The sequence below is a fragment of the Mustela lutreola genome, chromosome X (genome assembly GCF_030435805.1).
Source record: "Mustela lutreola isolate mMusLut2 chromosome X, mMusLut2.pri, whole genome shotgun sequence".
NCBI classification, from domain to species: domain Eukaryota; kingdom Metazoa; phylum Chordata; class Mammalia; order Carnivora; family Mustelidae; genus Mustela; species Mustela lutreola.
Genome location: NC_081308.1, coordinates 39,723,509 through 39,795,597, shown reverse-complemented (window position 1 = coordinate 39,795,597; position 72,089 = coordinate 39,723,509). Strand labels below are relative to the sequence as shown.

Here is a 72,089-nt window from a genome sequence, read left to right as displayed (position 1 = left end):
ATTAGCTCACTTCTAATGCTCCATAAATTGCTCTGGGAATTAAAAAAGCAAATGGGAAACAAAGCAAAAAACAGAAACCTACTCAAATTGTCATATGTAACTAAAATAAATCTGACACTAAACCTGACGAGAACAGCTAAAATTAGATATAACACTTTTTTTAAAAAGCCAAAATGTATAAATAATACATTGAAGAAAAACCAAGCCCAAATGGAGTCATTTGCCCCTCATGACAGCAGACCAAGATTTATAACAGTTTCAGTCTCTCTCCTAGGGATGGGACTTTGTAACAGTCAATCTGAAATTTCCTGATCAGCCCTAGGGAGGTCATCTGTATGATAAAAACTTTTTGGTCCCCGACACCAAAAGAAGCTGTCCTGGCTTGAAACAATTGTTTCTATTCTTTTGCTAATAACTTCCTTGCCCCACCCTCCTGGCCTAGAAAAACTTTCCATTTTGTGCAACTCTTTAGAGCATCTCTACTTGCAAGTTGAGATGTTGCCTGATTCCTGAATTGCTTAATAAAGCCAATTAGATCTTTAAACTTTGTTCAATTTTGTTTTTTTAACACATATAAAGTCAAACGCAACAGAATATTAAAATAATAACCTATCATATCCGTACCTAATTAGAGTTTGTTCCAAGTCTACAGGATTTAATTTACAGTGGGAAGTCTATAAATAGCGTTTATCCCATCAATAGGTTAATTAAGAAAGGGCATCACTAAGAATGTTTTTAAAGCATTTTAATGAAGTTCAGATCCAACTCATAATTTTAAATATCAAAACCCTTTAAAATTAAGAATCAACTGATATTTCCTTGATATCAGAAGTTCTTAACTTGGGGTCCTAGGGGTCCATGAATAATAGTTCAGGAGGTTTGTGAGCCCACGAAATGGTTTGCAAAATTGTGCATGGGTATCTGCAAGTATTTTTTAGAAATAAAATTGGTAAAACTGTCATCAGATTCTCAAAGTATGACCTCCAGAAAACAAACAACCATTATTTTATAGGATAAATGCTTTTTATCTCAACCAAATTAACTTTATACTCAGCTGAAATAATGGGAGACATTTCTAGCAATAGTAGAAACAAAATAATGATGTGCACTATCAGATGTTAATTTTAACACTGTAGAGGCATCTTTTAGGCAAACTGGCTTCAGCAATGGAATGTAGAAACGGCTGAATACAGACAGGGGCATCAGATGACCCACCTCAAGATATCCATAGGCCCTAACTGACCAATGGGCTACTTAAACCAAGCACAGTTACCAAAAAAGGGAAAATGCCATATGTTACCTACCTCATCATCTTCCCCCTTTAAAAACACCCCCACCCACTGTCTCATGATAGACAGCCTCTCCTTTGCTGTCCTGCCATCCCTGCCTTATGGTATACTCAGTAAACTTCTATCTCCTTTGTTTTGGTGCCTCAGGTGAATTATTTTCACTGTCCATGCCACTGGCTTTCACCCCATCTATGCCCCATATTTGGGGACCCTCATCTGATCGGGATGTACACCCCATTTAGACACCACGAACATGACTCTAGGAGCTCTGACCAAGGCAATAATATGTAAAACAGAAATAAAAACTATAATTACTGGAAAGGAAGACGTCAGTTCATCACTATATGATAGACTACCTGGAAACCCTAAGAAAATCAGTTTAAAAATACTGGACAAACTAAACCACAAATTACGCAGGGAAGATCATCGCGAAATAACTAGTTATTAGTTTGGTAATAGAATTGGAGCATCCCAACATAGTAATTGGTAAAACTTGAAATAATTAGGAATAAACTTAACATAAATCTAAGAAATTCTGTGAAAAATCTCCAAACATCATTGAGATAATGACAATAGTGTTGAGGAAAACATACCATTTTCCTAGATGACAATTTGGCTATAGTATATTGATGTCAATTCTTCCCCAATTAATTTAAAGGTCAAGCAAAATTCCAATTAAAGTCCCAACTGGATTTGGTTTTGAATTTTTCACAAAGATTTTTAAAGAACATCTAACATAATAACAGGGAAAAAATAAAGAAACTATCGGGAAATTTTTTTAAGCTAATAAAACACAAAGAGTAATGATGTATTAAACTTTCAGATATTAAAACGTCCTAAAAGTATAACAATTAGAACACTGTGATACTGATGCAAGTGTAGACACACTCATCACTAAAAATATACATAATCCACAAAATTCCTAGTATAAGATCCGTAATGAAGGGTCACGTATCAATGAGGAAGGAACTCTTTATTGAGGACTCTGACCAATTATCTCATTATTTTGAAATAAAAACAAGATTTGTTGCCACTTACTGAATACTTACAGCATGCTAGATACTGAGATAAGTAGTTCACATACATTTCTGAATTCACCCTCAAAAAAACTTATCGAATAGATATTGCTAGCCTCATTTTACAGTCAATGAAACCAGGGTACAGGATAGTTATCAGACTAAGATATACCTTCGAATAACAGTCAAGCAAAATTTCAAATCCAGTTTGGCCTGACTCCAATTTAAAGCCAAATAAATTTCTTGTGTATGGAAGTGTTTTATTTCTTTTAAAATGATAGAGGCATTTGCATTTCCAGGAAGATGGAGTAGACACACTTTTCCCTATTCCCATGCTAAATATATCCACAAACCCTGGACACTATTCATATATATATATATGTATATATATATATGAAGTTAGAGAGAAAACAAACCAGCTAGTTACCTTGATATGGACAGGCTCACAACACAGAAATGTCAATACATGCAGACCACCCCCCCCCCAAAAAAAAGAGCCTGCATTTTCTACCCAAAGAACTAGGAAAGAAACAACCGAGCAGGACAGGAAATTTTAGAGGATAACACATCTATTCCAGGCTAACAATATAGGAAAAAACTGTAGCTCCAGCCCCACCCCCACCAGTGAAAAAAAAAAAAAAACCAAAAACACAAAAACTCTAGTGGAGAATCCAGAACTCCACCCCTGTTAGACTATAAGGAGGTACCCCGACTCCTACAGCAGGTGGTATCAGGAAGCTTAGTGGAGGGTCAAAGCTTTCACCATGACTCCAACAGAATGTTGGTAGAAGTCTAGACGTCGAAGTTGCTGCCAGTGAGGGCTAAGAAGGAAATGAGGAAAATGTTAAGGAAACTGGAGAAAAGATCTTTGCTATATGGCAGCAGAAAGCTTAGCTGAATAGTGTCCAACTGTTGTGTGGCAAGTAGAACTTCTAAGTGATGGTACAAGAACATGTAAGTGATAGCAGACCTTGGACGTTTAGCTGAGATTTCCAAACAAAATACTGAAGGTGTAGACTGGTTTCTTCTTTTGTTTACAGTTAAATGTAAGAGGAAAAAAACTGCTAAGCTAAAAGAAATCAGCACTTGCTGATTTGGGAAATCCTCAGCCTATCAGGATTACAAAGGATGCTAAAATAGGACATTCATTGTCAGAAAGGTATGCTCTGGAGAGAAAGCCAAAGGTGTGGCCAATAGCCTTTTGCTAGCACTAGTGCTTAAGAGGCAAGATAGAGACGGAATGATCTAGGAAATACCTGTGGATAAACTTCTTGTCTAATGGTGTGAATCCCTGTGATGTGCCCAGGAGACTCACAAACTTTTTGAGAATGTGACTGCAGCAGAAACACTTCCACGTTGAACTGAATGCAATAGAGACAGGACAAAATGAAAAAAGGCCAAAACTCTACTACTTAGCTATAAAATGTACTATCCTTCAAGAGACAATGAAGAACTTCAAAGACAGACCCCTAAGTCCAGAGGGCAGAGTTTTGGGCCCAAATATCAGACCTACAAGTATAGAGAGACAAGAGCCACAGACCCAGGGGACAATGCCTCAAGCCCCTGAGGATTAGTTCCAGCTCTTAAAACTTAATGAAATTTGTGCTGGTTGATTTTGAAATTCCTTGGGACCAGTGACCTCCTTCTTCCTTCCATCTCTCATCTAATCTTGGAATGGGACTCTCAATAACTACTATATTATGCCTGTCCCCCCATTGTATTTGGGGGTCAGATAATTTTTTCTTTAGTTATATAGGTCCACAAATGGAGAGGAATTTTGCTCCAGGATGAATCATATCCAGAGTCTCATCCATACCTGATTTAGATTATTTAGATAATGAGATTTGGGTCTTTTGAGCTGATGATATTTATGTGAAATTTTCAATTTCAAGTTAATACTATAATAGCTTCAGGCTTTAAGGAATGTTGGAATGGGGTGAATGTATTTTGCACGTGGGATGCATATGGACCTTTAAAGGGTAAAGGGCAGACTGTAGTGGGTTGAATGGTGGCTCCCAAATACTCATAAATAATAATCCCCAGAATTTATAAATGTCACTTTATATAAAACAAAGACTTTGCAAATGTGAGTAAGTTAAGACTCCTGAGATGGGGGAGATTATCCTAGATTATCTGGATGGACCCTAAATGAATCACATGTATCCTTATAAAAGGGAGGCAAGGAGAGATTTAATAAAAGGGAAGGAAGGAGAGATTTAATAAGACACACAGGAAAGAAGATGATATGATGATAGGGCAGAGAAAGATCTGAAGATGCTGGCTTTAAGGATTGCAGTTATATGACCACAAACCAAAAAATACCCACAGCCACCAGAAACTAGAAAATTCTCCCCTAGGGCCCCCAGAGAGAGCACAGCCTTGCCAACATCTTGATTCCAGCTCAGTGAAACTGATCTCATACTTCTGGCCTTCAAAACAGTGGGAGAATAGATTTCTGGTGTTCAAAGCAACCAAGTTTATGAAAAATTTTCACAAATTTCACAATAAACTAATACATGTGGTGAGAATGTCTGTTCTCACAAGTCTTATTCAACCTAGTGCTGGAAATCCAAACCAGCACAATAAGGCAAGAAAAGGTAATAAAAGGTATATAGATTGGAAAGGAAGAAATAAAGCTCTCTATTAGCAGATGATGTGATAATCTATGTAGAAAATAATAAGGAGGGGCACCTGGGTGGCTCAGTCTACCTTCAGCTCAGGTCATGATCCCAGGGTCCTGGGATCGAGCCCTATATTGGGCTCCCTGCTCAGCGAGAAACCTGCTTCTCCCTTTCCCACTCCCCCTGCTTGTGTTTCCTCTCTTGTTGTGTCTCTCTCTGTCAAATAAATAAATAAAGTCTTTAAAAGAAAAAATAATAATAAGGAATCTACAAAAAATCTCTTAGAATAAGTCAGTTCAACAAGGTCACAGGATACATGATCAACATACAAAACTCAATTATATTTCCATATATTAGCAATGGACACATAGACACGAAATTTAAAACACAACAGCACTTACAATTGCCAAAAAAAAAAGAAATACTTAGATGTAAATATAAATAAATAGATACAGAACTTAGGTGCTAAAAACTACAGAATTTATTTAAATCAAAGATGTTAATAAATGGAGACACACATTGTGTTTGTGAATTGGAAGACTCAGCATAGTAAAGAAGTCACTTCTCCCCAAATTGGTATGCAAGTTTAAACCAATTTCCATCACAAACCAACAAGGTTTTTTTGTAGGTTTTGACAAGAATGATCTAAAATATATATGGAGGGCACCGGGGTGGCTTGGTTGGTTAAGCATCTGCCTTTAGCTCAGGTCATGATCTCAGAGTCCTGGGATGGAGTCCCACGTCTAGCTCCCCGCTCAGTGGGAAGAATGCTTCTCCTTCTGACTTTCTCCCCTTGCCCCCCCAAATAAATAAATAAAATGTTTTAAAAAATAAAATTTATGGGCTGCCTGGGTGGCTCAGTGGGTTAAGCCTCTGCCTTCAGCTCGGGTCATGATCTCAGGGTTCTGGGATCAAGTCCCACATCGGGCTCTCTGCTGGGCAGGGGGCCTGCTCCCTTCTCTCTCTCTCTACTTGTGATCGCTCTCTGTCAAATAAATAAAATCTTTTTTTAAAAAATAATAAAATAAAATTTATATGGAAATACAAAAGATCTAGAATAAAGCAACTTTGAAAAGGAAGAATAAAATGGGAGGAATCACTCAAGCCAATTGTTAAGACATTATATAGCTACAGTAGTCAAGACTGTGGCAGAGGGATAGACAAATAGATCAATGAAACAAAAGAAAATCTAGCCACATACAAAAAGAAAGACCTTGTGCACCCTTCACTCAGTTTTATCTGGATGACAAATAACCTGTATCTAGAAGAGACAAAGAAATCTCAAAAGTCAACACTTTAAATTAAAAAATTATTTAAAAGGGAAAGAAGCTATGAAGGGACATTTTATCAAAGAGGCTATGTAGATTTGACAGCTACATATGGGCAGGTGGAATGATAGTCAATCACTAGCCTTTCAGGAAATTCAAATTCAGACCATGATGAAATAAACTATTAGACATCTAAAATAAAAAATAGTGAAATGAGGGTGCCTGGGTGGCTCAGTTGGTTGAGCGACAGTCTTCAGCTCAGGTCATCATCCTGGAGTCCGGGAATTAAGCCTCAAATCAGGCTCCCTGCTTAGCAGGGTGTCTGCTTCTCCCTCTGACCTTCCCCCTCTCATGCTCTCTCTCTTTCTCTCTCTCAAATAAATAAATAAAATCTTTTTAAAAAAATAATGAAATGCCAAATTCTGGCAAAGATGTAGAGAAACTGTATGTCTCACACATTGCTGATAGGAATATAAAATGGCACAGCCCCTCTGGAAAACAGTTTGGAAGTAATGAAAAGGAAAAAAATTATTGATACACACAACTTGGATGGACTCCAGAGCGTTATGCTGAGTGAAAAAAAGCCAATCTCAAGAGATCTCATACTGTATGGTGCCATTTATTTAACATTCTCAAAATGACAAAATTATGGAGAAACAGATTAGTGGTTGCCAGGGGTCAGGGACAGAGATATAACCATTAAAAAGCAGCAAGAGGGAGAGCGTTGTGGTGATGGAATAGTTCTGTATCTCAGTTACAATGATAAAATTAAAGATCCATACACACAAACATTGTACCATTGCCAATTTCCTGGTTTCATGTTATACTGTAGTTATGTCAAATGTAACTATCGGAGGAAATGGGTGAAAGGAGCACAAGGTCTCTCTATGCTATCTCTGCAATTTTTTGTGAATCAAGAATTAATTCAAAATTAAAAGTTTCTAAAAAAGGAAAAAGCATAGAAACCAATGAACAAACAATGTGATATTCCATACAATGGAATACTACTCAGTAATAAAATGGAATAAACTGGTATGCACATCAACACATATGAATGTCAAAAACATCAGGCTGAATGAAAGAAACTTTATGCAAAGGAATGTATATTGCTTGATTCTATGTAAATGAAGTTTTAGAACAAGAAAAAGTAATTTATGGTGAAAAAAATCAGAACAATGGGGGGTGAAGATCCACTGGAAAGGGCCCTAAAGGAGCTTTCTAGAGTTATAATAATAATATTCTGTATCTTGATAAGGGTTTGGGTTACACAGGTATATAAAGCAAGACTTCAATAAATGATATTGAGATTCTTATACAAAGATAAAAGTAGATCCCAACACAAATATTAATTCCTGATGGGTTAAATACCTAAATAAATCTTTTAGATGATAATATAGGAGAATATGTTTATAAATTTGGAGCAAGCAAGAAGTTCTTGATAATGACATAAGAAATAGAAATAAGAAAGAAAAAACTTAGAAAGTTTACAAAGTCAATGTAAATATGGTGAAATATAAGCCATGGTTTGGGAGAAGATATTTGCAGTACATATATCTAACAAAGGATTAGTATCCAGAATACAGTTGGCCCTTGAACAACATGGGGGTTAGGGGCAACAATCCCCCCATGCAGTTGAAAATCTGCATTTAATTTTGACTCCCCCAAACCTAAGGACTCATAGCCTACTGCCTTCCTGGTAACATAAGCAGTCAATTAATACATGTTTTGTTATGTTCTATGTATTATATACTGTACTCCCACAATAAAGTAAGCTAGAGAAAAGACAGTGTTTTAGAAAATCATAAAGAAAAGAAAATACATTTACTATACTGTAGTGTATATATGGGGAAGAAAACCCACATACAAATGGACCTACAGAGTTCAAACCCATATTGTTCTAGGGATAACCGTATATACAAAGAACTCCTAAATCAACTAACCAGTGAAATAGAAAAATGGTCAGAGGATATAAATAGATCATTCAAAGAGGAAGAAGCTGATATGGCTAACATACAAGACAATTCTTTAAGATTATAGTATTAAGGACAATAAAAGTTAAAAAGAATGAGACAAGGGCACCTGGGTGGCTCAGTGGGTTAAAGCCTCTGCCTTCAGCTCAGGTCATGATCCCAGGGTCCTGGGACCAAGCTCACATCGGGCTTTCTGCTCAGCAGGGAACCTGCTTTCCTTCCTCTCTCTGTCTGCCTCTCTGCCTGCTTGTTATCTCTGTCTGTCAAATAAATAAATAAAATATTTTTTAAAAAAAGAATGAGACAGCATTTCATACCCATCAGGTTGGAAATAAAAATAATGTCTGATAACATGAAAGGTTCTGAGGATGTAGTGGAAAGAGAACACAATCTTGTGCTGCCTGTTAAAACAAGACACTCCTACCTCATGACCTGACAATTCCACTTCCAGGTGTTTACCCTAGAGAAGCTCATGTACACAAAGAGACAGAAAGGAGAATTTCTTTGCAGCAGTGCATGAAGTAGCAAGAAATGAAAGCCATCTGTTAGTAGCATTTGACACCATCAATCATTCCCTTTTTCTAGAAATATTTCTCTCATTTGACTTCTAAATGACCCATCTCTTGGCTTTCTTATTATCTCATTAGCGGCTTCTTTTCATTGCTGGATTGTCCTCCTCTACCTGACCTCTATAGTTTGGAGTATCCTAGGGGTTATTCTACACCTGTTCCCTAGTTGACCTTATGGATAATTTTGGTATTTTAAAACAAAGATTTATTTATTTATTTGGGGGGTGGGGCAGATGGAGAGAGATCCTTAAGCAGACTTTGCACTGAACACCAAGTCCAAAGCGAGGCTTAATCTCATGATCCTGAGATTGGGACCTGAGACAAAACCAAGTGTTGGATGCTTAACAAACTGAGCCACCCAGGCACCCCAAGAATTTTTGCTTTTAAACACAATCACCAACCACCAGCCTGGACCTCTCCCCTGACCTTCGACTTGGATATCTCACTGCCCATACAACATCACCAGTTGGCTATTGGATTAACAGCGCAACACGCTAACATGTCTAGAACCAAAGTAATAATTGCCTTTCAACCTCCAATCCTCCCCTGGGTTTTCCCATCTTAGCAAACAATATCTCCATTCACCCACCTGCTCAAGATAAAACCTTGGGGTCAAACTTGAGTCCTCTTTTTTGCACACAACCTTGATATCTTTCTTTCCTTCACATTCTGCATTGAGTCCTGATCCAAACCATAATCACCTCTTATCTGGACTACTGTGACTAATTCCTTCCAGTCTCCTAATTTCTCCTCTAGCTCTCTTATAGTCTTCCTTCCCCTGGCAAGCAGAGTGAGCTCAAGAATACATTGGCTCTCTGTGGCTAGAGAGAGCCTATGACTTCCCACATCTGGTACAAAATCCAGACTCCACTGACCACTGTTAATTGTCTGAGTTCATCTCCTATGTAGTCCCCACCCGGGGTCACAGTGTTCCAGCCACACTGGCTGTTCCTTGAATACACTAAGATTATTCCTGCCTTCGGGACTTTGCATTTGATGTTCCATCTTCCATGGATATGGGTGAATGACTCCAGAGTACCTTGCTGGATGATGTGGAAGAATTCCCATATGCTTCTACAGACTGTGAGGATTTGGAGTGACAAGAGTCCTCTGTAATGTTCTGAATCTTGCATCTAGAACACTCGTCTTTGACTTAAAGTTTACTTCTGCATATGCATATCCTAGAGAATTCGTGGTAATGGCAGGGGATGAATCCAAAGTCAAGATCAAACCATAAGCAGGGCCTCTATACAGGGGATAGAAATTTCACACAACACAGCATTAAAGATTTTCTTTTTTTTTCAAATTTTTATTTAAATTCCAGTTAATTAACATACAGTGTAATATTAGTTTCAGATGTGGAATTTAGTGACTCATCACTTTTATACAACACCCACTGCTTATCACAACAAGTACACTCCTTAATACCCATCAACCATCTAGCCCTTCCCCCCATCCACCTCCCCTCTAGTGTCCCTCAGCTTGTTCTCTATTCTTAAGAGTTTATTTTCAGGTTTGCCTCTTTTCCCCCCCTACACTCATCTGTTTTGTTTCTTAAATTCCACATAAAAGTGAAATCATATGGTATTTTTCTTTCCCTGAATGACTTGTTTTGCTTAGCATAACGCCCTGTAACTCCATCCATGACCTTGCAATTGGCAAGATTTCATTCTTTTTCATGACTGAGTAATATTCCATTGTATGTATATACCACATTTTCTTTATCCACTCATCAGCTGATGGGTATTTGGGCTTCCCATAATTTGACTATTGGTAATAATGTGCTATAAACATTGGAGTGCCTGTACACATTCACATCTGTATTTCTGTATCCTTTGGGTAAATACCAGTAGTGCAATTGCTGGATCCTAGGGTAGTTCTATTTTTAACTTTTTGAGGAACCTCCACACTGTTTTCCCAAGTAGCTGTCCCAGTTTGCATTCCCACCAACAGTGTAAGAGGATTCCCTTTTCTCGACATCCTCGCCAACACTTCTTGTTTCCATTGTTGTTAATTTTAGCCATTCTGACATGTGTGAGGTGATATCTCATTGTAGTTTTGATTTGTATTTCCCTGATGATCAGTGATATGGGGCATTTTTTCATGTGTCTGTTGGCCATCTGGATGTTTTCTTTGTAAAAAATGTCTATTCATGTCTCCTGCCCATTTTTAGTTGGATTATTCATTTTTGGGTTGTTACATTTCATAAGTTCTCTATAGATTTTGAATACTAACCCTTAATCAGATTTGTCATTTGTAAATATCTTCTCCCATTCTGTAGGTTGCCTTTTAGTTTTGTTTATTGTTTCATTCCCTGTGCAGAAGATTTTTATCTTGATGAAGTCCCAATAGTTCATTTTTGCTTTTGTTTCCCTTGCCTCCAGAGACATGTCTAGTAAGAAGTTTCTGCAGTCGAAGTCAAAGAGGTAACTGTCTGCATTCTTCTCTAGGATTTTGATGGTTTCTTGTGTCATGTTTATGTCTTTCATCCATTTTGAATTTATTTTTGTGTATGGTGTAAGAAAGTGGTCCAGTGTCACTCTTGCTTGTTGCTGTCCAGTTTTTATAACACAATTTGAAAGAACATCCAATGGAGGAAGTTCTTTCCTGCTTTGTTGAAAATTAGATGACCATATAATTGTGGGCTCATTTCTGGGTTTCCTGTTCTGTTCCATTGATCTGTACATCTGTTTTTGTGCCAGCACCATACTATTTTGCTCACTACAGCTTTGTAATATAACTTGAAGTTCAAAATTATGAAACCTCCAGCTTTGCTTTTCTTTTTCAAGATTGCTTTGGTTATTTGGGGTTTTTTTGTAGTTACATACAAATTTTAGGATTGTTTGCTCTAGCTTTGTGAAAAATGTTGGTGGTATTTTAATAGGGATTGTATTAAATGTGCAGATTGCTTCAGGTACTATAAACATTTTAACAATATTTGTTCTAATCCCTAAACATGGAATGTTTTTCCATTTCTTTGTGTCATCTTCAGTTTCCTTTTAAGTGTTTTTATAGTTTTCAGAGTACAGATCTTTTGGTACTCTGTGGTTAGGCCTATTCCTAGATATCTTGTGATTTTTGGCACATTTGCAAATGGGATCAATTCCTTGATTTCTCTTTCTGAAGAAGCTTTTCATTCAAAAGGGCAGACCTGGCCAAGAATTGGACTATGTCCCTGGGGGTATGAGGCCAAGAATCCAGGTATCTCCCTCTTTAAGGATACATCAGTTTGTTGGGGCTACCATAACAAAGTACTATAGACTGGTTGGCTTAAAGAACAGAAACTTATTTCCACACAGTTCTGAAAGCTGGAAGTCTAAGATCAAGGTGTTGGCAAGATTGTTTCTCCTGTCCTCAGAAGCCTCTCCACTTGGCTTATAGAGAGCCATTTTCTCCCTGTGTCTTCACATGTTTTCATTCCTCTGTGCCTCTATTCTAATTTCCTTTTTATAACAACACCAGGCATATGGGATTAGGGCCAACCTACTGATCTCATTTAACCTTAAATACCTCTTTCAAGTTCCTATATATACATCCAGTCATATTTTGAGGTACTGAGGGTTAGGACTTGAATATATAAATTTGGGGGGACCCAATTTAGCCAAAGGACATAACATATTTCCCTTTGGGCCACAGAGAATCTGAAATATTTCAAATTCTTATTGTTCCTCTTTACTCCTAGGCCTTTGGAAAAGTCTGATCAACATTGTGTGGTAGTATTGAGAAAGGCAAAAGAAAGTGTGATCTTCCCCACATTCACATTTTGGCTGACACCAAGAGGCAGGGAAAGGACCAAATGATAAAAGGGACCATATCCAGAAGCTCCTGCTAGAGGCCAGCATAACGGGTGATGGGGAAACTTGCTTGGAGGAGCTGGAAACCATGAGCAAGGGCAGAAGCCTTGGAGCAACATGGCTGTGTAAACAGCAATGTGAATGCCAGCCCCCACCCCCACAATGTGCCTGAGCAAGGAGACCAGAAAGCAAGGGGGTCAAGTGATCCAGATTCATTTATTCATTCAAAAAATATTTATTGAACACCTATCATGTGCCAGACAGTGTACTAGTTCTGGGATATTTAAAGGACAAAATAGACAAGATCCCTGCCTAGCCTAACAGTGATGAAGAAAAGAGATGATGATGAAATAGGTATCATTGTAGGTAGTGAAAGAACAATATAAAGAAAAGAAATTTGAGTAAGGGAACAAAGACTGAATAAGGGGTGTTATTTAAGACATAGTGATGAGAGGAGGTCTCTCTGAGGGGGTCACTTTGAGAGAGATCTAAAGAAGCGATATGGCAAGCCACATAGGGGTCATAGGGAAGCATCCTGGCACAGGGAGAGATGGACAGGAAGACAGAGAAAGATTTCCAAAACATCTATATTTGTTCTCAGAATATATCGACTGGGTTTTGTGTCAGCCTCAGATCCCCTTTAAGGAAGAACTTTCTGTCCACTTCTGAAAAGTGTGGTTCACTTACAGCCTCCACCAGTTTGCTTCATCAAGGTTCATCTCGGCTTTCAAGCTGGAGGTCTTACCTTTCTCAGGGTATGAAGGTCATTGCTCCCAGTCGATGACCGAGTAAGGAGGTGATAGCTGAGGCACATTCTTCTTGAGAAGCCCCCAGCAACTGATGGCACAAGGTGGTGGGAAAAAGCCTTGCCATCGCCACCCAATGCAATACTCCCAAAGCTGACAATCTTTGCCCCCAGAGTTCTCCACAGGGCTGAAAGAAGTCTCATCACAATCTGATGGCTTCGCCTGCTATCAATTCGGCTGGCTTCCTTATTCCCTTGCACAGGTGCTAATCTCCAGGGCAACACCGGCACTCTGACTCTGTCTCAGCATCTGTTTCCCAGGCACAGCAAACTGGGAAACAGCTTTAAAGTAGAAAATGCTTCCTTATATCCAAAGTAATCTCTGAGAGCAAGATGCTGACTGGAAATTTCATCCAAGACCATAAGATGATAGATAGATACCATACTCAAAGAAAGTTGTGAGAACTTGTTAAATCACTATGTTATAAAATTGAAACTAATGTAATATTGTGTATCAACTATACATCAATTTTAAAAAAGGTGAGTTGTGGGACTTCAAGATAGGTTCTGAAAACCAATTCAGTGATTAACTTTCACTGAGGGCATAAAAGAGTTGGGTTGTTGGAGATTAAGAGAAGGATTCTAAGCAGATTTTTTTTTTAAGAGATAACTGTGTTCTGAGTACTTCCCCAGAGGAAAAGTAAGGGGTGACTGTTCTTCACCTCAAGCCTATGAAAGGTTTCAACAGGACCACATAGAGTTGTTGAAATGTGTCCCTGGAACTTGAGGGAGACACAATGGCCTGGTATCCCATTCATGACAAAAAAGCTCTCGCAGGAGAGAGATTTGGTAGCTGGGAAGAGTTTTCTGGGCTGGGAGTAGCCCACTCCTAGAGTTTGTAGACACAGAGAATGACATTGGAGAGACAGCTGATCTGGAACTATTTAAATATTGCTCAAGAGGACCCCCAAGAGAGGCAATAAAACCTTCCCAGGGAGAATCTGACATCACTGGCTTGTGGAGTAGAAGGGAACGCAGAGACAGGAAAATGTGTTACTCACTTATGGAAAGTACTATTAAATATCTTCAAGGGGGCCACTGAAGGGCTCCCCCACCACAGCCCAGAGAAGGAGTCAGATGTTAAGACCCACCAACCAAGTTTGCAAGACCTTAGTCACTAAAAGCTTCAGTGATTTAGAGAGGGCCAACCTAGTGGGACTTTTACTCACTTGTCCTATTTACTGCCATTCCCACACCCCACTCTAAGTGGTATGCTTTTTATTAGGCTCTCACCAACAGAGGATATTTGCACTTATTAAAATAAGACCACATTTTCGAATGATGACTGGAGGTTGCCTAGGGCTCATCCTGTCTCGTAAACCCCTAGAAGGCAGGTAGAGGATGTGAAGGGACAGAAAACACAGACCATCTCCAGACGCCATTGACATCACTGCTTTCCATCCTCCCAAACCAAGGCCTCATTGGTCAGATCGGCAAATCTCTGAACAATTGTAACTCTGAAAAATTGCTATGCCTTGATGAAATCTACCTGCATTTTTAAATCACAGTTTGGGGTTTAGGAAAGTGTGAAAAGCATCTCGTTTCTTCTCAAAGACACATAGTCCCCTCTCTCTGACCACAGCTGCTTTGGGAAATACTTTATTTTTATTTTTTTTAATTTATTTTTTATTTATTTTTGGCATAACAGTATTCATTATTTTTTCACCACACCCAGTGCTCCATGCAATCCGTGTCCTCTATAATACCCTCCACCTGGTAACCCAACCTCCCACCCACCCGCCAATTCAAACCCCTCAGATTGTTTTTTAGAGTCCATAGTCTCTCATGGTTCACCTCCCCTTCCAATGTCCCCCAACTCCCTTCTCCTCTCTAACTCCACATGTCCTCCATGCTATTTGTTATGCTCCACAAATAAGTGAAACCATATGATAATTGACTCTCTCTGCTTGACTTATTTCACTCAGCATAATCTCTTCCAGTCCCGTCCATGTTGCTACAAAAGTTGGGTATTCATCCTTTCTGATGGAGGCATAATACTCCATAATGTATATGGACCATATCTTCCTTATCCATTCATCCATTGAAGGGCATCTTGGTTCTTTCCACAGTTTGGCGACCGTGGCCATTGCTGCTATAAACATTGGGGTACAGGTGGCCCTTCTTTTTACTACATCTGTATCTTTGGGGTAAATACCCAGTAGTGCAATAGCAGGGTTATAGGGAAGTTCTATTTTTAATTTCTTGAGGAATCTCCACACTGTTCTCCAAAGAGGCTGCACCAACTTGCATTCCCACCAACAGTGTAAGAGGGTTCCCCTTTCTCCACATCCCCTCCAACACATGTTGTTTCCTGTCTTGTTAATTTTGGCCATTCTGACTGGTATAAGTTGATATCTCAATGTGGTTTTAATTTGAATCTCCCTGATGGCTAGTGATGATGAACATTTTTTCATGTGTCTGATAGCCATTTGTATGTCTTCATTGGAGAAGTCTCTGTTCATATCTTCCACCCATTTTTTGATATGCTTGTCTGTTTTGTGTGTGTTGAGTTTGAGGAGTTCATTATAGATCCTGCATATCAACCTTTTGTCTGTACTGTCATTTGCAAATATCTTCTCCCATGTTGGCTCTTTGTTTTTTTGACTGTTTCCTTTGCTGTGCAGAAGCTTTTGATTTTGATGAAGTCCTGAAAGTTCATTTTCGCTTTTGTTTCCTTTGGAGACATACCTTGAAAGAAGTTGCTGTGGCATATATCGAAGAGATTACTGCCTATGTTCTCCTCTAGGATTCTGATGGATTCCTGTCTCATGTTGAGGTCTTTTATCCATTTTGAGTTTATCTTTGTGTACGGTGTAAGAGAATGGTCGAGTTTCATTCTTCTACATATAGCTGCCCAGTTTTCCCAGCACCATTTATTGAAGAGACTGTCTTTTTTCAACTGTATATTTTTTTCCTGCTTTGTCGAAGATTATTTGCCCATAGAGTTGAGGGTCCATATCTGGGCTCTCTACTCTGTTAAAGTTGGGAAATACTTTAAAAGCCTATTATAGAAGGCACAGATTGCATGGAGCACTGGGTGTGGTGAAAAAATAATGAATACTGTTATGCTGAAAATAAATAAATTAATAAAATTTTTTAAAAAGGCCTGTTCTTTCTTGGCTCTGAAGGCAGCCCCCTTTCCAGACAACCATTTAGTTCTCCTTCTTCATCCTTCACTGATTAAACAAACTAAGGATGTCTGAACTTGGCCTTATTACCAATAGGATCTGATGGTTTGCATCAATAAGCAGCTGCTACCTTATGAAGTGTCCATCTCCCCTCTCTCATGTTGTGGAATCTTTTGCCACATTTATGGCCCATGACTAATGGAAGTGCCACAAGATACCAAGTCCTTTCCAATTACAAACTGTAGTTGAGCCAAACCTACAGGTGATAATAAGCCATGCTGGAGACACATACTCCTAACCCTTAGCCAGCGGGTCCCCACATAGTTGATGTATCTGCTAGTTCAGGCCTGTGAGGGGCTGACCAAGGCAGGCCACTTCACTCCAACCCTTTCTCTTTCAACAAAGAGTCAAGACACAGAACCCAGCTTTGCTCCTCCACAGCGAAAAGATGCCTCTTTTGACCGTGTCACAAGAAAGGAAAGGAAACAGCAGTTTTAAAAGGTTTGGGGAATGAGGAGATTTCAGGAAAACTTAAAAAAAAAAAAAAGTACTGAGGGCCTGTCTGAGCCTGACGGTCTGCTGCTAAGAATCACATTCCTACAAATGTGGCAGCTTTGCAAGGAGTTGGCCTGTTGGCACTCCTCTCTGCCAAGAAGAGGGCCTTGCAAAGAGATGACACTGACTGATCTAATGCAGACAACTGAAACCTTTTTCAAGAGAAGACAATTAGGAAACACAATTTAAAAGAAGCCAGAAGGATTGACCCCACCCAGTCCCAGGCTCTCAGGGACCACTGACATTTGTTTCACTGGTTGGAACATAACTTCTGTGGCTCATCTGATTTCACATTTTGCCTTATGCAGGTCATCTGATTTTGATCACAAAACAACAGAGTAAACAGCTATAGCTGGATATGACAGCATCAGTAATTACCACGTCCCACTGGGGAAGAAAATGTAGCCCAGCCCTCAATTCCCCATTCAGAGCTTTTCTTATTACAAGTTGAATCAGACAACTTAAGAAGTTCACAGGAAGACTGGGTAGGCAGAGACCATAGTAGCATTTCCAAGGGGAGTGTGCACAAGGAACACTGGCCTGTGAAAGTTTCTGCTACAAAGCATCCCTTATTCAAAAAATTGTAAGAAACAATGGAACAGAAATGAGAGCACCACAAAGAAACCTAATCCACATCTTGTCATTAATTTACAACAAAGGAGCCAAGCATATACAATAGGGAAAGGACAGTCTCTTCAATAAATGGTGCTGGGACAACTGGACAGGCACATGCAAAAGAATGGAACTGGACCACTCTCTTATATCATACATACAAAAAAAAAAAAAAAAAACAAAACCCTGATTTGGATTAAACACTTAAATGTAAGACCTGAAACCATAAAATTCCTAGAAGAAAATATAAGGGTAAGCCCAATCTTGGAGATGATTTTTTTGGATCTGACACCAAAAGCAAAAATAAATAAATGGGACTATATCAAACTAAACAGCTTCTGCACAGAAAAAAAAAAATGAAAAGGCAACATACTGACTGGGAAAAGAGAATTGCAAATCATACACCTGATAAAAGGCTAATATCCAAAATATGTAAAGAACTCATACAACTCACTAGCAAAAAATCAAACAATTCAATTAAAAATAGGCAAAGGATCTGAATAGATATTTTTCCAAAGAAACATCCAGATGGCCAACAGGTACATGAAAGGATGCTCAACATCATTAATCATCAGAGAAATGCAAATCAAAACCCCAAAGAAATACCACTTCACACCTGTCAGAATGACTATCAAAAAGACAAGAAATAACAAGTGTTGGCAAGAATGTGGAGAAAAAGGAACCCTTGTGCACTGTTGGTGGATGTAAATTGCTGCAGTCAATAAGAGAAACAGTATAGAGGTTCATCAAAAAATTAAAAATAGAAAAAAAATAAAAATAGAATTACCATATGATTCAGCAACTCCACTTCTGGACATTGATCTGAAGAAAACAAAAATACTAAATTGAAAAGATATCTGCACCCTCATGTTCATTGCAGCATTATCTTTAATAGTCAAGATATGGAAACAACCCAAGTGTCTGTCCATTGATGGATGAATGGATTAGGAAATTGTTTTATATATATATATATATGAATATATATGTGACTATCACTCAGCCACAATAAAGAATGAAATCTTGCCAATGGCAACAACATGCATGGACCTCAAAGGCATTATGGTAAGTGAAATAAGTCAGATAAAGAAAGACAAATACTGTATGATCGCTCTTACAGAAGGAATCTTAAATACCAAACAAACAAAACAAGAAACCAAACTTATAGGTATAAAGAACAGATTGGTGGTTGTAAGAGGTGGAGGTGGGGAGTGGGAGAAGTGAATAAAGCGAGTTTTGTTTTGTTTTGTTTTTTAGTTTAAATAAACTAAAATTTTTGAAACTTTTTAAATTATAGGAAACACTTCCTACTATTTTCTTCTCTTGGAACTTCATAGAACAGCTTGACATCTCAAGAGCTCTAAAGAGCCATGCAGTTAAACATAACAGAAACAAAAACCACCCTTATGCAACCATAAAAGCCGCCATTCTGTTCTTTAAAATTTTTGTATTTGAGTAGAGTTGACACACAATGCTTCATTAATTTCAGGTGTACAACATGGCAGGTCAACATCTCTACATGTTAACCGTGGTAACCACGAGTGTAGCATCTGTCACCCTACAATACTATATATATTATGCTTGTAAAGTCTATGAGCATTCTTGCCGATTTGTTTTTCCAAAAAACACACCTCAAGAAGCACTGAACCACATCCATATGTATCTTCCAACTCAACAGGACAATTCTTGAGGTTCATCGATTCACCTCTTTTGGCCTCAGTTAAAATGGCACAGAAGATTAAGCAAGTCTAGACAGTTGCTAAGGTTGCTTCCAGCTCCATAGTTCTGGGATTCCTTCTGCTGCATTGACCAGTCCAGCCTGACACTGGAGAATTAAAACCTTTCCTAGAGCAGTTCCCTAGGTGCCTATAGTGGTACACCCTGTTGTCTTCTCACTTTAGCAGACACTATGGACATCCAGCCCACCCACACTTGGCATTCCCATTCTTGCTATTTAACTTATGGCTTCCAACTTCAAACACTGCAATGCTTTGCCTCAGGCCTTCCTTTGATGATCACAGTTCACTCAATCTGTGTGGGACAGGATGGAAGTAGCCCAGAGCTCATATCCCCAGAGCAGCCTTCCATCAATTGCTGATAAGAGTATGCCACATGTTCCATGTTCTGGGAATACTCCAATCCCTCGCCCTTCAGTTGGGATAACTTTGAAGTCTCTCAGAATTTCCCAGTGGATAGAATCTCAGTTGTCCACAGTAGTGGCTGGCATCCTAAGGCACTCTTTATTGACTTCTTTCATCTCCCTACTTTTCCTCCTTACTTTTCATGGGATCACCTCCCAGATAATCTACTTGCACTCAAATCCTTGTTTCAGAGTTTGTTTCTAGGAAACTGAAACCCCGAAACCAGACTAGTTTCTGGGGAATGCAAACCAGACTAGTTCAAAGACAAGAGTCAGCATTTATTGCCCCCACATTCTTCCTCCTCAATCACACCTTGCTTTGGCTTACTGTCTACCCTGCAAGAAAATGTATTCTTATCCACAGCTCTAAAAATAGAGCCAACCCAACCACAGTAATCTTGGTCCTCTTCTCAGTGATGAGATCCAATTCTAGCCAATGAGATCTGAAGGGAGAATTCTGGGAAATAGTTCTTTGCTCCAAAAAAAGAGACACCCCCGATTCCTCCACCAGAAGTTGACATGCCAGAATATGATGCCCAGAATTGTAGCCACCAATGTAGGACCAGTAAGCCAGCCTGAAGGGAAAACTGACTCACCTGATATGCAAAGTGGAGAGATGGCAAGATCCTGTCTCCTTGATGATATATTTGAGCAGCCCACTGAATTTCTGGAATTCTTACATGAGATAATAGATTTTGTAATATTTAGACAAATTTCAGTAGGAATATTCTATCACTTGCAGTTAAAGATAATCCTATCTGATATATCTTCCCAAAGCTCTCAAGAACCAAAATAAAATGTTTTGTTTTGAAACCTTGCCACTTGAGAAATTAAATCATGGATAATTTTTAGCAGATATCTTAGTAATAGGGATTGGTTCAATAAATTATGGCACATACTATATATTCATGGAAAATCTTCCTTTAAGAAAATTGTTTAATGACACAGAAAATTATTTCAGTGGATTTTAAGTGAAAAAACAAGTATGGTATCAATGAACTGAAAAATATTAATGTTAATACTCAGAACTGTTAACATTTACTTTATTCTATTTCATCTTTCAAGTTTTCTATTGAGAAGATGCATTGCGATGCACCTGGGTGGCTCAGTCAGTTAGGTGTCAGACTCTTCATTTTGGCTCAGATCATGATCTCTGAGTCGTGAGGTCAAGCTCCATGTTGGGCTCAGCCCTGGGTGTGGAGCCTTTTTGTGATTCTCTCTCCCCCTCTGCCCTTCTCACTTCTCTTATTCTCTCTCTCTAAAAAACAAATAAATAAGTGAAAGAAAATGTGTTTGTTTTTTTAATGATCATATTTGAAAAAAATAACATAGGGATTTTCAGGTGTTCTTTCTTCTCTTTCTTCCTCTCAGGAAAAGAACCACATGTCCAGCATCAAAGGACGTATCTTGGGGCAGAAGGTGGCCAGGACTCTGCAGCAACCCATGTTCCAAAAAGGCAGCTTCGTGAGCTGTTTGGACAGAGTTGTCAAGGAAGCCCTAAAAGGTGACCATTTCTCTTGCTACACAAGGGTTATGGGCACTGTGAAAAGACTTTCCTGAGCCTGATGAGCATATCCGGGTTTGCCTTCCTGCCTAAGTCACTCACCATTGGGAATGAGGCAGGTGCAAACTGGTCTCCTAGCTTCAGAAGAGGTGACAGGGTTTGAAGAACATCTCCTATGAGGTAACTTACTGGAGAGGAAGTAGAGGGTTTTTGTAGGATGGGGGAAAAAATCCAAAAAGGAAGCCAGAATAAGAAAGCAGAAAGAAACCCAAACCAGCAACATGAGGAGATAAATAACAGAATTAAGAGGAAGGGGAAAGGTACCAAGAAGCCTGGTTGCTGGCAACCTCTCCCCAGGTGAGTCCTGGACATATGAAATTGTCAACACTTGGTGCCAACATACAGATCTTCCCAGGCATCAGTAGCTCATGCAGCAGTTCCTACTGTGTAGAGTGGATAGGACACAGGCTAGTACCACATGGCCAACTCAGAAGTACACCATCCTGCTATGTATGTGTTGCCAAAACATGTGGAAACCTTCTGAGAACCCAACACCACTTATGCGCATCTGGGGATAAAATTTAGACTCCCTGAAACCACCAGTACAAACTCAAACTTCATCTTGAGAGGTTGTGTGGTAGAGGAGAGGCTGCCCTGTCTTAGGCTTCAGAAGAGCTGAGTTCAAGCCTCAGGTCTGGTAGTACTGGCTGGGTGACTGGTTGCCCATTAAATACCTCTACACCCCAATTCCTCCATCTACAAAATGATGATGATGATGATGATGATGATGAAGAACAACAACAACAACTTTGCAACCTACTTCACTAGTTTGTTATAAGAATTTAGTGGAAGAGTAAATGTGAACATGCTTTATAAAACTACAGACATCTCTATAGCATAAAGTATTATTAGTGATTTTGAAGTCCTGGTTAGGAAAATTAAAAAGTGGAGAACTAGGGATATAAATATGCTCAGGGGCAATTTTTTAACCATGCTTATCTAAAGAAGAACCACAAGAGAATCTTCCCTTAGGGAAGATAATGTTGACAGATAGAAAACTCAACCTTATGGGGATGCTATCTTTCATATCAAGGGAAACTATTTTCAAATACTAAAGAGTAGGGCTGATATTGTTGAGAAAGAACCAAAGCTCAAGCGACCTGAAGGAATTTGGAGATCTTTTCCTTGGGACTTCATGTTAAATAAATTATTTCTGGCCCTCTTGTCCCCAAAACTTAGACATTAAATCCCAGGACCAATGTCAGGAGAGCATAGAAAAATTACATTTCTGTCAGTGGGTCCTCCAGGAGGCAGACTCAGAGGTGCAGTTAAGAGTGCAAGAGATGTATTGGTAGGAGATGTTTGGGAAAGGTAAGGGGAGAGGAAGGAGTTGGGGCAGGGAGAGCCTCAAACCTTGATACAGAACTGACAAAGCCTCAGCCAACACAACAGGGAGCTCTGGAATGAAGATTCCTATGAAAGGTAACCTTCAATGGGAAGAGATGGCCAGATCTTACTGCCTCCACCATTGGCTCCAGCTGTTGGCTGGGGCCACCCAGGAAGTGCGTGGCCTCAGCTCAAGAGATGGATCCTGAGATGGACCCTGAAATGCACACATTTGGAAATATCAGCTAACTGTGCTTCTAATGGTTGAGCCACATATGGAGCAGCCCCTTGAATCATGGAGCTGCCAGGAGACTGAAGATATTCAGACACTGTGCATTTTTAAAGGTGGCCTCTCCAGCAGAGTAGAACAGTGGAAGCATGCTGGGTCCATAAAAGTGGCCTCTGCAAAGTCTAGACTGGGCTATAGAATGAGGCAATGGAGATCACTGGGGGCTAATAGGAGTTCGCCAAGAAAATGCCATGATAGCTCATCTCACTTCCTATTTTTAGCATTACAAGTTTGGCCCACCAGCAGAACGCTGATAATAGAGCATAATTGGATTGCAGTAAGATATTTATCAAAGTCATTCTTATAGCCTTATCATTGACATAGATGTACAGGCAAGAGTTTATTCTGAGCAAATTCTGATATTTTAAAGCAGTCATATCCACAGAGATCAATTAGTAAGACCTATGTTAGCAACTAATATTTTAAATTCAAAAGTCCAAAACCAGGATCTTTGTCTTCTTTCCACAGTAACCCCTCTTCCTCACTCCCAGGTTCTGCCAATAGTATTCTGTTTTCCTAGACATCCAGATTTGAAAGTTCTGAGTCTCCATGGATTCTTGTTGCTCCCTCATTCTTTTTACAGACTAAGTTCTAAGTCAGGCAGATTATGCTTCTTACTATCTCTTACATTCATCCTTTTGTTTCCATACCTACTGCCATGTTCCCCTGGGCACCATCTCTTCAAACCAACCCCATGTCGTGGCCGTCTAAGTGTTTCCCATCTATCAGTCCATCCCATGCCACCTGCGTTGACCTTTCCTGCACTCCAAACCATTCACCTGCTAGCCAAGGTTCCTTCATCTATGTCTCTCCTCCTACCACTTGCCCAAGTGTTCCACGCCTAAGATCAGACAAATCAAAGTACGCCCTTACTGTGCCTCTTCCTGGTTGTCAGCTGCCTTGCAGATTTCTTCAATGCTGAGCTATGCACTTTTAAAATCGTCCAGTGTTTCTGAAATTAAGAAGCACCTTATATTCAAGATGAGAAGAAACTGTCAGCCTCAGAACTGAAAAAGAAGTTACAAAAGGATGACTGAGAATTTCGCAACATGTAGAAGAGATCAATTCATCTAATTGTCATTGCAACTGTACATTAACTTTGGATACCTAAGTTTTACTCAAAATGAGGCAGCTTATGCTAGAAACTGCTCTGGATGCTTGAGGCAAAACAGATAAAAATCTCTACCCTGTTGGAGCATACATCATGAGGAACAGCTGCCAGGTTCTGAAAAATCTATCTGTCTTGGGGTCTGGTTGAGTTTTAAGAGAAGCTGTTTAACTTCTAGTGACAAATAACTCAATTAGGGGGAAAAAATGAAAATAAGTTTCCAACCAAATAGTACATGGAGACCAAATCTGCTATATTTCGTGTGACAGAAAAAAAAAAAAAAAATGGAGACAGTAACGTGTGCTTCGTTACCCCTGTATTTTCCTCTTTCTGCCCCACACCTCCCCCCATTCAAGCCAAGAATTCATCCATTTCTTATTTCCTCCAGAGGATAATGTGGCAGGTTAGAAAATAAACAAGGCCTAAGAAAGAAGGGATCTAGGTTCCACCTCTTGGTAGTAGTAGGAACCCAGGAAAAGGGAACAAAAAGGAAATGGCACTCGAGGTTCATGTAAAGGTACACGGTGGGCAGGCTTGTGGTCCACTTGTGTCCCAAGTGGAGCTTGAAGGCGTTGAGAAGCAAGGGGAACTAGACATCACAGACCACATGGAAAGGAAACACTGGCACCAAATATTCCCATCTAATGGCTGCATGTTAAATAAATTTCTGAGAGTGAAATTCCAGAAGAGAAAAGAACTCAAGAAATAATCGTGCTAAGATTTCCCACCAATTCAAGATGGAGAGTTCAAAGTAGAAATCAAGTTAAGTCATAAACTGTAAAGTTATATGTCTTACACATCTAAATGTACAGTCTGAAAATCTTACCTCCTATACTTGCCATGCCATGAGATTAAAGGTGCCAAAGAGACCAAGTATTATAAGAACATTATGAAAAGTAGCAGATCACTTTGGAATGTGGGAGGAGAAGAGCAATTCAGGAAAATCTTCAGACTCTGAATGTGAAAAACACATTCAGAATTTGGTAATGTTTCTAAAAAGAAAAGTAGCATATATTAAAAATTACAAGGATAATTTAGATCACTTTGTAATGAATTCTTGATGTAGTGTTTCTTATAATTTTTCCTTTAAAAGCTGCTATTTAAATTGATGTTGGCTTTTACAACTCATGGCATTTTGGAAATGAGAAAAAAATTGTTTTTCATCATTTTTAGGATTTTCAGCTGTCAAAATCTTATCCATCAGCAACCAAACTGTCAAAAATAAGGGCTTTGTTAACAAAATTGTGCTACATCTATATAATGGAATGCAATACTTTAAAAAGGTCTCATAGAAGAATATTTAATAACAGGAGAAAATGTTAAAGTTAAGTTTAAACTCTGTGTGTGTGTGTGTGTGTGTGTGTGTGTGTGTGTAATCTATAAGTCTGCCTTAAGATGTCTCTTGTGCCTGTTAACTCCAAAGGTTGTACTCTAATCTAATAGCCAAAGTACCATAAATATTTTGCTAAATCACATTGAACCTGGAACACCATTTCTAACACTTTGCCCGGGGTTCTGTTATTAGTCCTGTACTCTTTTCAGAGTTTCTATACTTTTTTTATTAACACAGTGGATAAACACATACTTGCAAATACTGCAGATGATGGAAATTGGTAACAACAAACCCTCAAGTCCAAAATATCTCTAAGACTGAAACTAAAGCCAACCCCAAGATATAGTGAGTGACATCAGCACCATGCCTGAACAGGAAGTTTCTTGTTCATGTCCTCCTCTTCAACAAATATTTGGTGGTATCCACATACAGACAAAAGTGCCTCTCTGGGACCTATGGATTCCAGCACCATACACCAACAGACTCAGGAGAAGTGTCACCCACCCACAGAATTAGCAAGAGGCATACAGACCTCAGTCCTGGTTGTGGACCCTTCACTGACCTGTGGACTATCTCCGGGCCCTCTTGGCCACGTTCCAAGATCACCTAGAAAACACCATCTTAGACAATCACTCACAGATGACAGAGCCTTTGTGGAACTCTGGGTTTCCAACTGAGAAATTCCAGCATACTTTTGGAGCAAAAAATATAAGTTTGGATGAACTGAAGAGAGTAAGAGGTACAGTATGACTTTACCTGCATCATCCTTCTTCTGAGGCAACACAGCAAGGGCCAATAAAGATCTCAGCCCACGATTTTTCCCCACAGGGGATAATAAGAGCATGTGATCGAGCATCCAGATTGCCCAGCAATTGGTGTGAGACACTGCCCAAGAGACTCTTCCCACCCTTACCCCATCCAGAGTACTGAATAGTGAGCTGTATTATTGAGGGGTGGGAAGAGACTGGAAAAGCAACAGATAGGACTCTTGGAGAGTATTAAAAGGATGCGGATCTTACTAACTGCATGGTGGACTCCATCAAGAAGGCTGCCTATGAGCCACTAGGGACACCTCAACCTCAACTCTTTCCAACTGGCCATGGCACCATCAACATTCTTTGAACTTAACTCCCACACACCTCCACCCTGTGGCAGGCTGCCTATATATGCTCCTCAGGGTGACAAGAACAAGGTTTGTCAGGTGATTAGTGAGCACATGTAGAAAACTGACCCAGATCTGTGGGCCAGGAAGAGACCACAAACTTGAGCTTTAGTACAACCTTTGAGAGGCTGTGGGCACTCTCTTTGGTGCTGTGCAAGATGGAGAAGAGACATGCCCTATTTAAGAATTCTGCCACAAGAGGGAGCAAGGAGTGTGGAGAAGGTGTATCCACAGACCCTTCAGAATACCTAGCAAGACTGACAGAAGGTATTTCTCTCCCAAAAGCAGTTAGTAAAGACTGGAGAAGATGGCTGCTACTCCAAATGTGAAGACAGGATTGCAAAACTTCAGGGAACATCAAAGATAAAGGAAGCATGACACAACAAGGATCACAAAATCTTCCAGTAACTCATCCCAAAGAGGTGCAGATCTGTGATTTACCCAGAAAAGAATTCCAAATAACTGTGTTAAAGAAACTCACTAAGGTACAAGAAAACACAGAATGATAACTCAAACAAATAAGAAAAATAATATGTGAACAAAACAAGAAGTTTAACAAAGTGGTAAAAATCATTTAAAAAATTCTAGAACTGAAGAACATAATAAATGAAGTGGAGGGAATGCATTAGAGAGTATCAACAACAGAGTGAATCAAGCAGAAGGAAAATATCTTAGAAGACAGAAACTTTGAGGGGCCCCTGGTGGCTCAGTCGGTTAAACATCTGACTCTTGATTTCAACTCAGGTCATGATCTCAGTGTTGTGGGATCAAGCCCTGCATTGGGCTCTGTGCTCAGTAAGGAGTCTGCTTGAGATTCTTGCTCTCCCTCTCCTTATGCCCCTCCTCCCATTCTCTCTCTCTCTCTCTCTCAAATAAATAAATCTAAAAAAGAAGGAGAAGAAGACGATGACAGGAATCTTGAAAGTATACAGTCAGAGAAGAACAAAGAAAAAAGAATGAAAAATGGATCTCTGGGGATACCATCAAAAGAAGCAATTTGCAAATGATTGCAGTTCCAGAGAAGAAGTAAGGGAGCGGAGGCAGAAAACTTATTTAAAGAAAAATGGCCAAGAACTCTCCAAATCTGGGAAGTTAATGAAGCTCATATGTCACCAAACCCAAAGAAATCCTCTGTAAGACATATATTTAAATTTTGAAAAACCAAAGTAAAAGAATTTTTAAACCAGAAAGTGAAAATCAACCTGTAACCTAAAAGAATACTTCCAAAAAGTTATTAATGGGTTTTGCAGCCATGAAAATATACGAACACTGGTAAAGGTAAGTATGCAGTCAAATTCAGAATCCTCTAAGGCTATAATAATGGTGGTATATTAGCCACTTAACTTGAGTATAAAAGTTGAAGGACAGAGTACTAAAAATAACTGTAGCTAAGACAAAGTGGCCCCCAGGACCTCAGGACTGTGTGGGGTCTCATGGTGACAATCATTCAGGCTTTCTAGCCAGTGAGAGCATGCAGAAATTTGTTGGCCTCAAGATTATAGCTTGGTGGGTGAGGACAGTCCCTGTTCAGAGGCTGGGAGGGCTTGATGCCTGAGGGTAGGAGTAAGTTTGCATGTGAGTGCTGTGGGACTCAACATCCAGACTCCTTTGGATCAGTCCCTGATTCAGGGCCATGTAGGGATAGACCAGGCTAAAATTTTAAATAAATAAATAAATAAATAAAGCCATAATAATTGTTAATGGATATATAACATAAAACAAGATAAATTATGACATCAAAAATATAAAAGAAGTGGCTCAGTCAGTTAAGTGCCAGACTCTTGACTTCGGCTCAGGTTGTGATCTTAGGTCTTGAGATCAAGCCCTCCATAGGGCTCTTCACTCCACAGGGAATCTACTTGAGGATTCTCTTTCCCTCTCCCTCCGCCCTTCCCCTACTCTCTTTCTCAAATAAATAAGTCTTTTAAAAAACATAAAAGGAGGAAGTGAAATAGTAGTTTTTGAATATAATCAAAGTTAAATTGTTATTGGCATAAAATACACTGTTATACCAATAAGATGTTTTATGCAAGTCTCATGATAACCACAAAGCAAAAACCTACATACAGTAGATTCACAAGAGATAAACAGAAGAGTATCAAAGCATACCATGGAAAATCATAAATTCACAAAGGATGGCAGCAAGAAGGGAGGAAAGGAACAAAGAAACTTCAAAGCATCCAAAAACCATGAATAAAACAGCACTAGTAACTCCTAACCTATAAATAATTACTCCACATATGAAGAGATTAAATTCTCCAAATGAAAGAAATAGAATGGCTGGATGGGGAAAAGAAGCAACAAGAATAAACCATGTGATGCCAACAGGAGACTCTTTAGCTTTAAGGACACACACAGGTACAAAGTGAAAGGGTAGAAAAAGAAATTGCATGTATGAGAACAACAGACAGTAAGGTAGCTATACTTACATCAGACAAAAGACTGTAAGTTGAAAATGGTAACAAAACTAAAAAGGTCATTATATAATGATAGAGAGATTGATCATCAAGAATGTATAAGGATCATAACTATATATACACCCAATATCAGAGTACCTAAATATATTAAGCAAATACTAACAAATCTAAAGGGAGAAATAGACAAAAATACAATAATTTTAGGGGACCTTCAACAATGGCTAGATTATACAAACAGAAAATCAACAGGAAAATGTTGGACTTGAACCATACATCAGACCAAATGGACCTAACAGACATTTATAGAACATTGCATTCAACAGCAGCTGAATGCACATTTTTCTCAATTACACATAGAACATTCTCTAAGATAAATCACATAATAGGACACAAATCAAGTCTTGGCAAATTTAAGAAGGTTGAAATCATACTACATACCTTCTTTAACCACATGGTATAAAACTATAAATCAACAACAAAAGGAGAGCTGGAAAATGTACAAGCATGTAGAAACTAAACAACACATTTCTGGAAAATAAATGGGTCCAAGAAGGAATCAAAAGGAGAATTAAGACTGTCCACCTTAAATTTATGCAGTGCTATATATCAATTATATCTCAATAAAGCTGGGGAGGAAAAACTCAAGATGCAATTAAACCAATAAAACTATCAAGAGCCCGAGTTAAAGCTTTTTTTTTTTTTTTTTTAATCCATATGCTGGTGTAGACTAAGGGCACCTGACAAAACATTTCATATGAAAATAACTGAGTATTTTAGTTTGCTGGAAGTTTAGGGGCACCTGGGTGGCTCAGTGGATTAAGCCGCTGCCTTCGGCTCAGGTCATGATCTCAGGGTCCTAGGATCGAGCCTTGCATCGGGCTCTCTGCTCAGCAGGGAGCCTGCTTCCCCCTCTCTCTTCCTGACTCTCTGCCTACTTGTGATCTCTCTCTGTGTCAAATAAATAAATAAAATCTAAAAAAAAAAAAAAGAAAGAAAGTTTATATGAGCCAAAAGGACTAAATGCAGCTGCCAAAAAAGAAAATATAATCTTTGATATAGATGATAGATAGATAGATAGATAGATCATGCCCAGCATGAATGAAATATATCATGCCCAGCATGAATTAAATCCAGACCATATCTACTCCTTAATATGGAAATAAATTGAGTATATCATTAGTTCTCTGCATGCATCAGAATCACCCAGAAGACCTGTTAAAGAATAGATTACAGGCCCTACCACAGAGTTTCTGCTCAGTAGGTCTGGGGTGAGGCCCAAGAATGTGCATTTCTAGTAAGTTCCCAGATAAAGCTTGTTTTAGGGCCACACTTTGAGAGCCACTGAACAAGAATATTGTCAGAGGGTACACCACAGTATGGCAAATGTTCTAGGAGCATTATGATAAGAGAACATATTCAAAGAATGGGATATATTTAGCTTTATAGGAGTTACATGGTAACTTGCTACCCATATTTGAAAGCTTATGTGGCAGAACAAACGGACTTGTCAGTTGTAGTTCAAGAGACAAAACTGAATTAAATTGCAAACTACAAAAAGGCAAATTTGAGCTCAACACAAGGACATAAATTCTGTTAGAATCATTCAAAAATAGAATTGGTTAAGTTTCAAAAAATCAGGTTGTAGATTTGTATGTATGGATGTATGTTTTTTTTGTGAATATATGTATCTTTAAAACCTGGACTATTAATATATAGCAAAAGTTTAGCAGTGCTTATCTTTCGGTAGAGATAAGGCAGATTTTTTTCTTTTGGTTATTTCTATTATCTAATTTTACCACAATGAATATGGATTATTTATGTAATAAAATACTAGGAGCTGAAAAATAAAATGGGTTGTTTTGCAGGATAGATAGGTGGCGCCCTCTTACCTAAAGTGATCAAGCAGAAGCTAATGAAAAAGCTTAGTAAATAACTTAGAGAAATGGTTCTCAAACTTTAAAATACCTCAGAATTGGAGTGTCTGGGTGGCCCAGTGGGTTGAGCATCTGCCTTCGGCTCAGGTCATGATCTCAGGGTTCTTGGATCAAGCTCCACATCAGGCTCTCTGCACAGCAGGGAGCCTGCCTCCCCACCCCCTCTGCTTGCCTCTCTGTCTACTTGTGACCTCTCTCTGTCAAATAAATAAATAAAATCTTTTAAAAAATTAAAAATAAAATACATCAGAATCTCCTGCAGAGCTTGTTAAAATACAGAGTGCTAGCCCCCACACTCAGAGTTTCTGATTCAGTGGGTCTGGGTTTGAACCAGAGAATTTGCATTTCTAAAAATTTTTTGGTCATGTCACTGCTCCTGGTCTGGAGGCCATAATTTGATTAGCTCTTCTGTGGTAGGCATCCTTCTCAAATGGCCCCCAGTGATTCCCATCTCCTGGCATCCATGCCCTTAAATAATCCTCTCCTTTTATGTGTGGGCTGTACCTAGTGACTTGTTTCTAACAGATACAATACAACAGTGATGGAACATCCCTACTGAATTTAGGCCATAAAAGACTGTAAGGAACTTCCGTTTCCAGAAAGAAGTAGAGAAGTACATTTCCCTATCACTCCTACTTAGTATAACTTAAAACTCTAGACATCATAAGTAAATCAAACATAAGAAGACACTGACAAATGGAAAGAAGACCCATGAGCTAAGGAAGTTGAGAATTGAGGAATGACATGGTTGTGAGCTCCCCATGTTTTCTTATTGCCTCATATATTCAAAACTTGGTACTAAAGAAGCCAGCAACCTGGAAAGGCCAACTGACAGAGATTTTTTTTAAAGCCCAACAAAAACCATATCTCTCTAGCCAAAGGACTAGAAAAGGGCAGCCTAGAAAGACAGAAAAAAACTGTAACCTTACCTCCACGAGCAAGGCCAAGAGGAGAATCTACATCTTCACCCTCACCAGTCTATAACGAGGCACCCTAATTTCCCTTCTCCATTGGGGTGATTCAGAGAAGGCCAAGTGGGGAGCCAAAACTTCCATGTCCACCAGGCAGTAACAAGGCATACCCACTCTCTTCCAAGCATCAGTGGAGACCATGTGGGAAATATGGACTTCAATCCCCACCCCGTGGTAATGAAATACCCACTTTGTCTCCCTGACAGGGCTGTATCAGAGGGCCTAGTAATGAGTCAGAACTTTTACCACCATCCAGGGGTAACAAGGCCATCATCGCCCTGCAATATCACTAGAGACCACAGTGGGGAGTAATAATGGGGCACCCATGATATCCCAGCTAGAGTGAAATCAGCAGAGGCTTAGTGGAGGTCAGGAGTACCCATATCCCCTCAGAAGTAAAAAGACCCTCCTTTGGGGCATCTGGGTGGCTCAGTGGGTTAAAGCCTCTGCCTTCGGCTCAGGTCATGATCTCAGGATCCTGGGACCAAGCCCCGCATCAGGATCTCTGCTCAGCGAGGAGACTGCTTCCTCCTCTCTCTCTCTTTCTGCCTGCCTCTCTGCCTACTTGTGATCTCTGTCTGTCAAGTAAATAAATTAAAAAATCTTTAAAAAAAAAAAAGACCCTCCTTTCCAGGTGTCAACAATAGCTGAGTGGGAGCCTGAACTTCCCTCTGGAAGTAATGAGGTGGCTCTCTCCCTGCTAGTCCCTTTCCAGTGGTATTTCAAGAAGTCAGCTAAAACATAACACTTAAATAAGATCTTGAATTTCATAACATAATATCAAAAATGTCCAGATTTCAACTGAAAATCACTCATTGTACCAAAAATTAGGAAAAGCTCAACTTGAATGAAAAAAGACAATCAGTAGATGCCAACAGCAATATGACATGGATGTTGAAATTATCTAACAAATATTTTAAAGGAACCATTGTAAAAATACTTTGGTGATCATTACTAAGACATCTGACACAAATTCAAAAAATGGAAAAACTGAGTAAAGAAATAGAAAGAAGATACAAAGAACAAAATGGAATTTTAGAACTGAAAAATACAGCTGAAATTAAGACTTAATGTAATGGAGGGAACAAGAAAATAATTGGTAACCTTGAAGATACATCAATAAAAATCACCCAATCTGACAAGAAGGAAAATATGCTTGAAAAAAAATAAGAATCATGGCCTCAATGACCTATGGAAATACAACAAAAGGTCTGACATACATGTCATCAGATTTTCAGTAGGAGAATAGAAAGAAGGAGGGATTGAAAAAGTATTTGAATAAATAATGGTTGAAAAGTTTTGAAATTTAACCAAAGACATAAATATACACACTCAGGAAGTTGAGTGAATTATGAACAGAATAAATTCAAAGAAATCCACTCTAGTAGACAAAAGTTCTCAAAACTAAACACAAAGAAAAAATACTGAAAGCAGTCAAGAGGCTAACCTACAGTTAGTCTTGGTTAGAGACTAACCAATGAGTGAAAGTGGATTTCTCTATTAGAAACCATATGAGCCAAAAGGAAATGGAACATTTTTGAAATGTTAAAGGAAAAGAATCATCAGCTCAGAATTCTAAATCCACAGAAAATATCCTTCAAGAAAAGAGGGCAAATAAAACATTTTCAGATGAAGGAAAACAAAGAGAATTTGTCAATAGCAGACTTACTCTAAAAGAATAACTGAAAGAAATTCTCTAAGCAGAAAGGAAATGACAGAAGAAGAAATATTGTATCATCAAGAAGGAAGAAAGAGCAATGGAAAGAGTAACAATATGGGTGAATACAATATGCTTTCCTTTTCCTCTTGAGTTGACTAAAATTAGCACTCAATTTTTTTTAAGATTTTATTTATTTGTCAGAGAGAGGGAGAGAGAGCGAGCACAGGCAGACAGAATGGCAGGCAGAGGCAAAGGGAGAGGCAGGCTCCCTGCCAAGCAAGGAGCCCGATGTGGGACTCGATCCCAGGATCCTGGGATCATGACCTGAGCCGAAGGCAGCTGCTTAACCAACTGAGCCACCCAGGCATCCCAACACTTGATTTTTTTAAACAAAAATTGTAACACTGTCTAGTGTGGCCCTAAATGTAAATAGCGGGAATATTTAAGACAATTGCATTATAAGTAGGGGAGTTAAGGTTTCTACACTTCACTTAAAGTGGTAAGCTGTTGACACCACTAGACTGGGATAGTGGTGTATGTAAAATGCAATACCGCAACAACCACAAGTAAAGCTATACAAAGGGATACACTTAAAAGCACTATAGATAACTCAAATGGAATTCTAAAATGTTCAAGTGGTAGGACAAAGATAACAGAAAGGACAAATAAAAGTAACATTAAATGGCATACTTAAGCCCTAACTTTTCAATATTTGCATTAAATGTTAATGATCTAAATATACCAATTAAAAGACAGGGATTGATGGTTTGGAGTAAAAATAAACAAAACATGACCCAACAATACTGTCGACAAGAAACACATTTTATGGACCACATCTTCCTTATCCATTTGTCTGTTGAAGGGCATTTTGGTTCTTTCCACAGTTTGGCGACTGTGGCCATTGCTGCTGTAAACATTGGGGTACCGATGGCCCTTCTTTTCACTACATTTGTATCTTTGGGGTAAATACCCAGTAGTGCAATGGCAGGGTCATAGGGAAGCTCTATTTTTAATTTCTTGAGGAATCTCTACACTGTTCTCCAAAGTGGCTGCACCAACTTACATTCCCACCAACAGTGTAAGAGGGTTCCCCTTTCTCCACATCCCCTCCAACACATGTTGTTTCCTGACTTTGCTAATTTTGGCCATTCTAACTGGTGTAAGGTGGTATCTCCATGCGGTTTTAATTGAGTATTATGCCTCCATCAGAAAGGATGAATACCCAACTTTCATAGCAACATGGACGGGACTGGAAGAGATTATGCTGAGTGAAATAAGTCAAGCAGAAAGAGTCAATTATCATATAGTTTCACTTATTTGTGGAGCACAACAAATAGCATGGAGGACAAGGGGAGTTAGAGAGGAGAAGGGAGTTGAGGGAAATTGGAAGGGGAGGTGAACCATGAGAGTCTATGGACTCTGAAAAACTTTCTGAAGGGCTTGAAGGAGTGTGGGGTGGGAGGTTGGGGGAACCAGGTGGTGGGTATTAGAGAGGGTACGGATTGCATGGAGCACTGGGTGTGGTGCAAAAACAATGAATACTGTTATGCTGAAAATAAAAATAAAAGAAACACATTTTAAATATAACAATATAATTAGGTTGGAAGTAAAGGATGGAAAAAGATACACCATACAAACATTAATCAAAAGAAAGTGGGAACAGCTATATTAATATCATATAAAGTAGACTTGAGGGCAAGGAAAATTTCCAAGGACAGAGAGGGACATTCCATAGTGATAAAAGGGTCAATCCATCATAAAGACATAGTAATCTTAAATGTGTACACCAAACAAGACAGCTATAAAATATATGAAGCAAAAACTGATAAAATTAAAAGAGAATTTTAAATCCACAATTATAGTCAATCCACAACTGAAAAACAACCAGATAGAAAATCAGCAAAGATATAGAAGAACCAACACTGTCTACCAGCAATGCCTAGTCAACATTTGTACAACACTCTGCCTAGCAAGAGCAAAATGCACACTCCTGGAAGGAGTTCATGAAACACACAGCAAGACAGACTATATCCTGGACCATAAACAAACCTGTACAAATTTGAAATAAAAATTGAAATGAGGGGTGCCTGGGTGGATCAGTGGGTTAAGCATTTGACTTCAGCTCAGGTCATGATCTCAGGGTCCTGGACTCGAGTCCCACTTGGGGCTCCCTGCTTAGCAAGAAGTCTGGTTGACCCTCTCCCTCTTCCTTTGCCCCTCCCTGGCCCCTGCTCACTCTCTCTCTCTTTCTCTTTCAAATAAATAAATAAATCTTTTAAAAAAAATTGAAACCATACAGTATGTTTTCAGACCATAGTGGAATCAAATTAAAAATCAGTTAACAGGAAGAAAGCAAGAAAATGTCCAAACATTTTGAAAGTAAACAACAGACATTGAAATAATTCATGGGTCAGAGAAGAAGTCTCATGGAAAAATCTTAGAGTACATGGAACTGACTACAAATAAAAATACAACATATCAAATGTTGTGGGATAGAGCTAATATGGTGTCCAAAGAAAAATTCATAATATAAAATGCTTACATTAAAATGAGGAAAGCTGCCAAATAAATAAACTAAGATCCTATCGCAAGAAAATGAAAAAAGAAGAGCATGACAAATCCAAAGCCAACAGAAAGAAATAATAAAGGTAAGACTAGGAATCAATGAAATTGAAAATAGAAAAGCAAAAAAGGAACTCACAGTGATCATGTAGAACCCAAATTTTAAAATATAATACCATTTATAGGACGCGGATCTTGGAATGCTCAAAATACTGATTAAAAGAAGAAATAAAACTCCCTATTTGAGGATGACATGATAATCTACATAGAAAATACCAAGGGGGGCATCTGGGTGGCTCAGTGGGTTAAGCCTCTGCCTTCGGCTCAGGTCATGATCTCAGGGTTCTGGGATCGAGTCCCGCATCGGGCTCTCTGATCAGCAGGGAACCTGCTTCCTTCTCTCTCCCTGCCTGCGTCTCTGCCTACTTGTGATCGCTCTCTGTCAAATAAATAAATAAAATGTTTTTTAAAAAAAGAAAATACCAAGGAATTAAAATGTCTGAGTGGCTCAGTCAGTTACATGCCTGCCTTCTCGTCAGGTCATGATCCTATGGTCAGGGATCGAGTCCAGCATTGGGCTCCTTGCTCAGCAAGGGAGCCTGTTTCTCCCTCTGACTGCTGCTCCCCCACTTGTGCACTCCCCCCCCCGACAAATAAATAAATAAATAATTTTTAAAAATACCAAGGAATCTACAAAAAAATCTCTTAGAACTAATAAATCATTTCAACAAGGTCACAGGATACAACATCAACATACAAAACTCAATTGTATTTCTACATATTTGCAACGAACACACAGACACCAAAATTTAAAACATGACACCATTTCCAAATGCTCCTTCACAAATAAAATACTTAAGTGTACAGGACTTAGATGCTGAAAATTACCAAATGCTGACAAAAAAAATAGAGGATCCAAATAAATAAAGAGGCATAACATGTTTATGCAATTGAAAACTTGATCTAATAAAGATATCAATTCTCCCCAAACTGATAAACAGATTTAACGCAACCCCTAACAAAATTCCAGCAAGGCTTTTTTGTAGGTATAGACAAGATTATTCTAAAATTTATATAGAAAGGCAAGTGAACTAGAATAGCTAGAATAATTGTGAAAAGAAAGAAGTTGGAAGGCTCAGTCTACCCAATTTCAAGACATAGTCTATAGCTACAATAATCAAGATTGTGTGACACTGACAGAGGAACAGACACATAGGTCAATGGAATGGAATTGAGAATCCAGACATAGCCACTTATAATTACAGAGAATGGATTTTTGATAAAGGTGCAAAAGCAATTTGATAGAAGAAGGATAGATTTTTTAATAAATGGTGCTGGAGCAATTGGACATCCATCAGCAAAACTATGAACTTGCTTGACCTAACCACATCCTACAGAAAAATTAATTCAAACTGGGTCATAGATTTCAATGGAAAGTATAAAACTATAAAACATTTATAAGAAATCATAGGAGAAAAGCCCCTGGGGTCTAGGGCTAAGTGAAGAGTTCTTATACTTGACACTAAAACCATGATCCATAAAAGGAAAAACATTGATTCTGCAAAAGACCCTGTTCAGAAGATGAAAGACGAACGGGAGAAAGTATTTGCAGGCCACATATCTAACACAGAACTAATATCGAGGATATATAAAGAGCTTTCCCAGCTCCAGAATTAAACACAACCAAACATTGCCCTGAGGAGGACAGACAGTGAGATTATAAGCACATGTTTAATCATCAGAGAACAACCATTAACCTGCTCTTCCTGCCAATCGTTAGCCAAACCGCCCGATTCTTCTGAGACCATCCCCGGCCCCCTCTTATCTGCCTTGTCCCTCCTCTCCTATCCCAAGCCTGCCTTCCCTGGTTTGGTCCTCGTAAGCTCTCTCCATTCCTAAATCAGCACTCCCTTCCACTCCACGCTATGGGCCTTATCTTGCTGTCAGAAGGAAGGCAATTGTGGACAGTAAATGCCACCAAGTCAGGCTGGCATGGAGAAGGGAGGCAGGGTGGTGAAGGGAAGGGGGACTGGCAGTCGGGGACGGGGTTGGGGGACGGCGGGTCAAGGGGCAGACATAGCTGGGTGCAGGTGGAAGAATCTATCCGGTGCTCCCTTATCACATCAGAGACCACCAGATTCCTTCCTTTCCCTGCTCAGGTCTGCGAGAGGAGCTGATACATGGGCTAACTTGAGTTTTTCTATTCCTGAAGCAGCCAAATGTTTTTGCCACTGGAATCTGTGTTAAATGTGCCATTTAATTACCAGCAGACTGACCTAGAGTTATTTCACAGCCAAATAGAATCAAAGTGGGGCTGGGATGGCTTGTCAAGGGGTGGGCCAAAGTATCCACTGCAGGGGGGGGGGGGGAATTGCTGTGTGTGTGTGTGTGTGTGTGTGTGTGTGTGTGTGTGAGAGAGAGAGAGAGAGAGAGAGAGATCTATAGGGAGAGATGTAATTGGTGTGTGTGTGTGTGTGTGTGTGTGTGTGTGTGTGTGTGTGTATGCATGTGATCTATCATGACAGTTGTGATTGGGGTGTGTGTGTGTGTGTGTGTGTGAGAGAGAGAGAGAGATCTATAGGGAGAGATGTAATTGGTGTGTGTGTGTGTGTATGCATGTGATCCATCGGGACACTTGTGATTGGGTGTGTGTGTGTGTGAGAGAGAGAGAGAGAGAGATCCACAGGGAGAAATTTAATGTGTGTGTGTGGGTGTGTGTGTGAAGGAGAGAGAGAGAGATTCACAGGGAGAGATGTAATTGGGGGGTGGGGACACGTGCAAGAATAGGGACAGATGTGCCCAGAACTGAAACAGTGGAGGGTGGAGACCTTCAGGATCCTTTGAAACTCCCAGGTGGAATCCAGGTCGGACACACATCCTGAATGGACCTTTCCTGCCCAGCCAGGATATCCTGTGTTTGTCGAAAGGACCGCACAGGGAAGCCCTGACCATTGTCCTTCCCTAAATCTGCCAGTCAGCCCTTCCCCAGCCTGAGGCAGCCGCCCCAGACAGAGGAAGAGTAACTCTGGAAACGGTGTTATCAGCATCCTCCGTGGACTTCCTCACCTCCTCTCCAGCCCCATTAGCCCCAAGCTCCTAGCATCCTCAAACAGAAATTGGGGAAGCTGAGATGGGGTCATCGCCCCAGACCCAGCCCCCTCTCTTTTGCCAAGCCCTAGCCCTGCGCAGCTCTGAGTGAGCAGCTGAAGGCTGCGGGCGGGAATCTGGAGCAGGAGATGGAGCCCCAGCTGGGGCCCAAGGCTGTCGGCCTCTGCCCAGGCCGCCTAGTGCTGCTGCTGTGGGTCTCAGCCCTGAGCTGTTCTCTTTCCTCACTGGCTTCTCCCTCTCCTTCTCTGGTGCCCCGAAGCAGAACCAGCTACAGTTTTGGAAGGACTTTCCTCGGTCTTGATAAATGCAATGCCTGCATCGGGACATCAATTTGCAAGAAGTTCTTTAAAGAAGAAATAAGGTCAGAATCTCCGTTCGATAATTCGGAGGGGCAAACTCCTGTTCTCTTCACTTGATGATGGCCAGGAGGCAATTTCAGTGGGGGGAGCTGAAGCAAAGTCATGTAATCAGAGCAGTGATGGGTTGAAGTTGGGGTGAGAAGGGGGAAAAGGAATGAAGTTAAGTGCTAGCCCTAAATGCTAAATCCAAAGTTTTCTTTTGAAGTGGGAGCTTAAAGTGTCCTTTTCTATGAATGGAGTAGCCCAGGATCATTGATTTACCAAGTTCATTTCTCATAAAAAGAGGGAAATAGAATTAATAGAAGGCCTACTATGTGGTGGACATTTTAAAGCTTATTTTTTATTCTTTCCACATCACCATCCTAGAACGTTAATGTTTAGCACTCATTACTTAAAGAGTGACCAGAGCAAGATTAAGTGACTTGCCCAAGGTCACCACCTAGTAAGGGGCAGATCTGGGATTCAAACCAGGGCAGTTTACTTCAAAGTTTTGAAACCAATTTTCTTATCCAGAGGACAACCCAAGTTTAGTGAATGGTGATGCATTTGGAGCTCACCGAAGGATGGTATCACACTCTGGAGTTCAAGCCTGTCAGTACAGAGTCAATGAGTCTTGACGACAGTCAAGACCCAGTAGGTGCTCCAGTGGCATTGCTGTAACTCTTGGTCATTGTCCTCAAGGGGCTCAGGAGGAGAGAGCCATGTTACAAATAACAATAATAAGATGTGGCCTGAAATATACAGGATCTCCGGGAGTTCTAAGGAAGGGGGATATTAATTCTAAATGGGGGCTGGGGAAAGCATTCAGAGCAAGGCCTTTAAAGGGTGAGCCAAAATTTAGGAAATAAGCTTAAGGTAGAAGGACCAGCTAAAGCAATGGCCCAGGGTGTGGGGAGAGGAGAGAAGCACTTAGGGTTGGAGCACGGGACCAATGTGGAGAAGTGGTCAAGGAAGCTATTGGAAGAGGCAGATGGGGAAGGGGCCTCGAATGCCATGCCAAGGAATTGGGACCTTCACCCGTGGGCCAGCAGTTCCCCGCCTCTTCGAGACCTTTTGTAATAGGCCTTTTCTCCTCAGCCCTCCTCCAGGAACCTATCTGAGGCATGTAAGATTTGGTGACCAAACAAACAGCATTAATTTACAATAATTTGATTTTCAGTCTGTACTAACCGAAGACATATTTGATTATTCAACTAAATTACTAAACAGATATAATGAATGGAAAATATCAATAAAAAATGTGGAGCTTTTGCGAGATGATAGATATTGTATTGATGTGGACTTTCCCCATTAGGTCTTATTTTTTTTTAAGATTTTATTTATTTGCCAGAGAGAGAGAGAGAGAGAGAGAGAGAAAGCGAGTACACACAAGTAGGCAGAGAGGCAGGCAGAGGCAGCGAGAGAAGCAGGTTCCCTGTCGAGCAAGGAGCCAGATGCGGGACTCGATCCCATGACCCCGGGATCATGATCTGAGCCAAAGGCAGCTGCTTAACCCACTGAGCCACCCAGGCATCCCCCCATTAGGTCTTTTTTTAAGGCATCTCTAATGGTGAAGAGTTGAAAGACTTTCCAACTGGTGAAACTCTATTGCAGGCAATGGCAAAGGAGTTTAGTGGGGTAGAGATAAGATGAGACTTGTGTTTTGGAAGAATCTTCTGGAAGGCAATGTGAGTCCGCCTTTGATTCATGTTATGATCTCAAGGTCCCAGATTGGAGCACCACCGTAGGCTTCCTGCTCAGTGGGGAGTCTGCTTCTTCTCCCTCTGCTCCTCCCCTGCCACCCTGCTCATGCACTCCCTCTCACTCTCAAATAAATAATTTTTTAAAAAAATAAAAAATAATAATAATTTTAAAAAGGAAAGCAGCGTGCAGGATGGATTGGTTGACATTGGCAGGGGCAGCCGGGTCAGTTCTCCTAGCCCAGGAGAAAGGTCAGTGGGAACAACGCAGGCCAGGAAGGATGCCAGTGGGTTCAGCTAGAGAAGTCATTTTGTTGACCAACTCAGTGTGACAGAAAGATGGGAATGTTGAAAGTGAACACAAGATTGCCATCCCGCCTAAGAAACGGGATGGGAAGGAACAAGAACATGGATGAAGTGGGGCTGATTCCTCAAAGAAAGGAAGTGGGGAGAACATGGACAGATTTTTCTGACAGGAGGGAGGGCCATTATGGGAGTCAACAGGAGAGTCCGAGGGTCCCATCCTCCCCAAGGTAACTAAATAAGAGTATATGAATCGTATAGTTGACTCTTCACCAAGTGGCAATAAATGAAATTTTTCTCACCAGGCAGGTATTGGCTGAATTTTCCCTGAATTCCCATTTCCCCACATGGGTTTGTGTTCCATTCAAGTTCAGGATATTACCTCAGCTCCCTCAGAATTTATGTTCCATGTGCGTCCGAAAGGGATGTGTCCAGAGACAGGCAGGAAAGCACTGGGTGGGGCAGGTTGCGGTTTAGGGTTCTCCACGTTGAGAACGTCCATTCCTCAAGTTCAGCTGCAGAGAGAGACAGTGAGTGGTTGTGGGGACGTGGACTTGTTTATAGTTCTTTACAGCAGAAGCAACTGTTTCTTTATTTTAAAAGTAATAGCTATTTATTTTAGAATTTTCAAGAAATATCAAAGAAAGCACAAAATGAAAATCATGTATAATTCCTCCTTCATTATATATCCTTGCCCCTTTTTTCTAAGTATGGATTTAAATTTTTCTTCAGCAAAAATGTGATCATCCTATGTACACTTTTCTATAAACTTTAACTTAACAGTATATCAGGAACATGTTTCCACATTACTAACTGTTCTTCAACGTCAGCCATAGAGGCATTTTCCTAGATTGTCTCCTTTGGCAAGGAAAACAAAAGTAAAATTAAACTCTTGGGACTGCACCAAAACAAAAAACCTTTGCACAGCAAAGGAAACCAGCAACAAGACAAAACAAAAAAAACAACCCACCAAATGGGAGAAGATAGTTGCAAATGATACAACCACAATATGATTTTCAATGGCTTTGCGGTATTCAATCACATCAGTCAACCATAATTTAACTAATCCACTGCTGTGAGACAGCTAGGTATTTTTTTTTTATTTTCAGTATTATAAACAGTGTTATGCAGAACATCCTTATTGCTAAATTTTTGTGCACATCAATCATAAATTCCTATGACAGATTCTCAAAAGTGGAAAATTCTGGGTCACCAAAAAAAGTGCATTTTTAGGAGACTTTATATATGTATATATCTCCAAATGGAGACTTCTACCTATAGAGCTCACTTCTTGCATGCTCACAAATATTTAATATTACTGCTATTCTTAGTTTGTATGTCTTCTGAGTTCAGCCTTTTTCTTCAGGCTTACTGGTCATTTCTTTTAAGGGGTGGGCTTGTAGAATTCATTTCTTTAAATTAATTAATTTTTTATTTAAATTCAATTAGCCAACATATAGTATGGGCCATTTCTATTTCTTTTTTTTTTTTTTAAGATTTTATTTATTTGACAGACAGAGATCACAAGTAGGCAGAGAGGCAGGCAGAGAGAGAGAGAGAGAAGGAAGCAGGCTCCCTGCCGAGCAGAGAGCCCGATGCGGGACTCGATCCCAGGACCCTGAGATCATGACCTGAGCCGAAGGCAGCGGCCTAACCCACTGAGCCACCCAGGCGCCCCCCATTTCTATTTCTTGTTTGCTAAATTGTCTGTAAGTTCATATCTTTACCTCTCTTTCTAAGAGTGTTCCCTTGTTCATCTCCAAATATTTTCCCACTTTAACAAATGACTATGATGATAACATTAGGAAAAGGCCCAACCAAACTCTCAGATGAACACATCTTTCCTTCTAACCCTTATCTTCTCTTTGGCAAAAATGCTAATGATAAATTTGTTGCTTCCCATACCCAACCGTTGACCTTTGAACATTTCCATGTTTTGGGTACCAGTTTCCCCATGCGTTCCTTGTCGACTTTCAAGTCCTGAATGAAAAAAAGTTAAGGAAAGCCAGAAAAAAAGAGTAAACCTGATTGACATAGTCTTCCTGCTGAAAACATACCTATCTGTGAATTCCTAATCAATCGTGCCAGCTGGCGAGATCAACCAGGAAACTGATAGATCAGAATTCATCTATGTGCAGGTCATAGGTTGGGGAGAAAGGTGGAGGCGGGGGACTTAACAGCAGTATTTCTGATCAAATTACTCCTAGGGATTCCTGGCCTCTCACCAAGACAGGTGCTTTTCCTGCCCTTCCTTCCTGTATTCACTTGGACTTGCATCCCCACCCCCCAACTCCGAAAGTCTAAAAAGAAGTTTAAATGCTTCTGAGTAGTGGAGGGGTTGCAGTAAAATAAGTTAATCATTAGGCTCGTTTTTGCCTTCTCTTCTCCATTGCCCTCATCTGTCTCTTTTATCTCAGAAGATCATAGTAATGATTGCTTTAACTCACTTTCTGGAATTAAGTCGGGGTCTCAGGAGCTGCAGGGCCCCAGAGCTTATGGCAAAAACATCCATGTACACATTCCGTCATCCACGCATGCGCCCATCCACTCATTAACCCATTCATTCAAGCATCCGTTCATGCATCCTTCCACCCAACCATCCCTCTGCAGCCAGCCACCCAGCTAGTCCTCCTCATTTCCCTCCATTCACTAATCATCCCTCTATACATACAAAAACACATCCATCCATCCATCCATCCATCCATCCATCCTCCTAAAATACACTGGGCACAAACTTCACACCCAGTCCTCTGCTAGGCACTGAGTGACCAAGTTGAAGGAAGCCCAGTTGTAGCCTTGTAGCAGGAGTTTAGTTTCCACTGGGAAAACAGTGATGACACTGGGAAAATGGAAGAAAGTATCTCAGACAAAGGGATGGGCACATGCCCAGGTGAGTCGAAGCTCTGAGGTGCAAAATGACATGGCTTAGCCAAGGATGATCACTGATTCGGTGAGAAAAAACAAGGTTGGAAGGGGGAGCAGCAGGAGATGGGCCCAGAAAGAACGCTGTGAATTGCTCTAAGTAGTGTGACAGGTGTCCTGAGAGCTTTGGGGAAGACGCTGGATGCTTTAAGAGTTCTAGGCAGACCTGAGGGATGGAGAAGAAGAAAGGGAGGCAAGAAATATTTAAGAAGGCATGTCTACAAACTTAGTGTTTGACAGAATGCAAGCATGAGGAACATGCTAGAGAAAAGAGTGTTTTATTCTCATTGCAGCACTGTCGCTCTCTGCCCCACACCTCCACCCTGTCTTCCATGTTGAGGGGCTTGGGTAGACTGGACCACACGAAATTTTTGCTTTCTTCCAGCTCTGGAAACTATGATACTCCTAGCTACGACCCCTAATAATGTTACCTACCAATCTGTTCCCACAAACAAAGTCATAGAAAGGACGACAGGGGACTAGGCCATGGCAAAGCACTTGAGATTGTGAGTTCTGGAGTCTTAAATGCCGCTTCCTCCAATTTCTGGTTGTATGACTTTGGACAAATCACTTCTCTGTGCCTCAGTTTCTTCATCTGTATGATTAAGAATACTACTGACTTCACAGGTTCACTGCCAGGTTTAACTGAATAATTACACATGAAGCATTTAGCACAGTGACTGGCATGCCTAAGTGTTTCATACATGCGTGTTGTGACAATTGATGTCTAAGAGAGCTACCTATCATAAATCCTCGGTCACAGGCCTTTCAAGGGGTTAAACCCCCAGGAACAAGAGCAGCTATAGGAAATAAGCAGATAGGCCTGCCTCGGGACCCTCTGCCCTTCTTTATCATCTTAGAGGGGAGGATCATTCCCAATGGTTGTCCTGAGAAAACCAGTAAAATTGACTCACTGCTGATTTACAATGTTTCATCTTTTTTTAATTTTTATTTTTATTTATTTTTTTTTTAAGATTTTATGTATTTATTTGAGGGAGAGAGCATGAGCTGGGGAGAGGCAGAAGGAGAGGGAGAAGCAGCATCCCCGCTGAGCAGGGAACCCAATGCAGGGCTCGTCATATGGTTCCAAGACCCAGCCATTAGTCAGAAGTTGGGCTGTTTCTAGAACCAATGTTGAGGAAGGGGAAAGATCATGGGCTCTACTGACTGATGGCCCTGGATCTGCACCTCTGCTCGGCAATGTATTGTCTGAACTTGAGCGAGGTCCTTAAGCTCTGTAAGCCTCTGTAAGCTCCCCCTGCTTGTGTGCATGCTCTCTCTTTCTGTCAAATAAATAAATTTTTTACATCTTTAAAAATATATATATATTAAAAGAAAAAATAAATAAAATAAAAGGGCCCTTCTTCCAGGTTTGACAGCTGGCTGGCCTCCCCCCTTGGACTGCCTCCTGACTACCTGCCTTCTTACCCTGCAAATTACTCGGATGATTCCAAAACCTGGCGCCCCGTGGAGGTCTCCAGGCTGGCCAGCAAACAGCAGAGTGACATCTCGGACAGGAGAATCTGTGCCTCTGCGGCAGCCCCAGAAACCTGCAGCATCGAGCGCATCCTGCGGAAAACCAGGAGGTTCCAGAAATGGCTGCAGGCCAAGCGTCTCACACCGGATCTGGTGCAGGTGAGTGTGCTGGTAGTGGGGTGGAAGACAAAGGGCAAGGCAGAGGGAGACATCTATTCTCAGTTCCGTGTGGGGAATAGGAGTCACGGCCCGTCTGAAGTGGGACCAAACCATGTCAAAAAGCAGAGTGGCTTGTGACAAGACGGTAACTAGACAGCTTTTTTTTTTTTTTAAGATTTTATTTATTTATTTGACAGAGAACACAAGTGGGCAGAGAGGCAGGCAGAGAGAGAGAGAGAGAAGCAGGCTCTGCACTGAGCAGAGAGCCCGATGCGGGGCTCGATCCCAGGACCCTGGGATCATGACCTGGGCTGAAGGCAGAGGCTTTAACCCGCTGAGCCACCCAGGCGCCCCTATACAGCTTTATTTACAGGGACCTTTCCCCTTGTCATCCTCCACTCTCGCTGACATGACACACACCACCCCCCCACCGTCGCAACTATTTGGGAAACAATTTCTGACTACTCTCTCTGGTCTGAAGAACCCACAGCTGACCCTCACCAACCTTCCTCCTCCCCCCCACCCAGGGTTTAGCTCACCCTGCAACCTTCTTGGGGAACCTTTGCCAACCTCCAGACCATGCCCTCTCTTGGAAGCTCTTCTAGATACCCTGTTTCACCATCCAGAAAGCCCATTTTAAACATCAGCTTCCTCGTCCAATGCCCACCAGAAAGAAGAACCAAACCTGAGTCATGGCATAAACAGGCTCTGCTAATACAGCTCCCTCTTCCCATCTGAGAGCTCCCACTAGCTCCCTGCTGTAGGCTGCCTCCAGGACTTGAGCACATCGCTGATGCCCTCATACCTTGCTTTGGTTCCCAACCCCTGTGCTCTGGTCCCCGGGATCCTGATTCCTCGCCCAAACCAGCACAACCATGTTCCTCCCTACACACCCCACTGGGCCACTGATGGCAGAAGGCGCCCCCTCAGAGGACTGAGGGGTGTCTCTCCTTCAGCCAAGATGGGAAAGAAGAGTTTCACCCCCACCTCCCTGCCATGACAAGGCTGGAGAACACGAACTGACCCCGTCCAGGGGATGCCGACGCTGCCTCTTGCACTCCCCAGACCACAAGCCCCCTTTACATGGACACCTGAGGCTGCCTGAGGGACTTCTGAGCACTCAGACCTTCCCTTGGCCTCATCAAGACGAGGGACACCAGCAAAGAACCAGTCCCTGGATGTATCATACATGACATAAGACCACCTGGCTTTGTTTTTGGGCTGTGTGAGCACTGCTTTGCAATCAGGAGTAATCAAGCTGTGGAAACATGGCTGCCATCTGACATCGAGCTTTCCAGTGGGAGCATTTTGCACCCTGCACTCTATGAATCTCACTGCTCTGGGGTGGGGCAAGAAGGAGCCCAAGAAGTCAAGCCATTCCCAGGCCAAGGAGGTGGTGGTGGGATCCAACATTCATGTCTTGGAGTTTGCACAGGAGACAGGAAGTGGAGGAGGCTCAGGTGAGAAGAACCCGCCCACCCCTTTCTGGGGCTACTCAACACTGAGCAGAACCCGTTAACAGAAGACAGATAACAAAGCCCCCACCATGGTCCACACCATACATAAAATCTCCCTGTGCCTCTCTTCCTGCACCAGTAGACAGACCCTCCATGCACTGGCCTGGGTACCTGTCATCTGCCATTTGTTGGCCACAGCAAGTACCAAGCCACAGGAAGGACCAATGTGAGACCTTTTCCACTTTGCCTCAACTTTATGCTCAGGAACAAGTGAAAGTCCCCAGGAAAATCTAAACAAGATACACATGGAATTGTTTGAGAACCCCCTCAAAAATCCCATCACCTCTTCTTGTCCCCATCATGGACAGGTCCCACGCTAAAGGACACAAATCCCCTAAGGTACTGGTTCCAGACTTACCTCCACTCAGGATCCTGGACAACGCACCAAAGGACATCTGGGGGGCTCAGGATACACTTGAGATCCCATAGAAAGTGGCCAGACTGACTTTGAACTAAGGAAAGCTCCCTCTTTCCTTCAGCTTCTAGAGATTTCCATAATAACAACCCCCCAGGGATTACCCCAGCCCCCCACCCCAGCAAGTCCAAAGCAACCTTCCCAGCACATCTAGCATCACCCACCATGATGAGTGTAGACACTGGGTTTAGATAAAAGATCTCTAGGGTCCAGAAACTCTTCCTGAGCTCTGCCACTCGAAGCTGGGGTGAAACAGGAAGGAGCAGAGACCCAGGAAGAACAAAGAGCTGCCACTTCCTGTGCTCCTGGTCAACAAGCTTCAACACTGTGCTTTATCTTGGGGACACAAAATGAATCTGACACAAGCTCCACCTCCAGGAGCAGATGGCCCAACAGTGAGTACAGGTAAGAACACAAACCACCACAAAGCAATGTGGTAGATGTTACGGTGATTCTCAGTAAGGAAACAGAGGACAAACCATTGACTTGGGTCCTTCACTCTTCAACCAGGTGACCTGGCCTTTAAGCGCAGGACTTCTCTGCTTTGCCCCAACATCCTTCCTCCCAAAGTGAGTTGGGGAGGGAGGCCTGATGGATGATCTCCAAGAACATCCCAGCTCTGACATTCTCCGACTTGAGATGACTCTGCTTCACTTATTTTTTAACAAATCCTGATGAACGACTGCCATCAGCAGGTGCTCTGATGGGTTCCTTGATTTCCTACTTCTTTTTTAAAATTTTATTTATTCATTTGAGAGAGAAAGAGAGAGAGAGAACATGAGCAGAGGAGAGAGGCAGGGGCAGACTCCCCGCTGAGCAGGGAGTCCAACAGGGGGCTCAATCCCAGGACCCGGAGATCACAACCTAAACCAAAGGCAGATGCTTAACCCACTGAGCCACCCAGGAGCCCCTTGGTTTCCTACTTCTCAAAGGGCAGCAAATAGTGTCTCTCCTACCCAATTCATTCATCCTAATGAGCTAATAAGTACAAAGATGTTTTAGAAAAAGTCCATCGCCATCGAAATACACGGCAATGTTATTATACTGAGAGATCTCTTTCTTCAGTGTGTTGTGCTAAAATCTGCTCGACCAATTTCATCCTCTCACTCTAACATGCAGCCAAACCAGGTTTCCTTCTTTTTTCCAAAAGCACATCCATTAACAACACCCCATTAAGACACATCCAAAGCCACAACCATTTTCACTTTCTAGCTAACTCATCTTTTCATCCCCACCGGAGATTTTTTCTTTCTTTTTTTTTCTGAATTTAAATTCAATTATCCAATGTAAAATACATCATTATTTTCCTTTTCTTATTAAAAAAAAATGAAAAATATCAGCAGCCATCTTATAAATGCTGAACAAAGTCCGTTTTTCCTCCATCTACCAAAGATCAAAGTTATGGGCACCCCGTTTGGAAACACTTCTTCCCTCTCCCGTCCTCCTTTCCAGAGACACTTCCACCTTAGGATTCCGCAGAATGGCCTAAGTGTTCTGCCCCTTTTCCCTCCCGGGCCTTATTCCAGGCAGCACCCAAGCTCCCACACTTTCCTTCTTAGCAAAACTCACCTCCCAGACAGTTTGAAATGGATCCGTCATCGCCAAAGGTGGGTGTGGGGGGAACTCACCTATCTGCCCCAGACAGTTGAAAATGAGTGTTCACACAAAAACTCACACGTGAATGTTCACGGCAGCCCTGGTCACAAGAGCCAAAAGGCGGGAACAACCCACACATCCATCAACTGATGGATGAATAAATAAAACATGTTATTGCCACACAATGGTCCTGATACCTGCTATCAGGGTAGCTTCAAAACATGAAGCTTCAAAACATTACGCTAAGTTAAGGAGGCCAATGCAAAAGGACAAATACTGGAGGATTCCCTGTAGAGGAGATGTCTAGAATGGGCAGACCCAGAGAGACAGAAAGCAGATTAACTGAGAGGGAGAATTCGGAATGAATGCTTCATGGGCACAGGGTGTCTGTTGAGGGTGATGGAAAAATCTTGGACTTAGAGAGTGGTGACAATTGTACAACCTTATGATTATACTAAAAGCCACTGAATTATACACCTTAAAATGGCTAGAGTGGTACATTTTAAGCTATGTGAATTTCACCTCAGCTTAAAAAAAAAAAAAAGAAAAAGGAAGGATAAATCCCATAGAAACGTCACCAATCCTGTGACTTTATTCCCATGGAGCCCCAAGAGGTGATGGGCAGCAAATCCAATAATTTAATTCATGCTAAGATGTTAACAGCTAATAACATTTCACTGTGAGCTCTCCAAGAAAACCAATATGGTAATACTTGTCCATCCCATGACTATCTCACACCTTCCTAATACATCCTTGCATCCTCCCCCCACACACATACACACAAAATCCAGATGTGCCCCCAGAATCCTTCTCAGTGATGCTCCAGGCAAGTAGCCTATTTCCGGGGGACTGTTCATCCCAGATTTGGCCGAACAGCTCGGCTGGCCCCAGGAATTCTCTCAACCATGACTTGAGTGGGTGTTCCCTGATTTTCTCAAAAGCCACTTTCCAACCGGGATCTAGGCCAGGGCCCTCCAGTGTGTGTGTGTGTGTGTGTGTGTGTGTGTGTGTGTGTGCGCGCGCGCGCGCGCGCACGTTTGGAGAAAGGAGAAGGGGCCGCAGGGAACCCATAGGTTTGCTCAGAGAACTGACAAGGGAGAGAAGAGAAACAGTCAAAGAAATAAAAGAGAATTTAAAGGGTCGGGGGTGGGGTTGTGACCGGTGCAGGGCCTTCTGAACTTTGATGGTGAGCTCTGCTTATAAATAAATAAAGCCGGCTTGGATGAAAAGCCCCAATAGTCAACAGCCAGGGAGTCCGTGCCTCCCCCGCTCCTGCAGGGCCAAGAGCTGCTTTGTATTAAGAACACTTCCTCGAGTCACGAAAAATCAGGGACCAGAAAAATCAGCCAGAGGGTGAAACAGTGCAGTGTGTGTGTGTGTGTGTGTGTGTGTGTGTGTGTGTTTGACTTACGCTAATAAAACCGTGACTTTTCTGCTTCGAAAAACTGCATTGTTCTGTGGGAATATCCCACAGCCTAAATTACCAGCCCACAGACAGAACCACAGCCAAGAACACCACCCTGTTTATCATGATCTGCCTGTTATGCCAAGTGCAAAGAGGCAACCACCCCAGCAGTGCGTGGCTAATCGGAGGAAAACACATATCCCCCATTGGGTCCGCCTCCCATGCCCTCAACTACTGGCTGCTTCTGACATTGTTCTCAACACAGACCCTGTTTTTCCCTCCAGTGGGAACAGAATCCGTGGCCACGCAGCCTGTTCTCCCACTAGGTGGCAGTATAGAGTCTTCAGGCCGCTACCTTCAAACAAGGATGGCTGGCAATTTTACTCCGCCCGTCTTGGTAATTTTTTTAAAAAGAGATAAGAGCAAATTTAGCAAAACACATGTTAACCATTTAATCGGAGTATGGTTTTAGAGGTAAATACTAAAATAAAACTCATTTGTACTTGTAGTTATTGTACCTGTACTTGAAGTTAATACTTACACTTGAAGTTAATTCAAAAATACTTAAGGAGGGTTTGCAGGACCTATGTGAGGCCCTAGGAGGGTATTAGGGTGTGGAGCCAAGGTCCCGGCACTCTGGGAGATGACACCCCGCTGGGGCGGGGAGCCCATTGTGATAGGAGACAGGTTATGATAACGTCTTTGAACGAAGATGAAAATCTTAAGTTAGAGTCACAGCTAGTTTTCAGACCATAAGGATTTTAATCTCTCACAGGCTACCAGGTCAAGGACCCTTCCAAAAAGTTACATTTAAAAAAAAAAAATAACATGGCCAGATTGATGCTAGAAAAAGAAAAATAGCTGATCCGTGGCCATACCATTTTCATACTGATCTAATAACAGAGTCAAAGATGAAATGAGTATCAATGAAAAAAGAAATATCAGCTAGCGACTAAAAGTGCCTGGCCAGTCCCACATAGGTCTATTCCCGGAACATCAGCACATACCCTCTGGCTGACCCATGTTTGGAGAGCAGAGGCCCTTCCGAGGTCCACTGTGGTCATGAGACTCTGCTTCCCATGACACTTGGGTGGTACTCATGGTCCTTTGTTTGTGGCCCAGGGGAGTTTCAGGAGCCAATTGGAGAGAGATTACAGGTCTTGGATCTGAGCTCCGCCCAGCCCACTTTTCTCCCTTCAGTCACAGCACCGATGACAGTTGAAACAACTAAGGCTTTGGATCATGGGTTTCTTAGAGGATTGCAGGCACAGAGAGACTTCATTACCTCAGCATGTGCGACAACAACGTTATCTGGAATGGGATGGAGACTATTTCCAGCCTCCATTTTATCATAGGCTTGTGGAAAAGGGACTAACAGATCACTCAGCCTGTCTGCTCAAATGAGCCCCAAATTACTCCTGAGGGACCTTGCAAGTGAAAAGAAGACAGTGAAAGGTGTTCCCCACCTTGACGAAAACAAGTTGGGAAATTGAAGAGAGGCAAGAGAAGACTCAGGGAAGGTAGATGTGAGATGAGTCACCAGGGGTTCCTTCCCAGTGAGTTCCAGTGGAGAATAGATGCAGCGCAGTGAGTTCCAATGGAGAATAGAGGCAGCCCACAGCCACAGCAGAACTAAAGGCTGGACAAACATCAAGATGGACCAGCCAAAGCAGGCTCTGCCTTCACGGGGCTCTCAGCTTTCCCTGGACTTGGCTGTTAGCCAGCCAAACCTGTTCTTCAATAAATCAAGCCATCCTTTGTTCTTGCTACGATTTCTTTCTTTGCTATTTCAATATCCCTATTTTGACATATGCTGGAACAAAAACGTTTGCTTGGCTCAGAGGCCTAAGAATTGGTTGTTTCTCTGCATATGCCTGCATAATACAAAGTAAACAGAGGTTGAACTATATAACATATGATAGATATCTAGAAAGACCATCACTTGAAAAAAATTAATGATGAAAATAACTAGTAAGTTGATTAGGTTCTAAAAACAGTTTCTTAGGCCACAAAACCTCTCAATAAATTTCAAAAGGTAGAAATAACATGGACCACTTTCTCTGATTAAAAGGCAATAGCAGGGAGTGCCTGGGTGGCTCAGATGGTTAAGCGTCTGCTTTGGCTCAGGGTATGATCCCTGGGTCCTCAGATCGAGCCCCCACGTTGGGCTCCCAGCTCAGTGGGGTGTCTGCCTCTCCCTCTGTCTCTCCCCCTGCTTGTGCTCTTCTCTGTCTCTATCTCTCTCTAAAACGAATAAACAAAATCTTTAAAAAAGCAAAATAAATAAAAGGCAATAACATCACACATTAACAATAATAAAAAGGGGGAGAAAAAAGAACCCTACCAAATCTGGAATTTTAAAACATTATCTTTGAACCACAAAGCAAATAACTGAAATTATAAATATATCAAGAAAATAACAATGATAAAATCTTTATATAGCCCCAATCTATGATTTAATCATTGCCCCATCACTGCTCAGAGAAGAACTGGACACCAATCCAGTGCTGTGTTAAGCAGCTATCGATACAACTTTGGTCATTAATGCGGAGGAATAATACAAACAGATTTAAAAATGAGGAATTACAGGGATGCCTGGGTGGCTTAGTCAGTTAAACGTCTGCCTTCAGCTCAGGTCATGATCTCCGGGGTCCTGGGATCAAGTCCTGCATCAGTCTCTCTGCTCAGCGCAGAACCTTCTTCTCCCTCTGCCTCTCCCCCTACTTGTGCTCGCTCTCTCTATCTCTCTCTCTCTCTGTGAAATAAATAAATAAGACTCTTTTTTAAAAAATGAGGAATTACATGTCAACTTGGTCCTGACTCAGGGCCACTTACAACATTAAAAACTTTTCCAGTTTTGCCAGCCCTTCTCCTCAAGGATTACCAAGAATTCTATGGAAAACTTGATTTGTAAACCTTTTCGATGGATTAAGTACAAAGCAAGTGTATTTATCCCTGGTTTATGTATATAAAAGCACGAACCACAGAGCAATGTATCAACCTGTTAAAGGTCAAGATAGATTTCTACCCACTGAACCATACATGTGTCCTAGACTCTTGGGGTTGAAAGAAACTTGAAAGCTTACTAATTGAAACTCTCGAAATATTTGCATCCTTTATCTTACCGTACAAAATGGAAAACTCACTACTTTAAGAAATAGCCTATTCCTTCTTTTGAACAGAACAAATCGTTAGACAGTTTATCCCAAATCTGTCTTCTGTTGGCTTTCGCTCATTTAAGTTATTAATTTATTTTCACTCCTTGGAATTATATGTGACATTCCTCCCTTCCATATGTTTGCCCCTCGATCCTGGCTTCCCGGTCCAGATAATCCCCAATTCCCTTTCCCATCTAGGTCATTCCCTTCAAATTGATGCACATTAAACATTGTGTCAGCTAAAACCCCTGCTACAGCTAGACCTTCGTTTTCATTAAATACGATCTTCTTAGATTAAATCCATTACTCTAAGAGCCTGTCAACTTGATTCTGTTACTCATCATAGTCACTATCACCCAACTGCATATCACTATCCTGTGTTGATGAACACAGTTTTTATCTAGGTTCTAGTCATAAATAAAAATGTTAAACAGAGCAGGGAAAAATAGAAAGTCTTCTTTCTCTATGGGGATTAATCCATGAATTCTCCTTACTGTTGAATGCTTCACTGAAGTCTACATGTTCTAAGTCTATTGCAGGTCTTGGATTAAAAATCAAATAATTGGGTCAGAGAAAAAAAGTGAAGTTAATCTAGAATGATTTTATTAAATGAATCCTATATCATAAAATTTAGCTATTTTCAAAGTTTTTAAATCAAAGGAGAAATTACATATTTAAAGGCAAAAATCTTAAGTGTACAGCTAAAGTTTTGCATGCGTTCCCTCATGTAACTGTGCTGCACGTCAAGACAGTGAACATTTCCAGCCCTTTAGAAGGCTCTTTCATGTCCCTGCCCTACAAAGACAACCCCCCTCAAAGGTAACCAATGGTACTATTTTCTTGAGACTCTCCTGGGTTTAGCTCTAAAAGATCCACATCCTAGGAAACCTTTCAATCCCAAGCAAACTGGAGCCACTGGTCATCCTACCCCCTCCAACGGTAACCACTGTTCTGACCTAAATCACCCTGAATTAGTTTTGCCTGGTTTTGAACTTCATTTTAATGAAATCACACAGTATATACTGAGCGTGGTGCTGTGTGCTATTGTCCATGTTGCATGAATCAGTAGTTTAGTTTTTTTTTATCACAGTCTAATATCCCACTGTGTGATGATGTCACTATTTATTCATCCCACGGTTGATGAACATTTGGGCTGTATTTAGTTTGGGCAATTGTGAAGTAAAGCTGCTACAAACATTCTTATATATGTCAGTTGGTGGACATGAGTATACTTATGGAAATCAAATCGCCAGATGATGACACATACGTAGGGACTCGTTTAGTGGATCTTATCAGTCTTCCAAAGTGGTTGTACTGATTTCATCAAGGTTACATATATTCATTATAAAAACGTCTAAAGTATATATATTTTAAAATCCATAAGGAAGTAGGGGGGAAAAAATCACTTAGAACCCACCCCCCAGAGGCCACCACTGTGAACACATTAAAGGTCTTCCTTCTAGTCTTTTTTCTAGTGTTATTAACTTAATTAAAAAGAAGTTGAGGAATTAGAAGTTGAATAAGTTGAAAAATTATAAGTTGAATAAATACATGGAAAATGCAGTATATGGAATGTTGCACATTCCTCTGTAACTTAATATGGTATCACATGCTCTCCCCATATCACTAATGAGGAGAAAAGTTGTCATGAGACACACAAAGAAAGGCCAAGGTGATAGGGTGGTTTTGTAATATGTCACCTTGGCCTGGCTGAAGTGCATTTCCCAGAATTCCCTTCCCTGTTAGTTTCCATTTCCAGTAGGTTACAGAAAGATTTCATTGGGAGTTTTGGAGGGCAGAAGGGAAACAGTGACCAGTTTTTAGCTCACACACAGTGTCCCCTCTGCTGGCTTCCCTTGTTGGGGTGAGGTCAATTATGTTAGGTCAAATCCCTGTTTTTTAAAAAAGAAGAAAAAACAACCTGGTGTTTCTGCTTCTCTGATTGAACCCTGAGCGACAGGGGTGGTACAACCTTGACAGAGAGGGGCTAGGGAGAAGGAGAATCCTGGCAGCCCTTCCCCCAAGCAAGCACAAAGCTAGTTTGAAGGCTTTTCTGATGATCAGGATTCTATCTGAGCTTTCTGGACCACAGGGCCTTTGCACAGCAGAAGCCACTGAACTCCTACAGAAGTTTCCGCAAGCTTGCATGCGCAAGTGAGTTGTCAGAAGTACTTGGCATCCTGTCTTCTGATTTAAAAAGAAAGGTGGGGGTGGGGAAACCCAGCAGTCCATAAAACGAAATGGCCCAGTGGAGAATTATGACCAGCCTTGGCATACCTGAATCAAAATGACAGACCGTGAAATAATGTGTTTTCGTCTGCATCAGCCGCCCCGTCCATCCCAACTATCGGCTGAATTGCCTGCCACAAAGATTATCTCATCTGCCACAGTGAAAAATCTTTGAGCAGCTCACAAATTCTGCAGTGGCAAAGCCTGGGGCCCCACAGGGGGAGAAGATGGAGGATGAGATGGGAAGAGAGAAAGAGGAGGACGAAACTAGCCACTACTCCTATAGACAGGCTCATCCAAGGTGTTGGCTACCCCATGGAAGAAGGAGCCACAACTGCTACCAAGTGAGCCTCTGGCTGCCGAAGGTTTGACAGCAAGGTGCACAGGGAGGCAAAGGAAGAAGGTGGACTGACCACAGCCTCTGTGCCACAGACACCAGGAGGGATGCTGTGGGGAATTCAGCAACAGTGGTCACCTATGGCAGGCACCACAAATGACGCACGTCTTCTTAAAAGGAAACAATTGTTTGTAACTTATTCAGGGATCAGAAGTTGCAGGGATCAGAACCTCCTCTGAACAATTTAAAGTATAAAGGGGGTTCGTTGTGCCAGAAGTACATCCACCAGGACCTCATGGAAACTAGGAAGTTCCAAGGCACCAACTCAGCCCAGCTCTGCCTCCAGGACAGCATTGTTTCTCATCTCTGCTTTCTTTTTGATGTCTGCTCCATCACCTTCTCGGCAGACTGGATCTCCCCATGTGGCCATGCTCCCCGCTCCTCCCCAATGTGACAAGACATTACCGTTCCCAGACTCACCACCCGCTGCCTGGCTCAGCCTCCCAGGAGTTGGGGGGTTGGAGCAGATGCCCCGAGTAAGTGCACCCTGGCACATCCATCCATCCATGACCAAGGATGTGAGTGTTAAGGACTTCCTGGGTGCCTGCTCCAGACTGGTTGCTGAGGAGATTACAGAAGTGTTGGTATTCAACGTCCCTGTCCACGAGCACCCGAGAGCTGAGGCACAATGGGGCCTGAGGCCCAGACTCCAGGAGAAGGAAGAAAATGAGGGCTTGGCTAGGTCAGGAAAGCTGCTTAGAGGACATTTGATTTGACCTGGGAGGGGAAGGATGGGCTGGGGGAAATGTCCCTGGCAGATCTTCCCAAGAATTAAAGAAATGCATGCCAGGGAAAGATGCAGAAACAAGAATAAGGTGTGAATTTGGCAAGTAGTTAAGTGTCAAGTCCATGATCATGGTGTGAGTCCACAGAAGTAAGTAGTTTTACAACAGCAGGACTGGGAGGCAGGTAGTGTTGATGTTCATTCTACAGGACAGCTGTTCTCAACCTCAAGTCTGCATCAGAATCTTCTGGAGGGCTCGTTAACACAGGCATTGCTGAGCCCCAGCTCCAGAAGTTCTGATGCAGCAGGTCCGGGGCAGGGACTGAGAATTTGCATTTCTAAAAGACAAGTGACTTGAGGACAGGGGACTTTTCCACAAATGGACCTAAAAGTAGTAGGCAGAGTGGTTGGCAAAGGGTCCACAGTGGGGTCGGGGAGGCTAGGTAGCAAAAGTAAGGCAAGGCCAAACACACAGAACAGCAGCTGGTGAAGAAAGTAGCCAGGGCAGGGAGTGGGGGGAGGGGCATCCAAGAGGCACAAGCATCTGCTACTGGCCAGACGATGCCCAGGGTTCCTGGGGAAGTGAAGACTCCTTGCATCCCGGTCCTGCACTTGAGGCCTGGGGCCACAAGGGAGAGAGAGCAAACAGAAGCCCTGTATGAGGGAAGGAGTTCACCCAGAATCAGAGACCCTGTTTTGCATGGAAACGGGAGCTCTGCTAGACCCGGGCCCTCCTGTACCAGGGAAATATTCCATAGACCGCATCCTGCCCTGCACCACCAAACCTGTTTCATTGTTTTCATTTAATGTGTTCACATCAACACAACCTTCCCAGAGTAATCCACTGGGGGTGGAGGGGAAATCCAAAGCAAACTCCAAATTCTGGACCTGTTCCTGGCTCATTTCTGGTCTCTGCCTCTACTCTTCCAAGCCCTACTCTGTCATCAGTAACTGATGTGTAAGCTACCAGAACTGATGAGCCCAGGCCAACAGTAGCATAGAGAAGCTTCATTATGGGGGAAAGAGCCAATGGTAAATCATGGATGATGAGGGGACCAGCTACTGCACCAAGTTCCCTCCCTTCTCCAGTGCCAGTAACGGGGGCTAAGGATGGGCTGTGCCTGTAAAAGGACATGACTGAGAATGATGAGGACATTTTTAAATGTCGAAACTTTTTATTTTTTATTTATTTATTTTTAAAGTAAGCTCCACACCCAGTGCAGAGCCCAATGCGGAGCTTGAACTCCTGACCCTGACATCAAGACCTGAGCTGAGATCAAGAGTCAGATGCTTAATTGACTTGAGCCACCCAGTCACCCTAGATGTCTGAACTTTTTGAATCATCCAAATGGTTTCTCTCGAATAGTCGCTGGGGCAGTCAGCCCTTGCAGAATGAAAAGTTAACAAACCAAGAACCTTCGTGTAGTATCCGGGTTCCAGATGAGAAAAACAATCAGCAAGCACCTCAGGAAAAGGGGTGGGGAAGGAGGGAATCCATCTCCTGGAGTAGAAAAGAACTGTGAGCTATTTCTCGTAATAACAAAAACCAAATGGGTTTTCCTGGTTTTGAATACAATGCATCTTGAGGAAACATTCTGTAACTTTTGGTTTAATTACCCAGAACAATCCATACAGTCAGTGAATCATCATTGTTTTAATTACGACACGCTGATTAACTCTGATATATAATTAACCTAAACCCTGCTTCGAAAGCATATTTAACAACTAAATCATGTAAAATGTGTTCAAGTGTGTAACCAGAAAGTCAACTCAGAGGTTTATTAGCACTTGAATTTTCTCTTTTTCCCCCTGGGTAGTAGGAGAGCTTGATAACAGTAAATTCACTAAGAGTAAAAATTCATTTGTTCAAGATTTCCCTCAGAATCCAAATTGAGCTGGTCAGGGAAGACTCATCACTAGAAAAGCTGACATGTGATCTTTTTTTTTTTTCCTGGTATCACTATATGGGTGTATTCATACATCTCAACACACAACAATGATAGCCTCTGGGGGCAATAACAGGAGCTCTTTATTCACTTTCACACTGTACAATTCCATATTGTTTGAATGTCTGACAATGAACGTGCACAGGATGGCCGAGTTTGGAAGCCTCTTTCCTCCCATTTGTTAAAGATGGTGTGGGCACTGTCTGTAGCCTAATCCGTTGTTGGAGAAGATGGTGGTGACCCTGGAAAAGGTTAAAAGGGGAAATAAATGGGGGCACCTAGGTGGCTGAGTCGGTGAAGCATCTGCCTTCAGCTCAGGTCATGATCTAAGAGTCTTGGGACTGAGTCCCCCATCAGGCTCCCTGCTCAGCGGGGAGCCTGCTTCTCTCTCTCCCTTCACCCTTTCCGCCTGCTCGTGCTCAATTTCTCTCTCTCTCTCCTCTCTCTCTCCCATGAATAAATAAAATCTTAAAAAAAAAAGTGGGGGGGGGGTTCTGGGTGGCTCAGTCATTAAGCATCTGCCTTTGGCTCAGTTCACGATCCCAGAGTCCTGGGATTGAGCCCTGTGTGGGACTCCCTGCTCAGTGGGGAGCCTGCTTCTCTGTCTCCCTCTGCCTGCTATTCTGCCTGCTTGTATGGTCTCTCTCTCTCTCTCTCTCTCCCTCTCAGATGGAGAAATAAATTTTTTCAGTGGAATGAAGAATAAATAAATAAATATAATTAATAGGGAGGTAAAGTAACTTGAGTTAGCACATTTGCTGTCTTTAGCATGTGTCTCATAATTTGTGAACATGAAATAATATGTTTGCCTTATTTTTACATTCTATAAAGCCTTAGAAGAACAGATTCTGAGAAGGGAAAACTAAAACCCATTTCAGCATGAACTCTCCATTTGTTAGTTGCCTATGTCCTTGGCAAGAGAGGTCAGAGTCCCGAGTCCAGCTGTGCGTCAGCCATCTTCATGACCTCAGACTGCTGACTTCCAGTCTTTCAAAAGGAAAGCCATTCTTCTTTCCTTAGATTTTCTTCCTGAGAGCAGTTAGTGTTCTTTCTTCTACACTTTTATTTCCATCACAACAAGCGTTCAAATTTGTTCAGTCGTGGTAAATCTTGGCCTTCCGTGTAATATTTGCTTTTGGGAAACAGCCTAGAGTCATCCAGACCCAAGTGGTGTGATTAATATGGGAAATGAGTTTGAGACTAGGATGATTCTAAGGCACGCGCTGTCTTCCTGAGCCCTCTTGCCTTTCCTGTGAGGTAGAAAATGCACCATCGTCTCAGTCGTGCCTGAGTCTCAGTCGGGCCAAGTTTCCAATCCAAACCTGTTGCCCTTCCCCCATGCCCCAGCTAACACACTCTTTGGAAAAGGAGTTTGGGGGTAAGGCCATCCCTGGCCTAAAACTGGGCCTGGAAGCTCCTGGGTGGCCTCACCCCAATCACCCCGGGTCATGGCACCCCTGCTTCTTGCCACAGCTCTGCCTCCATCCCCTCTTTCTCAGATGGATCCCAAATCTAAAGTCCAAAGTAAAAGTCAGGAAAATTGGCTTAGCTCTTCACTGATACCCTATTCCCACCAGGCACTCCCAATCCCATCAAAGATGGCCTTGCCCTGTTTGCCAAAGCATGTGGCCATGGAAGGAGAGGCTTCGGCTAGACAAGGACATAGGGCATAGAGAGGACCATGGCTGGTTAGAAGGTGCATCTCTAACGTGACAGTGATGACGCTGATACTGATGGCGATGATGGCTACGATGATTTGTACCATTTACTGAATGCGAAGCACTCACCTCTCGCCTTGCCAAGCCTTCCGCATGCATATTCTGTGAGGCTTGTAAATCGGCTCTGTGCTCAGTTCTCAAAGAGATAGCGGGACAAGGAGGATTATGGAACCTGAGCAACTTCTTTAGTCTTTCCACCATGTGAAAATGGACAAGTCAGCAGGGTGACTTCTGGCACTACTTCCTTGCTAAAATAACGAAAGGGGCAATCCTAGTATCTTCACCCACCCCTGACCCAACATCATAAGAAGTATAAAAATGGAGGCATCTAGGGGCACCCAGGTGGCTCAGTTGGTTAAGCATCTGCCTTCGGCTCAGGTCATGATCCCAGGGTCCTGGGATCGAGCCCCACCTCGGGCTCCTTGCTCAGTGGGGAATCTGATTCTCCCTCTCCCTCTACTGCTCCCCCTGCTTGTCCTCTCTGTCCGATAAATAAATAAAATCCTAAAAAAAAGAAGAAGAAGCAAAGATATATTCTCCTAGCTTCAAATCACCTTCTATGCTCTCTACTTGGGTATCTTAGGGGGCCAGAGGCGGGGCAGGAACCATTATGGGGGAAACTGCATGGACGTTGGAGTCTAATGGACAGGGTCTTGTCTTAGCACAGGTTACTGTAACAGAATACCATAGACTAGGTGGGTTAAAGAACAGAAGACTATTTTTCACACTTCTGGAGACTGGGAAGTTCAAGATCCAGGTGCCAGCTAACTGGCTCTTAGGAAATGTCTTTTCCCGGTTTGCAGACAGCTGCCTTCTCATTGTATCCTCACGTGGTGCTCTCACCACTCTTCTTAGAAAGTCACTAATCCCATCCTGAGGGCTCTGTCCTCGTGGCCTAGTTACTTCCCAAAGGCCCCACCTCCCGATACCATTGCATTGGCGTCTCCATATATGAATTGGGGGAGCAGAGTGAGGGTTGGTGCAGGGGCAGGGGAACAAACATGCGGCCCATACCAGGTTTGAACCCTGAATCTGACCCTTACCTACACTCGGCCGACTTCCAATTCCTCGGTTGCAAAAAGAGGCCCATAAGGGCACGTGCCTTATGGATGCCTGGGAGGATTCAATGAGCAATGGCAGGGAAATAGGCAGCCCACTGCCTGGCACGTGATGGGTTCATCCCCTCTCCTCCTGTTTATACACGGGCTGAGGGCTAGAGCGCACATGAACTGGACACTCCTAGACTTGGAGGTGCAAACATGGAATGTTCTCTAATGTTCTCTCCCTGAGCACAACTCCTGGGCTCTCATCGGCAACCCCGGGCACATTTCATCATGCCCAGTCACTTCAGAATTTGGACTAGCCCCCTCCCTCCCTGGGGAGCCCCAGGGGCTCACTGGGTACCTGCAATGATGCCAGTTCAACAAGCATCCACGCCGGCTTCTGCCAGTTTCAATCCTTGTCTGGGAGCAGAAGCGTATGGGTCCACAGCCACAGTCCAGCTGGGGCCCTGTGGCAGAGCGAGCAATTGTCTCAGGTCCCCAGTTTTAGCTTCTAAAGCTCCACATTCCAGGAAACCCTCAGTCCCAAGCAAGCAGGGATGGTTGAGCATCCTACCCCATGAGCCTCTCCATGCCCTCACCAACCTCCAAGACTCTCAAGACTTCTCCCGGCTCCCAGTGGTGCTTCCACCCTCCTGAGTTCTGGCTGGGGAGAGGGAGGGCTCAGGCTGCTGGCCCTGCCCCATGCCCCAAGGTCTGGGGCTCTGGAGGCTCCCACCCTGCCCACATAACACCCATGGCTCACTCGGCCAGCGCCTCCGCTAAGCAGGCAGCCTGCAAACACCGTCTATAGACACCTGGGGGCACACTTTCTGCCCTTGGTCTTTCAGGCTTCAGTTCATCACCCTGGAAGTCAGGCTCTTAGAAGTTGAAAATCCTGTTCTCACCTGCAAAGCCTGACTCTTGCTATCACGGATATCATCGGCTATCACTGCTATTCTCTGTGCTGGGAGTTTAAACTCTTTTTTCAATTCAATTAGCCAAGATACAATACATCATTAGCTTTTTATATAATGTTTGGCAATTTAAGCTTTTTTTAAAGATTAATTTATTTATTAGAGAGAGAGCACAAGCAAGGGGAGGGGCAGAGGGAGCAGGCTCCCCAATGAACAGGGGATCGATCCCAGGACCCGGAGATCATGACCTGAGCCAAAGGCAGATCCTTAACCAACTGAACCACCCAGGTGCCCCAAGTTTAAACTTGTTTTAATAAGAGCAGATAGCATTTATTGAGTGCTTACTGCTGGCCAGGCACTGTTCTAGCATTTTACACCTGTCAGCTGTTTTTGATCCTCGCGATCTCTTAGTATGCTGTTACTGGCACCCTCCTCTTAAACTGTAACCCAGAAAACAGAGAGACTTGTAAGGAACTTGTCCAAGGTCAGACAGCCAGCTGGTTGGTGTGGCATTGGTGCTGATTTCTGGCAAACTGGGCCGGGGGGCTTATTTTTAAGTATGTCTCTTTTCTTTTATTAAAGTAGGTTGGGTTCATTGTGTTTGTTCTGTGTGGAGAGAAAGGTACAGGTGCGGGGTGGAAGGTCGTGGAAAATAAACAGAAGTCTGTGCCTCCCAATTTTATCCCAAGAAGAACAAAGCAGAGGAACCTGGGTGGTTCAGTCGGTTGAGGGACTGCCTTCCTCTCATGTCATGATCCCGGGGTCCTGGGATCAGGTCCCAGGTCTAATAGAGAGCCTGCTTCTCCCTCTGCCCTTCCCCCCATTCATGCTTACCCTCGCTCTCTCTCTCTCAAGTGGATAAAATAAAATTTATAAAAAAAAAAAAAAAAGAAGAAGAAGAAGATCTGGAATGAGGCAAGTATGACCTCTAACACCACAGAAAGAAAGAAAGAAAGAAAGAAAGAAAGAAAGAAAGAAAGAGAAAGAAAAGAACAAAACACAGAAAGATGGTCCGGTGCCTAGCATCACAACAGTGGTGGCATGAAATGGTGAAAGGGACCTAAAGGTCACTGGTAGAGGGCCGATCTAATTAATTCAGCCTGATACTGGCTTTCTGTGGAGAGGCAGAGTGGGGGTGCGGTGGGGTGGAAAAGCAGGTGCTCCAACGTGTTGTGTGCTTGCTGAAGTGCGCCACCTGTCGGGTGCCCCCCCTACCCTGCCCCTACGATGGCTCTCGTTCCATTCTCCTTGACCCTGGGGGTCTCTCCCCAGGCCCCCCAGCCCCGCCTGCACAGCCCCTTACACTCCGCCCTCCAGTAGCGCTCAGATGCCCCCTTCCTGACCCCTTATCAGGGGTCTCTCCCTGACAAGGCCCATCTTGTCCCCCAACTCTGATGTCTCCCCGCTCCCAGCAAGAGCTCAGCACCCTTTCCCCCCTCCTGGGGTCTCTCCCACCTACCCCCTGCAGGGCCTGCCCAGCCCCTTCCTGCGCTGCCCGTCGCAGCGACTCCTGGACCGCGTGGTCCGGCGCTACGCCGAGGTGGCCGACGCTGGCAGCATCTTCATGGACCACTTCACTGACCGCGACAAGCTGCGTCTGCTCTATACCCTCGCTGTCAATGCTCATCCCATCCTCCTGCAGGTAGGCAGTGACCCCCGCCCAGGGAGGGGCTTCATGTCTGGCTCTGAGGGGACCAGCCCCCGGGTTGAGCTCTCTTCCCTTTTACCTAAAGCCTTGGGGCCACCACCTGGAGATATGCCCTGCAGCCATACCTGGGGAGGAAAGAAAAACAGAAGTATTGTAGCTGTCCATCAGTAGGGGAATGGTCAAATAAATGAAGGTGCACTAGGACCTGGGGATCCCACGGTTAACGAGACAATCATGGTGGCCGCTGTCTCCTTGTAGCTTCCAGTCCAGCGCTGGCGACAAGACACTTAGCGAGTCAGCAAGCGTCTGCAGAGCGTGTGGAGCCCACTCACACCCATTTGCCCCACATCCCAAGGGTCAGGACACTCACGCTGTGGACACAAAGGAAACTAGGCAGCGGGAGGAAAGAGTGGAAAAAGGAGGAGGGCTACGGAGAAGAGGGAGGAGGAGGAGGGAGAGGAGGGGCAGAAGAAGGAAGAGGAATAAGAGAGGGAAGAGAGAAAGGAGAGGGCGGGGAAAGAAAAGAGAAGCTGCAAGTCGAGGAGGAAAACACCACAACAAAGACACTTAATGTTTATTTTCAGAATTAATTACATAATTATTAATTCCATCATTTAATTTTAAATATAATTGTATATAATTATTAATATATATAGTCAATGATCATTGATATATTATTATATTATATATGTGGTCTATATTATTAATTAATTGGTATATATCTATTATCTATAATTATTCATTATTTATTATACACAATTATATAATGTTTATTATATATTATTTGTTATATATAATTATACAATATGTAACTAATATATAATTATTATATATAACAAAATATGTAATATATAATATGATATAATACATATAATTATATATAGCAATCATATCGTGTATCATATATATCATATATATTATATAATAATCACATAGATTATAATATAATCTATATGATGAATATACTATATCAATATATTGTAATTATATAATAATTATATGTAATATTATGATATATAACATAGATTATATAATATATAATATATAATAATTATACATAATAATATAACTATAATACATTAGTTTGTCATAATATATAATTATACAAACTGTATATAAACTATCTAATATATTAATAATCATAACATGAGATATACAATTATTAATATATTAATATAAAATTTGCTGTTTTGTGCACATTTATTAATATGTGAGTAATTAATATAGATTGATATATACTCAGTGAGGTGCGTTCACTTATTGAGCACGTGCTGTGTACCGTGTTTTGTGTTGAATGTTTTACATAACAATTCCACAATCCCACCAAAATATTATTATTATCCCCTTTTCCAGATGAGGTAGGTGAGGCTTAGAGATGTGAGGTGACTTGACCACAGTCACTTAGCTAATGTCAGCAATGGGACCAAACCCAGACAGAGCTGTCTGACTGCAAGGTCCGTATGCTAAAAGCTGCCTAGTAATACTGACATCTTAAATCCTAGAGAAGGAGAAGGAATTGCTGGTTGTCTTCTTTTCCCAGCATCCTGAGATCGGTGATGGCAGCAGACTGCTGAGAGGCCTGGGCTGGAACCTCCACCACCCTGAGCCCCACCCAGAAAGAGCCTGGATCTGCCCTGAGGCTGCACAATTAGACCTGCCCGTGGGGCTCAGGACTTCCCTCCATGGCCCTCGGGTGGCAGTGGTCCCGGGTGGGCAGGGGAAGGAAGAAAAGGTTCTTCACAACAGGCGGCTGGGTTAAAATAGGCAGAAGACCACAGAAAATTGTCGGAGAGGGGGATAACGTCTTTTTTTTTTTTTTTTTTTTTTTTTTTTTTAATAAGGAAAAGGGGGCGGGGGGGTGCAGGTGCAGCATCTCTGAGCAGGTAGTCGCCCTAGCCAGGCAGATTCATCCAGAGCCAGAGCCGTGGTTCCCCAAACTCGAGCCCACCAAGGGCCGCTGTCATGATTTTTGCTCTTTCCCAGAATCTGTGCCCGCACTATTATTTTTAAAAAACATTTTCCTTTACATCGGCCTGAACTTGACCCTCTTGTTTCACCCCATGGCCTCTTCCTAGGCGGGGCTGTCTGTGAAATCCCAAATACGAGTCATATTTTTTTCAAGTCTTCAACTCTTGAAATAAACATAGTCCCCTGAATCCGGAAGCTCATGAAAAATCGCCCCTCGTTTGGGGAACCTGTTGAAATGCATCCGCTGCCTGGAAATAAGGGCTGCCTTTTCCGAATGCCTTCATCCACCCACGATGGAAAGAAAGGGGCACGGGGTCCGTGGTCCAAGAGGTAAAAAATAGGCTGAGGGACACGCGGCAGAGGCGTTTGGAGACAGAAGGGGTGCGGTGAGAGGCAGGGGAGGAGCGGCTTCTCGGCGATGTTCTCTCTCATTCCCGAACACCTCCCCCGTCCTGCTCTGCAGATCTTCCCGGGCGCTGAGGGCTGGCCGCTTCCCAAGTACTTGGGCTCCTGCGGCCGATTCGCGGTCAGCACCAGCACCAGCCCGCTGCGCGACTTCTACGGCGCCGCCCCGGAACAGGCGGCCGACCTGGCCTTCCAGCTCCTCGCCGTCCTGGAGTCCCTGAGGAGCAACGACCTGAACTACTTCTTGTACTTCACCCACGTCGACGCGGGCACGTTTGGCATCTTTAACAACGGGCATCTGTTCATCCGGGATGCCAGCGCCTTGGGCGTCATCGACAAGCAGGAAGGTATCCAGCGTGGGCCTAGCTGAGCCGCTGGCAGAGGGGAAATCAGGGTGACAGGAGCCAGGGAGAGGTGATGGGGGGAGGGGGATCGTCGCACCCCAGGGCCTTTCTGGTCTCCGTGTGTCACTGTGAGAGAAGCCCCAATTCGTAAAATGTCCCTCTTCCCCTTTTGAGTCTGGGCTCCAGCTCCATCTCCAAAGGGGAACTGGACTTGACTTTTGGTGGTCTTCTGCATGACCGCCCTGGCCCCGCCTAAACCCTCAGGGCGCTGCTGGTGTCCAATGCGGGTCAGTGTGGCGCGGGGCACCTGCCCTGACCCCCCACACACGCACCATCTCTGGGTCTACCTCCTCAGAGCCTCTCTCAGATGTTTCCAGACTTTATCTCACACGTACCTATCTGGCTGATGCCCTAGTGTGGACCTTCACTTTTTCCAGACTTTCCAGACTGAAAGGCATGGCTTCGAATGTGGGTTGTGAGGGAACTGGGTTTCTCCCCACCCTCAGGGGCTCAGCCAGGATTGTCGAACTCTTTGAACATCCCAGTCTCTAGCAGTGACCACATTTTCTTAGCCCAGTCACAGAACAGAGGATTTTCTTGTCTGATCTCCGATTTTGCTGATAAGAGAAGGCCTCCGAAGACTGACCTGTGAAACCACACTCATTTCCTGAGTCACCTTTATTAAAAAGAATCGAGTCGGAAGAAACGAGGCTGATGGCAGAATACTGGTCAACAGAAACCACTGCGCTGGGCAGGCCCCCGGCCCCTTTTGAATCCTTATTCTACATCACCTGCTGTTTCTCCCAACTCTGTCTTCCACAAGGGCAGATGAGATGGGTCCTAGCGATTTCTTGCATTCACCCGTTCCCTAATAATAATGGGAGGATCACAGTGTGGGTTTGAGCCCTACATTTAGAAGCCCAGCCTCGGCAGGGATCAGCACATTTTCCATGCCCCGGCCTCTTCCTGCCACAGTACAGAGTCCCTCCCGTGTTGTCCTCAGCAGGGACCACTGTGTCCCCAAGCTCTAACTCTCCTGGTGACAGGAAATGCTAGGACCCTAAACATTCATCTAGCAATTCTAATCAGTGGTGCCACCCCTCCTTTCCCCTGCAAGAGGCGCAGGTCGTACAGTGTGTAATATCGTGCATCTCTCTCTTCTAGGCAGCCCGGCAGCCACTGGGGCGGTAGGAGAAAGTAGAGACATCTTTAGCTGCCTGCTTTCCGGCTGCCAGGTTAAGCTGCCCTCCTGCTACACCATCCCAGAGAAGCAGAGCCTGGTGCTTGTGTGTCGGCAGCTACTACCTCCGCTCCTCCAGGGGAAGTTCCCCTCCCCAGTGCAAGAGGAGATAGACACCGCACTCAGCCAGTGTGGGGAGGACTCCCTCCCGGACCCTGAAGTCCTTGGGGCCGCCAGCCGGCTGAAGGACATCTTGAGGCCCCTGAGAACCTGTGACCCCAGATTTGCCTACCGTTACCCAGACTGCAAATATAACGATAAGTTCTGAGGGGCTGGAGCCTTGCCGGCCTTGGGGGACAAGATTCCTGGCTCTCCCTTGCCCAGGAGGGTAGCTGCAGGGTTGAAAGAAGCAGCTGCATCCTGGGACATTTGGAGAGATGGGCTTCATTTTCCAGGGAGAGAGGAACACTCTGACAACCAGAGGGGAGTCGTGCTGCAGGGCGCTGTTGCCCCTCTTGGCTACAGTGTCACAGAGAAGCCTGGAGCTGGGCAGCAGAAAACCGGACCACGACCGCAGACTCTCACCGGACCTTGCTGAGCCCTGGTGTCCTCTGTTCTCCGGCAGACTCTCGAATTAGTGAAAGAAGACAGGGATGTGAAGGGCCAGGGACATGTATAAGAGGTTACAAAGAGTGTTCCAGAAGCGCGTGCAGGCATGACACATAGGACAGAGCCGTGGAGGTAGAGGTTGACATAGAGGGAAGGCAGGGGGAAGGTGAGGCCCCTGGCCAGGACCGTGTCAGACTTAAACAAGAAGTGCCCCCTCCCTGCTCCCCGTGCCTTCGCACTAGCCCTTCTGCCACACTTGCCACACTGCCACAGGGTGTGGGGACTGCAGGCTGAGGAAACACATGGACAGGGCCACATTCTGGGTGCCTAGGGCCCTGTGTGCTCCTGTGAGGCACCTCGTGATGTGGGAAGGAGCCCCGGGTGAGGAGAGATGAGCTGTGGGCTATGGGCCAATGTGTTCTTCCGGGGCCTCTGAGAAGCAGGTGTCAAGACAATGGCAAGACAGTCAAGGATCCTACAGGATCACCGCACAGAAGGGAAGAAGGAGGTATTGCCGATCTGAGCCCAAGTGAGGGAGAGAAGGTCAGAGGGGGCCTTCTATGACTGGCATTGGTGCTATCTGAAGGCCCTGCTGCACTCCGTTGCTGGCAGGGAACAGCCCATCGGAAGCGTGGCCTTGGCCTCACCGCAAAGACAGAGTTCAGAGTGCACCATAGGGCCCGCAACCTGCTCTGCTCCCTGGAGCACGAGGCCTGAGCAGGACACAGCAGCCACAGCTGGGGCCCCAGGCCAGCTCTGTCCTCACCACGGCCTCCAGTGTAGCAGTTGAAGGAGTCTGAGAATTTTCACTCAAACTTGGCCTTACGAGTCATGGCAACAACATTTTTTCAAGGCCAGCCAACAGAACGTATTTTATTCAACAGTTTGTTAGTTTCCTTTATACCTTTGAAATATTTAGTTACATGGTATGTGGGCCTCCATGTGGATTCTTGCCCTGGCCCGTTAAGCCCTAGTGGGGGCTCTCTGGACCTTTTTCCAGTCTCCCTGTCAGCCTCCTCTCTTCCCCTCTGAATTGGCACCTTTAGGTCAGAATGCCGGATTTAATAGCTCTCATACTACAGATGGGGAAACTGAGGCCCCGGAGGAAGAGCAACCTGCTGAGATAGTCCTTGCTCCTCTTGCCTTCCTCTTTGTCTTCATTCATACCCTGCTGATACCCTGTCCTACCCAGTTTGGGTCCCTTCATTCACGTTTAAACATGGGCCAAGAAAAGTCCTATCTCATTATCCACTAGGTTGCTTGTCTTGGGGGGTTTGTTGACGGCTCCAGGCACTAACTCCCAGGGCAACTACAATAGCAAGGATGGCAGGCCAAGCTTCTGAAAGGGCAGGCCTGGGCTGCCTGACAGTCTGAGATAGTTGCCTTCTGGCTCAGTTTGGAGGGGCGAGGACTGACCACCTTTCCTAACACCTGTCTTTCCGCCCAGTGAATCTGGTTTGTGACTTCTGGCATCCAGAAGCACAAGAGGAAAGTTTTCTGTTGGTTGATGCCACCCATTTTGTTGTAATATGTTAAGGCAGCCACAGGAAACTGAGACACACCCCGAACCCCCGTCTTATTTTCTGCTTGGAGAGAATGCAACTTGCACTATTCACCAAGGCTAGTCTATAGGGATGGGTTCAAAGTCCCGGCCCGGCCCGACCATGAGGGAGTGTGCTATGCCATCTGTTCCTGGGCTGAGACTCAGATGGTTCCATTTCAGCACTTACTAAGTGCCACGTGTCATCTTAGACCCTGTCTGAGTCTTACCTTGACCCAGAGCTTTTCCTGACAGCCCGGCCCCCAGGGAGCTCTTTCTGAATCCCCTCTCTGTCCCCCTGAGGCATGGGTCTCATTGATGAGAGGCCCATTCAAATGAGGCCCATTTGAATCTCCTGCAAAGGATATTCCCAATGCGCCTTACGCTCCCACCCTGCTGAGAGCAGCCTCCAGAGGGCAGTAGTGAGCACCCTTTGTGTTCTCCACAGCAAGACTTGGAGCAGGAGCTCCTGAGGGTGGAGCCTTCATGGACTGGATTAGCGCCCTTCTAAAAGAGACCCTAGAGAGTCCCCTTGCCCCTTCTGCCACATGAACATGCAGGGATCTCTCCAGACACCAAACCTGCTGGTCCCTTCATGTCAGACTTCTCAGTCCCCCAGAACCATGCGAAAGAAGTGTCTGTTGCTTGACAGCCCCCAGGTCTGTGGTATTTAGTTACAGCTGTTCAAACAGACTGAGACGTGCTGCTGGGCACATGCGGCACGAAGCAGCTTCCTCCAGAGTTTTGCTAGCTACTGCCTCTTCCGCCTGCAGGACCAGCTCCCTAATTTGTGGGGCCTCCTGTTATTGGGATTGGCCAGACAATAGAGCATGAAACTGAGTGCGGGCTCCATGAGACTGAGGAGCTTGCATGCCCATGAACCTGGCCCTGGGTGCCTGAGAACACTAACTCTTCACTTGGCGGAGAATGTTCCTGAGGTTCATTGGTATCTCCTTTGACCTCACCACCAAGGGGACTAGGCGTGAGATCAGAGGCAATACACACAAAAAACTGGACAACTACCATGGCAAAGGAACTGATCTACGAGAACACACGCCACCCACCGCAGCCACGACTTCATGGGAGGAACCACAGCCTGGCGGTCAAGTCCGACTCTTCACAGGAGGAAACCTGTTCAAGCGTTCACTCAAAGTGACCATTTTTTGGTCTCCTGCTTTCCACTCCTCCCCTGTAGTATCTGACTTCTGTCCGTCAGTGATTCCATGAGCCTGAATGT

At 42.9% G+C, this 72,089-nt stretch overlaps 1 protein-coding gene across 1 annotated transcript; it reads left to right on the top strand.

Annotated features, from left to right (window-relative positions):
- Positions 1-39,060: 39,060 nt before the first annotated feature.
- On the top strand, positions 39,061-71,409 carry DIPK2B (divergent protein kinase domain 2B). The gene is made up of 5 exons (XM_059157484.1): positions 39,061-39,559; positions 45,832-46,096; positions 64,627-64,800; positions 67,238-67,526; positions 68,688-71,409. The coding sequence occupies exons 1-5, from the start codon at positions 39,327-39,329 to the stop codon at positions 69,029-69,031; spliced, it is 1,305 nt and encodes a 434-aa protein (XP_059013467.1). The 5' UTR covers positions 39,061-39,326; the 3' UTR covers positions 69,032-71,409.
- Positions 71,410-72,089: the final 680 nt, after the last annotated feature.

Bases quoted from the DNA above. Each gene is read 5' to 3' on its own strand.
- DIPK2B (XM_059157484.1), top strand. From the start codon at position 39,327: ATGGAGCCCCAGCTGGGGCCCAAGGCTGTCGGCCTCTGCCCAGGCCGC. The intron at 46,097-64,626 runs GTGAGTGTGCTG...TACCCCCTGCAG, and splicing joins TCACACCGGATCTGGTGCAG to GGCCTGCCCAGCCCCTTCCT. The intron at 64,801-67,237 runs GTAGGCAGTGAC...CCTGCTCTGCAG, and splicing joins CTCATCCCATCCTCCTGCAG to ATCTTCCCGGGCGCTGAGGG.